Source organism: Melospiza georgiana, chromosome 1 (genome assembly GCF_028018845.1).
Source record: "Melospiza georgiana isolate bMelGeo1 chromosome 1, bMelGeo1.pri, whole genome shotgun sequence".
NCBI lineage: Eukaryota > Metazoa > Chordata > Aves > Passeriformes > Passerellidae > Melospiza > Melospiza georgiana.
In genome coordinates, this window is record NC_080430.1 from 2,508,165 (window position 1) to 2,569,112 (window position 60,948).

At 48.0% G+C, this 60,948-nt stretch overlaps 4 protein-coding genes across 7 annotated transcripts; 2 read left to right on the forward strand and 2 right to left on the reverse strand.

The window, feature by feature from the left end:
- Window positions 1-25,385: 25,385 nt before the first annotated feature.
- Window positions 25,386-39,995, forward strand: ARF1 (ADP ribosylation factor 1). The gene is made up of 5 exons (XM_058028818.1): window positions 25,386-25,512; window positions 34,953-35,132; window positions 36,606-36,716; window positions 37,215-37,339; window positions 38,385-39,995. Exons 2-5 carry the CDS (start codon window positions 34,985-34,987, stop codon window positions 38,544-38,546), a joined length of 546 nt encoding a protein of 181 aa, XP_057884801.1. The 5' UTR covers window positions 25,386-25,512; window positions 34,953-34,984; the 3' UTR covers window positions 38,547-39,995.
- Window positions 39,996-41,955: 1,960 nt separating this feature from the next.
- C1H1orf35 (chromosome 1 C1orf35 homolog) lies at window positions 41,956-45,067 on the reverse strand. Of its 2 annotated transcripts, none has more exons than XM_058028826.1 (9): window positions 45,048-45,067; window positions 44,126-44,262; window positions 43,880-44,033; window positions 43,754-43,799; window positions 43,590-43,669; window positions 43,429-43,501; window positions 43,022-43,101; window positions 42,602-42,760; window positions 41,956-42,511 (listed from the first exon to the last, which is right to left on the reverse strand). In XM_058028826.1, exons 2-9 carry the CDS (start codon window positions 44,217-44,219, stop codon window positions 42,286-42,288), a joined length of 912 nt encoding a protein of 303 aa, XP_057884809.1. In that variant the 5' UTR covers window positions 44,220-44,262; window positions 45,048-45,067; the 3' UTR covers window positions 41,956-42,285. The 2 variants fall into 2 exon arrangements, with proteins under 2 accessions (XP_057884809.1, XP_057884820.1); XM_058028837.1 differs by lacking the exon at window positions 45,048-45,067 and adding an exon at window positions 44,868-44,944.
- A 114-nt stretch (window positions 45,068-45,181) lies between these two features.
- Window positions 45,182-47,511, reverse strand: MRPL55 (mitochondrial ribosomal protein L55). Of its 3 annotated transcripts, none has more exons than XM_058028852.1 (4): window positions 47,481-47,511; window positions 46,699-46,783; window positions 46,067-46,250; window positions 45,182-45,383 (listed from the first exon to the last, which is right to left on the reverse strand). In XM_058028852.1, the coding sequence occupies exons 2-4, from the start codon at window positions 46,719-46,721 to the stop codon at window positions 45,240-45,242; spliced, it is 351 nt and encodes a 116-aa protein (XP_057884835.1). In that variant the 5' UTR covers window positions 46,722-46,783; window positions 47,481-47,511; the 3' UTR covers window positions 45,182-45,239. The 3 variants fall into 3 exon arrangements, with proteins under 3 accessions (XP_057884835.1, XP_057884829.1, XP_057884843.1); XM_058028846.1 differs by having other exon boundaries at window positions 47,433-47,496; XM_058028860.1 differs by lacking the exon at window positions 47,481-47,511 and adding an exon at window positions 47,287-47,306.
- Window positions 47,512-47,540: 29 nt separating this feature from the next.
- On the forward strand, window positions 47,541-60,452 carry GUK1 (guanylate kinase 1). The gene is made up of 8 exons (XM_058028873.1): window positions 47,541-47,634; window positions 52,682-52,795; window positions 53,503-53,544; window positions 54,905-55,001; window positions 56,960-57,098; window positions 58,909-58,993; window positions 59,281-59,366; window positions 60,275-60,452. Exons 1-8 carry the CDS (start codon window positions 47,592-47,594, stop codon window positions 60,308-60,310), a joined length of 642 nt encoding a protein of 213 aa, XP_057884856.1. The 5' UTR covers window positions 47,541-47,591; the 3' UTR covers window positions 60,311-60,452.
- Window positions 60,453-60,948: the final 496 nt, after the last annotated feature.

The window sequence follows — 60,948 nt, forward strand, 5'->3', positions numbered from 1 at the left end:
GGAACTTGGCAGAGAAAATTTCAGCATGTTGGAATTATGTTCAGCACAAATCTCACAGTGGTTTGGGTTGGAAGGAACTTTAAATAGCATTAATTCCAACCCCTGCCATGGGCAGGGACACCTTCCACTATCCCAGGTTTCTCAAAACCAATACAGTCTGGCCTTGGGCACTTCCAGGGATCCAGGGGCAGCCACAGCTGCTCTGGGCACCTGTGCCAATCCTTCATCACTCTCATATTCAGGAATTTCCTCCTAATAACTAATTAAAAATCTCCTTTGTCAGTTTAACCATCATCCCTGTGGATTGGCTTGATTGGTCTCATTTTGCAGAGGAAACTGAGGCACAAAAGAAACAGGATGATATTTGTCCTCTGGGTGAGTGACCAGGCCTGAAAATGGGCTGGAATGGCCTGTGGTGATTCTTCAGCTTCATTGGGAGAAATTTCTTTCCCTTCACACCTCAAGCTGGAGGGGGAATTCATAAGGGTCTGATGTGAAAAGCTCCATTGGGATCCAGCCCTGAGAGCTGAGATTTGGGGCCGTTTATTTCCTGAGATTTGGGGCTATTTATTTTCTGAAATTTGGGGCTGTTTGTTAGCTGAGATTTGGGGCTGTATTTTTGCTGAGATTTGGGACCATTTATTTCCTGAGATTTGGGGCTGTTTATTTCCTGAGATTTGGGGCTATTTATTTTCTGAAATTTGGGGCTATTTGTTAGCTGAGATTTGGGGCTGTTATTTGCTGAGATTTGGGGCTGTTTATTTGCTGAGATTTAGGGCTGTTAATTTGCTGAGTTTTGGGGCTGTGTTTTTGCTGACATTTGGGGCTGTTTGTTTGCTGAGATTTGGGGCTGTATTTTTGCTGAGATTTGGGGCAATTTATTTTCTGAAATTTGGGGCTGTTTGTTAGCTGAGATTTGGGGCTGTTTATTTGCTGAGATTTAGGGCTGTTAATTTGCTGAGTTTTGGGGCTGTGTTTTTGCTGACATTTGGGGCTGTTTGTTTGCCGAGATTTGGGGCTGTATTTTTCCTGATCCCAAGAGAAATTGGGCTAACACAAGGACTCAGAAACATGACAAACACGAGCTGCCAGCTCCTGTATGCTCTCTGCCTCAGTTTTTCCACCTCCCATGGGATGAATTCTGTTTTGATCCCCCAATCCCAGCAGAAATCCAAAGGAAATGCTGAGATTTCACCCAAAACCAAAGCTGGCAGGGTGGCTCCAGCAGCCTGGGGCTTCCTCAGCAGTTCATGCTCAATCTGCCCTGGGCTCAGCTCTCAGCACAGCCCAAGGTGCTGAGATTATCACCCCAAACCCATCCTTTGGGTTGTTCTGCTCTCACCTCAAATTCCAAGCCCCTGACCAGCACCTGGTGGGGTTTCCTGGCTTGCAGCTTGTTTGCACACATTTCTGAGCCAAGCCCTGAGTCAGGCCTCAGGTATTTGAGAATTTGGTCATTCCTGAACTCAGTCACCTTCCCAGCACTGGGAGGGACTTGGGCAATCCCCAAAGGTTACCACCAGCCCTGGCTGTGGTTTTCCCTGTCCCACCATCCTGGAGTGATGGAGAAGCTTGCAAGGGATGATCCCAACCTGTCCTTGACACCAGAGGGAGATTTTTGGTGCTGGGGCCAGGACAGAGAAACCAGACCCACATCCTTCAGGTCCAGCTTGGTAAAACAGCAGCAGCAGCATCTCCTTTAAGGCTAGTCTGATGCTTCTGGGGTGGAAGGCAGGAGGTCCTGGGGCTCCAGGGTTGGGCTTGGGATGGTGTGGGACAGGGACACAAGGTCCTGCACTGAGCCCACTGCTCCACAATTACCTCTGTGGAGATAATTCAAAGCTACATCAATGCCCAGATGCAGCCAGCAAAGAGCAGGAGCTTGGACATTTGGAATTGGACATTTCCTGCAGCCCAGGCACCTCTGGCATCCAAACAATCCCTCTGAGCTGCAGAATTCCAGGGAATGGCACAAACAGGAGCTGGAAACAGGCACAGCTGCCAAAGGCATGAAATCCAGGAGCGGGGAATCCAAAACTGAGCTTGATGGGATCCAAAACTGAACCTGATGGATCCAAAACTGAGCCTGACTGTGGTGGTGTTCGCAGGGGTCCCAGGACGAGGGAAGAGATGAGAATCTTGACTCCATGTTTCAGAAGGCTGATTTATTATTTTATGATATATATTATATTAAAAGAAAATTTTATATTAAAAGCAAATTATATATTAAAACTATCCTAAAAGAATAGAAGATTTCATCAGAGGGAAGGGAAGGGAAGGGAAGGGAAGGGAAGGGAAGGGAAGGGAAGGGAAGGGAAGGGAAGGGAAGGGAAGGGAAGGGAAGGGAAGGGAAGGGAAGGGAAGGGAAGGGAAGGGAAGGGAAGGGAAGGGAAGGGAAGGGAAGGGAAGGGAAGGGAAGGGAAGGGAAGGGAAGGGAAGGGAAGGGAAGGGAAGGGAAGGGAAGGGAAGGGAAGGGAAGGGAAGGGAAGGGAAGGGAAGGGAAGGGAAGGGAAGGGAAGGGAAGGGAAGGGAAGGAGAAAGGAGAAAGGAGAAAGGAGAAAGGAGAAAGGAGAAAGGAGAAAGGAGAAAGGAGAAAGGAGAAAGGAGAAAGGAGAAAGGAGAAAGGAGAAAGGAGAAAGGAGAAAGGAGAAAGGAGAAAGGAGAAAGGAGAAAGGAAAGTAAAAAGAATGGAATGATAATAAAACCTTGTCACTGCTCACAATCTCTGGGTGAGCCTTAAGGTCCCTTCCCACCCAAACCATTCTGTTATGAGGTAAACTGAGGCACCAGCTTGTGGGGAGCTCCATCCTGGATGTTCCTGCTCACCTGCCACAGGAGGTTATTTCCTACAGACACAACTGAAGGAGCACAGCATGAGTGTCCCCTTGAATCACTGACAAAAAGCCCTTTTTGCATAAATCTACCCCATTGTGTCCAAACACAGATACCCCACGTGGACAAGGGGTGGGGAATCCACCAGGGAAGGAGGAGCATGCAAACAGGGGACACCTTCCACCACCCCGGGTTTCTCCAAGCCCAGGCCTTGGGCACTCCCAGGGGCTCTGGAGTTCTCTGCTTTGTCCAGAGCTCCTGCAGCAGGTGGGGACACGCCAGGACAGCCCTGTGCCACCTCAGGATGAGAGATCCAAGGCTGCCCCTCATGCCTGGAGGGAGCCCAGCAGGTCCCTGCAGCCATAAAGCAGGAGGGCAGCCTGCAGTGACTGCTCTGTGTCTGGCCAAGCGTCCGTCTGTCCGTCCATCCCCTCCTAATCCCCAACCCCTGTGACCTGCTGCCTTTGTGCTGCCCAGGGAACACAGCCCTGCTGAGGCAGCACGGAAATGACCCCGAGCATGATCCCCCTGAGCCCTGATCCCCTTGATCGCCCTGATCCCTGCTCCACCTCCCCTGATCTCCCTGAGCCCTGATCGCACTGATCCCTGCTCCACCTCACAGGATGGGGAACGTCCCCTGATCCCCCTCCCCTGATCCCCTTGATCGCCCTGATCCCTGCTCCACCTCCCCTGATCCCCCTGATCGCCCTGAGCCCTGCTCCACCTCCCAGGATGGGAAACGTCCCCTGATCCCCCTGATCCACCTCCCCTGATCCCCTTGATCCCCCTGAGCCCTGATCCACTTCCCCTGATCCCCCTGAGCCCTGCTCCCCCTCCCAGGATGGACAATGTCTTCTGATTTCCCTGAGCCCCCTGAGCCCCCTGAGCCCAGCACCTCCTCCCAGGATGGGAAACGTCCCCTGATCCCCCTGATCCCCCTCCCAGGACAGGCAATGTCTCCTGATCCCTCTGATCCCTGCTCCACCTCCCAGAAAAGGCAATGTCCCCTGATCCCCTGATCCCTCTGATCCCTTCTCCACCTCCCAGAAAAGGCAATGTCCCCATATCCCCTGATCCCTCCGATCCCCCTCCCAGGATGGGCAATGATCCCTGAGGCCTGCTCCACCTCCCTTGATCCCCCTGCTCCACCTCCCAGGATGGGAAACATCCCCTGATCCTTGATCCCCCTGATTCCTGCTCCACCTCACAGGATGGGCAATGTCCCCTGATCCCCCTGATCCCACTGATCCCTTCTCTATCTCCCAGGACAGGCAATGTCCCCATATCCCCTGATGCCTCCGATCCCCCTCCCAGGATGGGCAATGATCCCTGAGGCCTGCTCCACCTCCCCTGATCCCTCTGATCTCTGCTCCACCTCCCAGGATAGGAAATGTTCCCTGATACCCCTCTCAGGACAGACAACGTCCCCTGATCCCCCTCATCCCTCTGATCCCCTTCCCAGAATGGGCAATGATCCCTGAGGCCTGCTCCACCTCCCCTGATCCCCCTGATCCCTGCTCCACCTCCCCGGATGGGCAATGTCCCCTGATCCCCCTGAGCCCTGATCCACCTCCCAGGATAGGAAATGTTCCCTGACACCCCTGATCCCCCTGCTCCACCTCCCAGGATGGGAAACATCCCCTGATCCCCCTGATCCTTGATCCCCCTGATCCCTTCTCCATCTCCCAGGACAGGCAATGTCCCCTGATCCCCTGATCCCCCTGATCCCTCCGATCCCCCTCCCAGAATGGGCAATGATCCCTGAGGCCTGCTCCAACTCCCCTGATCCCCCTGCTCCACCTCCCAGGATGGGAAACATCCCCTGATCCCCCTGATCCTTGATCCCCCTGAGCCCTGTTCCACCTCACAGGATGGGCAATGTCCCCTGATCCCCCTGATCCCCCTGATCCCCTTCCCAGGATGGGCAATGATCCCTGAGGCCCGCTCCACCTCCCCTGATCCCCCCGATCCCTGCTCCACCTCCCAGGACAGGCAATGTCCCCCCGGCAGCCAATGTCCCCCAATCCCCCTGCCCAGGCAGGGCTGCAGAAGAAGAAAGATTTGTACAAAAATCACAGAAGAAGATTTGTACAAAAATCACTGAGAAAGGCTTTATCATATCAGGCCTGCTCTGTTAAAATCAGTGGCTGGCCTTGTCACAGCTGGCATTTTGCTGGTTCACACATGAGAGCAATCCTTGTGTAACTCATTAACATAACACATTCCTGGGTAAAAAAATAACTTGCACGTGGCATAAACTGTTTTTACACTATTAAATAGAAAAATGAAAATTATGTCTCACAAACAACTGTCCCTGCACACAGACACAGAGAGTTTGAGCGGTCAATCAATACAGAAAAACAATTTGTTAATAACCAATAAAGTGATTGGCAAGAAAGCTCCTGACCAATTGGAGTCCCATACAAAATCTGTAAAACTGAATAAAAAGGAGTTTTTATGTGGATAAAGCAGGGGCTTTTTCCACCATGTGATTTATTCCCATGGGACAGGACAGCCCCCAGCACAGAACACTGAGCATCCAAGGAGTGAAGATCTGTCTGAGTGCTGGAAAAAAGCTATTCTGCCCCAAATCCTTCCAAATCTATCCCAAATCCTGCGGGGCCGAGGTGGAAGGTGAGGATGGAGCAGATAAACCACGAGCAGGATTTTTGTTCCTTCATGTCTGGGGCCACTGCTCCATCTAGTGTTGGAAAAGTCCCTCCAGCAGCCCGGAAGGGACAAATCCTGGAAAATAAAAATTTTTGGAGAAGCGCAAAGTCCTGGTGACTTTATTCTGTCCCCCTGTTCTTCTAAGCCTTCTGATGTTTACATTCTTGTAATGAAGTTTCTCATGCATTTTTCTGTAAATAATTATTTACAGAAAATGTAAATAATTTATTTAATTTAATAATAATTGTTAATTTAATTATTAAATTAATTTAATTTATTAAACCAATAAATTATTGGTTTACATTCTTTTCTGGAGGAGGAGAAATTTGATGGACAGTGTCATTGTTGGTTTGTCCACTTTCATCCTCCAATCCACTGTTACTTTTGGAAATCTATAAATATTGAAATCAGAAATTAAACTTCCCTTCTTTTACCTTGGAAGCTCCAGTATCTGCATAGTTTTATTTAATGTCCTAGAGCGACATCATTCTGTTTGGCTTCTTGGGGTTTTTTGTTGGTTTCTTTTTTGCTTTTGGAGTTATTTTGGTTTTTGTTTTGTTTTGTTCTGTTTTTGTTTTGTGGGGGTTTTTTGTTGTTGTTGTTTTTTGGGTTTTTTGGGGTTTTGAAGGGGGGTTTTTTGTTGGTTTTTTTGTTTTTTTTTTTTGGTTGGTTGGGGTTTTTTTGTTTTGTTTTGTTTTGTTATTTTGTTTGCTGGTTGTTTTTTTGGTGGGTTTTTTTGGGATTTTTTTTATTATCAGGAGGATGTGTCTCTTTTCCCTTACACATCCCAAAAACTTTGCCAGGTGATCTCCAAAAATGCCATGGAAGGAGCTGGAGAGTCACATCAAATCTGAGCACTCAAGTGTGGATGCTCACTTCATTCCCAGACGTCAAACGTGACCCTTTGAGCCCAAAATGAAGCTTTGGGCTCGGGGGAAATCAGGAAAACCCTCTGGCATAGGTGACACCAAAAATGCCATCAGCACGGCTCAGAGTAAAGAGTTTCTCATTTTGGGAGGGCAGCTGTGCCTCTCTCCAAGGGGTTTGAGCAGCAAAGATGATTTGAAACCTCTCTGTAAACTTCTTGCACTTATCTCACATCAACCTGGGAATTGAGAATTTAGACATTCTCAAGTTTTGGGGGTGATACAGAAGAAATTGGCTGCTTTCTCAAAAATAGCCCAAAATGTCCATTTGTGACTCTCCAAGGGGTTTGAGCAGCAGAGATGATTTGTAACATCTCTGTAAACCTTGCACTTATCTCAGACCAGCCTGCGATCGAGATGCTCTCAATTTTTGGGGGTGAAACAGAAGAAATTGGCTCCTTTATCAAAAATACCCCAAAATGTCCATTTGTGACTCAGCTGGCTCTGCCATCCCTTGGTCACCATCCCTGCAAAAAGCTGTGGGAAAGGGAGGAAAGGAGGCCCTTATCCATCATTTCCAGGTTTTCTCATTTTTAGCATTTTTTGGAGGGTTTTGATGCTGCTCCTGGGGAAGCAGGGTCAGGTCACACCATGGGGGCCCCCAAACTGCAGAGCTGATGTGGGGAACCAAAAATGCCTTTTCCTGTCAGCAGAGTGAGATGGGCTCTGTTGGGGCAACTCTGGGTGCAGCTCTGGTTTGAAATCTCTGGATACAAATGATACTATTGAAGCATTTCTAAAAAATAATATAAAAAATAAAACCCAGCCTCCTCCCCACAAATAATTATCTGAAACAGTCATGCTCCCAAAATAAAATGGATTTTTTTTTTCCCTAGCTTGCCAACAACACTGGTTGCTTCCAAATTGTTTCGATGAAATGTCTGATTAAATGTCTGAAATTTTTAAGTGAATTTTCATATTTTTTTAAGTGAATTTTCATTTTTAAGTGAAATTTTTAAAATGCTGGAGTGGGAGAGAAGTTTTAGTTGTTTAGGAAGCACCACACATGGATCTGGGTTGATGCCAGAATAGAACCTGCAGGACCTTGGCAGAGCCTTGCAGTACTGAAAGGAGGCTTAAAAAAAAGAGGGACTGTAAGTTTTACATAGACAGGCAGTGACAGTACAAGGGGGAATAGTTTTAAACTAAAAAAGGTGAGATTTTGGAATAAATCCTTTCCTGTGAGGGTGCTGAGGCCCCGGCACAGTGCCCAGAGCAGCTGTGGCTGCCCCTGGATCCCTGGCAGTGCCCAAGGACAGGCTGAACAGGGCTTGGAGCAGCCTGGGACAGTGGAAGGTATCCCTGCCATGGCAGGGGTGAAATGGGATGATTTTTAATGTCCCTTCCAACCCAAACCATTCTGGGATTCTCCTTCATGTGGGAACCCAGCACATCCCTCTGGCTGTCCTGAGCAGCCCAGACCCCTGCCAGGGGGCTCAGAGACCCTGGCACGGAGCCCAAAACACCTGTGGGTTTGATTATGACTCATGGAGCAAATTACCAACCTTGTATGAAGATCTGCAAGCCACAACAGTTTAGGTAGAATAATAGTGAAGTTATCACAGGGTGGAAAAGTAGATTTTGGGGTTTTTGGTATGGGGGTTCAGGGGGCAAGATGGAGGGAACTGGGTGTGTCCAGCCTTTCTCCTTCTTCTTCTTGGCCTCCATCTTCTGCTGTGATGGTGGCACTTTTGGATTTGTTTAGAGTAGAAGCTCACTGTCTAACACAGGGGATAGGGATTGGAAAGGAATTGTAAATATTGTACACATAGTTTTTAGTATGAAGACATAACACTGCCCTGGGGCAGGCAGAGTGCCTGGAACTGTCCTGCTGGACGGACCTCAGCTGGAGAGGAGAAATAATTTTATAGATAAGAAGCAATAAACAACCTTGAGACTGAGAAATGAAGAGCTCTGACTCCTTCTTCGACCGCCAGGCTGGGAAAAGAGACTTTCTAACCCATCTCGGGGTCACTCTGATAAGCTAGAGATCTTGACGCCTTCAGAACCCCCAGGTGCCAGGACAGACCCAGGAGTGCAGCTCCTGCCTTTGGTGAGCCCCTCCAGCCACCACAGGAACAAGAAGAGCCCCAAACCCAGGGTCAGACAGGACAGGAGCAGAGATGCCTCATGTCTGAGAGCTGTGGGGTGGCTCAGGTGGGAAGGGAACCTCAGAGGGGCTCCAGGGCAATCTCTGACCCCAAGCACAAGGGATTGGGCCAGACCAAGAGGGGCAAAATCACCCAGGTGGGCCCTGCAGGCTCACTCTGCCCTTTGCTTTATTCCTGATGCCAGTGAGGGAATGAGGATGGAGGAATTGCTGTCACAGGGCACGTGGTGACCAGACATGGTGGGGAAGGGATTTTGGGATCCAGGGGTTTGAATATCACTTTTCACTCTAGAAATCACAGAATTCCCAGAATCTCAGGGTTGGAAGAGACCTTCAAGGCCATCGAGTCCAACCCAGCCCCAACAGCTCAACTCAACCCTGGCACCCAGTGCCACATCCAGGCTGTGTTAAACACACCCAGGGATGGGGACTGCACCACCTCCCCGGGCAGCCATTCCAGAACTTTATCACTCTTTCTGTGAAAAAACATTTTCCTAATTTCGAACCTATATTTCCCTTGAGGCTGTGTGCTCTGGGTGTGTCAGTGCTGCTGCAGACAGAGCCCAGCCCCAGCTGAGCACAGGCACCTTTCAGGAGCTGTGAGAGTGATGGGGGCAGCCCTGAGTCTCCTTTTCTCCAGGCTGAGCACCCCCAGCTCCCTCAGGGCTTCCTCACAGGGTTTGTGTTCCCAGCCCCTCTCCAGCCTCGTTGCCTTCCATCCCCAGAACTTTATCACTCTTTCTGTAAAAAACTTTTTCCTGATATCCAGCCTAAATTTCTCTTGGTGCAGCTCGAGAAAGGGAGGAAAGCTGCAGGAACAGGAGCTGGCAGGGAGCACAAGCCCCTCTGCCCATGCCATGTCCCAGCACCACCAGGGAGTTTAATCAGCTCATACCTTAAAGCCAGGGTTGTACCAGGAGGAGCTGAATGCTCTTTTGGCTCCCCCCTGAATACAATTTCCCAGCAAATGGTTCTTTTGAATGGGAGGCTTGCCCAGGACATGAGCTGGCCCAGCCCTGGGGTATTTCTGCTGGAATTACACACTCTGAATGCTCCCAGACAAGAAGTCACCCAGAGAACCCCTTTTGTCCGCCAGCACAATCTGCTGTTTTGTTCCAAGGGGGGCCGAGATAATTGGAGCTACCTTAACGCCCTTCCAGCAGTCATGGGCTTAATTCTGGGCAGAATGCACTCCCTGCAGGCATTGCCATAGAGCAAGGCAGCGATTCAGAGAGAGCCCTTTGCACTCAGCAGTGCCGGGGGGACCACCCAGGAGCGGCGGGACAAAGGCACCGGGCCCTGCAGCTGGGCAGAGCTGAGCCGGGCTGTGGGGAGGGACCCTGGTGCTCTGGACCCGGTTTGGGACGCAGGGATGCAGGAGCGGAACAGAAAAGGATGTTGTGCTGCTCCTCCTCCCCCCGTCCTGCTCTGGTCCCCCCAGTTTGGGATGCAGGAAGGAGCCCCAGAGCATCCCACACGTGCAGAACAGAAAGGGATGTTGTGCTACTCCTCCTCCTCCCCTAAGTGACATCCCTGAGCCACATCCCTCAGTGCCATCCCTCCTTGTGGGGAGGGACCCTGCTTCTCTGCTCCTCCAGTCTGGCGTGCAGGGATGCCGCTGGAAGCCCCAGAGCATCCCACACGTGCAGAACAAAAAGGGATGTTGTGCTGCTCCTCCTCCCTCTGCTGCTCCGTTCCCTCCCTTTTTGGGATGCAGGGATGCAGGAAGGAGCCTCGGAGCATCCCACACGTGCAGGAAAGGATGTTATGCTCGTTCCTCCTTCCCCGCGGGGAGGGACCCTGCTGCTCTGGTCCCCCTCAGTTTGGGATGCAGCTCTGAGCCCCAGAGCATCCCACTCGTGCAGAACAGAAAGGGATGTTGTGCTACTCCTCCTCCCCATAGCAACATCCCTGAGTGACATCCTTTCCTGTTGGGAAGGGACCCTGCTTCTCTGGTCCCCCAGTTTGAGATGCAGGGATGCAGCTGGAACCCCAGAGCATCCCACACGTGCACAAAGGAATGTTGTCACAGACATATTTTGTGAAAAATCCTTTTGCTAAAATTTTTCTCCTGAGAAGCCTCAGAAAAGAAATGTAAGCAATAATTATCTGATTGCTTGGAATGTGGTTTGGAGGTTGCTCACCAGCAGGTGCATCTTTGATTGGTTCCATGTGAATTGTTTTTAATTAATGACCAATCCCAGTCCAGCTGTGTCAGGCTCTCTGAGTCTGTCACAAGTTTTTATTATTCATTCCTTTCTAACCTTCTGATGTCTCCTTTCTGTTTCTTTAGTGTAGTTTTAGTATATAATTTCTTTTAATATAATATATATAATAAAACAATAAATCACCCTTCTGAAACATGGAGTCAAATTCTCATCTCTTCCCTCATCCCAGGGACCCACAACACCACAACAGCTAATAACCACACCCCTGTGTCACAGACATATTTTATGGAAAATCCTTTCCTTAGGATTTTTCCTCCTGAGAAGCTGAGAAGCCTCAGGAACAAAATGTAAACATTGATTATCTGCTGCTGTGGGATGCAACAGGTGCATCTGGGATTGGTCTCATGTGGTTGTTTCTGATTAATGGCCAATCACAGTCAGCTGGCTCAGCCTCTCTGGTGAGTCACAAGATTTTATTACCATTCTTTTCCTTCCTTAGCCAGCCTTCTGATGAAACCCTTTTTTTTGTTCTTTTAGTATAGTTTTAACATAATATATAATATATAATATATAATATAAATTGTATAATATATAATGTATAATATATAATATATAATATATAATATATAATATATAATATATAATATATAATATATAATATATAATATATAATATGTAATATGTAATATGTAATATGTAATATATAATGTGTAATATATTATATGTAATATATAATATATTATATGTAATATATAATATATAATATATAATATGTAATATGTAATATATTATATGTAATATATAATATATATTATGTAATATGTAATATATAATATATAATATATAATATATAATATATAATATATAATATATAATATATAATATATAATATATAATATATAATATATAATATATAATATATAATATATAATATATAATATATTATATATTATATGTAATATGTAATATGTAATATATTATATGTAATATATAATATGTAATATGTAATATGTAATATATTATATGTAATATATAATATATAATATATAATATATAATATATAATATATAATATATATTATATAATATATAATATATAATATATAATATATAATATATAATATATAATATATAATATATAATATATAATATATAATATATAATATATAATATGTAATATGTAATATGTAATATATAATATGTAATATACAATATGTAATATATAATATGTAATATATAGTATATAATATCAGCCTTCTGAAACATGGATTCAAGATTCTCATCCTGGGACCCCTGTGAACACCACCGGGGTTGTTGTACTGCTCCACCTCCCCCGTGGGGTATTGGAACCCAGGAAATTCCTCTGGCTGCCCTGGAGGGCTCGAGCCCCTGCCCAGGGGGCTCAGAGACCCTGGCACAGAGCCCAAGACCCCCCTGTGCCTTTGATTGAGCGCTTGGAAAAAACAATTACCAACGTTATATGGAGAATTACAAGCCATGACAGTTTAAGCAGAATTTTAGTGAATTTATCACAGGGTAAAAAATAGATTTTTGAGGATTTTAGATTGGGGGCTCAGTGTCCCATGATGGAGGAATTTGGGCATGCCTTGTCGTTTTTCCTTCTTCTTCTTGGCCTCCATCTTTTGGGTGATGTTGGTACTTTTAGATTGGTTTAGAGTAGGAGTTCACTGTCTAACATAGGTGATGGGTATTGGGAAGTTATGGTAAAGAATGTACACGTAGTTTTTGGTATAAAAAGCTAACAACACCCCAAGGTGGTCAGAGTGCCTCTATCTGACCTGCCGGACAGACCTCGGTGGGTCAGAGAAAGAATTTTATAGATAAGAAACAATAAACAATCTTGAGAACAAGAATAGAAGAGTTCTGACTCCTCCTTCATCCCACACGGGCACAAAGGGAGGTTGTGTTCGCTATGGGGCTTGAGCAAAGGCTGGGGATGGAGGGATTTGATTTTAGGGGTGCACAGAGGCAGCCACCCCCTCTTTGCCACCTCTTCCCCACTGCAGTGCTCGTGCATCAGCTGCAGAGGCGTTTGCCAGCTCAGGCATGCAAACCTGTGCATGTAAATCCATAGAAATATATGGTAAGGGGGGGGGGGAAATAATCATTTTTTTACAGCCATTTTCTAGTTTGTACTCACAGGGAATGGGACTGGGCAGTGTCCCTTTCTCCCATCCCGTTGTCTCCAGGAGCGGGTCATGCTCAGACATCAGCTCCCTGACCCCACAAAGAGCAGCTGTCCTGGAATATCAATTGATTCTGGCACAAACGAACCTGGAGAAGGGCTGAGCCACTTCCCTAAGCCATATCCCCTGAGCCCCATCCCCGAGTGACATCCCTGAGCCACATCCCTGAGCCAAATATCAAATCAAATATCATCATTCCCCCTCCAGGAGGAAATACTTTTCAATGGGACAAATCCTCCCTTGTGAGGCTGTAACTCATGGAAAACAAAAAGAGCAGAAAAAGACCACGCTTGATGCCGTTTCTTACTGGAGAAGAGTGGTCAGAACATTCCAATTTGACTTTTTTTTTTTTTTCTTAACTGCCCATTTGTTTTCCTTTTTGCCCCCAAATTGTCCATGGTTTCCTACTTGATCTCAAGCCAGCTGGGACCAGGATGTGCCCTCTGGCATTGCAAAGAGCTGCCAGGTGTTCTTTGACCCCCAAATTTAAATTTTATCCAGAGAGTTTTGTTTCTGCTTTCATACCAGTTGGAAAGGGAATACAAGAAAGAAGGAGGAGAAGGAGGAGGAGAAGGAGAAGGAGAAATGAAACTACAAAAATGTTCTCAGAGAAGAGCAAGTCCTGCTCTTGTCCTGTTCTAATGCAAAGAGCAGCTGGGGCTGGACCAAGGACATAAAAAATGTTTATGATCTCCTTAAAATGAGGGGAGCAGCCAAAATCATCCCAGCACATCTTTCAATTCCCTGCAAACAAGATTGGATCTCAAAGCTGGATTTGGGATCTTTGTGGGCTACAATCAGAAAATTCATGATGATGGTTCCTGGTTTAGGAGATGTTCTGGAAAGCTCTTTAATCCAGGACCTCTTGGAGCAGCTGCTGGAGGGATTTTCAGCCAAAGAAAGTCTCTGCTGTAGTTTGTTCCTTGGAAAATGAGGATTTGGGCCCAGACTCCTCCTGAGAGGTTGAGCTGGAGTCAGTGTGAGCTGGAGCAGGAGCCAGAGGGGTGGAGAAGCTTCAAGGGTGACTCAGACTCGGGAATTCATGGATCAACAGCTGCTCCTGTGTGGCCAGAGGGGACTTTCCCTCACCGGAAGTCTGCACCCAAGGAGAAAAGCCTTTCAGGGCACCAGAGGCTGGAATTGAGCACTTTACAGCCAAAGAAATTCCAGGTGGCGCATCCCAAACCAACGTCTTCCCCTCTGCTGAAGCCACCAAACAGGAGGAGAAGACTCCTACAGCCCAGGGAGCTCATTGTGCCCCTGCCCTGGGCACTGCTGGGGTCACACCTCGAGGGCTGTGCCCAGCTCTGGCCCCTCAGCTCGGGAAGGACCTGGGGACACTGAGCACATCCAGAGGGGCTGGGAACACAAACCCTGCGAGGAAGGGGCTCAGCTGGTCTGTGAGTCAGGGAGAGTTGAAGAGGAGAAGATGATAAGAGTCACCTTTGCCTCTGAAAGGAGCTCTACTGTCGCTGTGATGTTTTCTAAAAAATCCCTTTGCCAGGATTTCTTCTCCTGGGAAGCTGAGAAGCCTCAGAAAAGAATGAAAACAATAATTATCTGATTGCTTCTCCCTATTTTGGTGCTTTGGAATGTGGTCTGGACATTGTTTACCAACACATGCATGTTTGATTGGTTTCATGTGAATTGTTTTTACTCAATGACCAATCACCATCAGCTGTGTTGGACTCTGAGGAGTCAGGAGTTTCTATTATTCATTCTTGTTAAGCCTTCTGTCTGTATCCTTCTCTTTCTTTAGTATAGTTTTAGCATAATTTCATTAATATAAATTATATACAATTATATACAATTATATACAATTATATACAATTATATACAATTATATACTATTATATTATATTATATTATATTATATTATATTATATATATTATACTATATTATAAATAATTATATTATATATATAATATAATATAATATAATATAATATAATATAATATAATATAATATAATATAATATAATATAATATAATATAATATAATTGTATATAATATAATATAATATATAACATATATAACATATATTTTAGATATATATAATATAATTGTATATAATATAGTATATTATATATACTATAATATTACATTATAATATAATAAAATAAAATAAAATATAATATAATATAATATAATATAATATAATATAATATAATATAATATAATATATAACATATATTTTAGATATATATAATATAATTGTATATAATATAGTATATTATATATACTATAATATTACATTATAATATAATATAATATAATATAATATAATATAATATAATATAATATAATATAATATAATTGTATATAATATAATATAATATATAACATATATAACATATATTTTAGATATATATAATATAATTGTATATAATATAGTATATTATATATACTATAATATTACATTATAATATATATAATATAATATAATATAATATAATATAATATAATATAATATAATATAATATAATATAATATAATATAATATAATATAATATAATATAATATAATATAATATAATATAATATAATATAATATAATATATAGCTGCTCCTCTTGTTCACAAGTGGAATGCATTGTGGGAGATTGTTTACCTGAAGGGAATTGATAATTGGATTCTGGTGTGTTTTAATTCACTGACCAATTGGATCCAGGTGAGTTTGTTGGGACTGTCACTGACAGTCACGAGATTCTGGGCAGTTGGAGTGCAGTTGTGTGCTTGGCAGATTTAGTTGAGATGTAGTGTAATATAATATAGAATAATTTAGTATAATAAAGTAATTGATTAGCATTCTGATAAGATGGAGTCCTCCTCATCATTCCTCCCGAACATCGGGCAAAAATATCACTGATAAGTTTAGGTTGGATATCAGGAGAAAGTTTTTCACAGAAAGAGTGATAAAGTTCTGGAATGGCTGCCCGGGGAGGTGCTGCAGTCCCCATCCCTGGGTGTGTTTAACAAAGCCTGGATGTGGCACTGGGTGCCAGGGTTGAGTTGAGCTGTTGGGGCTGGGTTGGACTCGATGGCCTTGAAGGTCTCTCCCAACCTGGTCATTCTGGGAATTCTGTGAAGAAAACCTGTCCCCAGCTGAGCTTTACCTCCAGGCAGCACCCGAGGGACCCATCCCAATGCCACATCCCCACCACGCTCAGACCATGCCCAAAATCCACCTGGAAATGGTGTTTTCCTTACCTAGTGTTAATTACCTCCAGAAATCCATAGCTTCAGGTCCTGGATGCTGGCTGCCAGTGATTAGGAGAGCTACTCTCCAGTCCAGGGCCTCAAATCTCCATTTTCCCCCCATTTTCCCATGCCTGCCTCTCACACAGTGATGGGGAGAGCTGCTTGGTCCCCTCCAGCCTCTCCATCCCAGCACCTCATCCCCATGATGAACTCATATCCATCCCTGCAGAATAAAACAGGGAACCAAGCTCTGTTTTATTGTCACAACCACTTTATTTAGTGACCAGCACATGCCTGGCCATTGGATCAGGGAAATGTGGAGCAGTTTTGGCAGCTCTGGAATAAATGACAGCATTTTCTGCTGTGTGCCCAGCTCCCACCAGGGTGAGTTCATGATTAAAAACCTGATTCATTATGTTGCTTTTGTAGCTGCATCACGGGCACAGCCTTAAATGTTAATTGCAATCTATTTCTCAGGATAAATCAGCTGTTTCCCTAGAGATGAGTGTGGCACAAACCCTGAAAATATAAAGGCAATGGGTGTTTTTCCAAGGGATGCAGAAACCAAGAGGACAGATTTTAGGTTTTACACCGAATCCCTGTTCCATGGGGTTTATATACAAACCTACATGTGGGTTTACAGCTGTTTCTTGCCTCAGAAGCTGAGGTTGGATCTGTGCAGCCACTCTTGCATCGATCCTGATTTATGTTTATGGACACTGTGTGATTTTATCCCTCCTTCATTTACCCACATCCATTAACCCTTCCACACCTGACTGCCTGTTAGATACCAACAGACAGAAACAGCTTCATGGCTGGATTTTCCCTCATTCTGTTCCTTAATTCACCATTAAAACTTCATTATTATTGCGATGGTAAAAGGCTCAGTTATTCATTATCACTGTCCCAAAGGCCAGGCAGATCCCCTGGACAAACACTGGGCAGATTCAAGCACCAGGGCTAAATCTCATCGGGTGATGCAGATTGGAACAGAAATTATTTCCTGCTATCCATAATCCTCCATCAGAAAAGCAACATTTATCTGTCTTTGACTGACAAAAACACGATTTGATCAGCTGCAGGCACAGGATACCTCACCCACATGACACCTGCAAAAGATGATCTTTAAAATCTCTGTTCCGACTCAAACTAATCTATGATTTTTGCAATATCTGTGGCCAATCCTAATTTCTCATGCTGGCAGGGAATTTTTGGCATGCATTGGAAGGCAGCAGGCTGGAGTTTGGGTGGGAGGATAAAGGATCTCAACCATGAGGTTGTCCCTTGGCCAGTCCTTGCTGATAGATCAAGCCCTTCCCCTCTGCCCTGTGGGTTTGGGCAAGGAGATGTCCTGGAGGTGACTCCTGAACTACAGAGACCTCTCAAAGTCCTCATTTGTGATGTTTGTAGGTGCCACAAGGAGCTATTGATAAGTTTTATGGCCAGCTGCTGCCCTTGAGGGCTTTCTCCTCCTGGGAATTCTGGTGGGTCTGGCATATTCCACCCTCCCCTGCAGTAAATGGGAGGATGCTCAAGCTCTCCTGCACCACACAAGCCATGAATCCTGGTTATTTCACACCAGAATTTGCCTTTGACTTCAGCAGATTTGCCCCTGCTCACTGCAGGGCTGCACTAAATGTTCTTTAAAAACCCCTCTGAGCCAAACCATCCCATTTTTCCATGATTCAAAGGGAATGAACTTGTCAGGGGATGGCTCAAATTGAGATTAAATCACCCTGTCCTGCTGTGAGTTAGACACTCACCACTTTTGGGCCTCCACATCTTTCTCCTACCCCCAAACCCTCCTCCATTTGATGGTTTGCATAAGTTGAATCATTAGCACATGATCCATTAATAATGGATAATAATCCAAGTGATCCATTCATTCTGCAAGGAAAACCTCATGGTTTACATGGAGGCATGGATTTCTGCAACTTCTGAATTAAGAAGAAAGCTGAATACATGAATTTTGTAAAACTGAAGGTACAAATAGCAACATCTACAGATTTATGAGCTTCTCCATGGTTTTCCCCCAGTCCAACTCCTCCTGCCTTGCAAACCAACCCTTCCATGCTGGAATTCCTTCCTCCTGCAACCTCATCCTTCCACAAAACTCACAACAAAGCCCTTCAAGGTGACATTTGTCCATGATTCAAAGGGGATGAACTTGTCAGGGGATGGCTCAAAATGGGATTAAATGACCCTGTCCTGCTGTGAGTTGGACATTCACCACTTTTGGACCTCCACACCTTTCTCCTAAAACCCTCCTTCATTTGGTGGTTTGCATAAACTGAATCATTAGCACATAATCCATTAATAGCCCATAATCCATTAATAATGGATAATAATCCAAGTGATCCATTAATTCTGCAAGGAAAACTTTGTGGTTTACATGGAGGCCTGGATTTCTGCAACTTCTGAACTAAAAGAAAGCTGGATACACAAATACTGTAAAACTGAAGGTACAAACAGCAACATATAGAGATTAATCAGCTTCTCCATGTCCCTTCCCCAGTCCAGCTCCTCCTGCCTTGCAAACCAACCCTTCCATGCTGGAATTCCTCCCTGCTGAAACATTCCTCCTCATCCTTCCACAAAACCCACGCTGCCTGAACAAAGCCCTTCCAGGTGACATTTTCCCAGCCTGGAATCAGCAGCTGGACCCCAACCACCACAGTCTGGGAGTTTTTTTTCCCCCCTCTCCATCAGGCAGGTGTCCAGCGTGGGCTGTGACCTGACATGGATGTTATAATTATGCTGTTCCCATCCCTCCCCTCCCAGAGGAACAATTCCAGCATTCTTGCCGGCGGTCAGAGTTCACCCAGGGCCAGGGGCAGCTGTGACATTGATTGGCAGCTCCCAGGGCAGCCACCTTGTCAGGTTTGGGCTTATCAATTAGTGCCTGCACGGCTTAATGAGGTTTTGATGATGGAGGGCGGGTGAGGTTTCGTTCCCAGCCAGGGAACACCGTGGCACAAACTTTGCTCCCTCTGTTGTCATGTTCCCTTCCACAGCAATGACTTCATAGGGAAAGGAGGAGCTTTTTTCCTTTTTTCCCAAGGAATCCTGGCTGGAAAAGTGTCCTGAGTGACAGGATGCACCATTTAGAGTTTCTGAGGTGGCAGCTTTGCTGGGCTTTCAGAGCACTCTGCTGATGGAGGGCAAATATTTCAGCTGAGCTTTAAAAAAAATCCAGATTTTCTGTCAGGGGGCATTAAAAGCAGGAGGATTCATGCCACAAGAAATCCTCTACAGCAGCGTGGTGCCCTGGGGATGGTCAGACAGCTTTCTCCGATGGAGCTCTGGGAAACTGCACAGAGATCTCCAAATGGGATTTTTAATGTTCCCAGCTTTTGGTTTTAATGCTCCCACCTCCAGGGATGGAATGGGGAATATTTAAAATCCCTTTCAACCCATTCTGTGATTCTATGACAGCACAAAAATCAATTTTTCCTGTCCAAGCCACCTTGTCTGGGTACCAAAAGGCACCACCAAGGCTGCCCAAACAGGGCATCACCATCATGCCTTGTGCAGGTTGACCTGGAACAGAGGCTGGACAGAGCTAAAGAATAAAGCAGGGATTTATTCAAAGGATCTCCTCCATGGATGCACCTTGGGCAGCACCAGAGCCCAGCCAGGGCTGCACCCAAGATGAACCAAAATGGCCCCAAAATGCACGAGCGCTGCCGGGGTCTCTCCCTGGGATCAGTTCTGCTCCATTTGCACCTTGCAGTTCATTGTCCCATTCCAGCTTTAGCCCGGGCAGTCCCACCCTGCTTGTTTTTCTCTCTCCAGCCCACGGTGTTTGTGCTCCTGGGCTGAGATTTGGATCATTTGTCCTTTATAGTAAAATCAGGACCCCCAATGAAGGAATGATTGGCATCTGACTCCAAGGCTCTGGAATGCTGAACATTCACTTTATTAAAATTATATTATGTTATATTATATTATATTATATTATATTATATTATATTATATTATATTATATTATATTATATTATATTATATCATATTATATTATATTATATCATATCATATTATATTATATTACATCATATTATATTATATTATATTATATTATATTATATTATATTATATTATATTATATTATATTATATTATATTATATTATATTATATCATATTATATTATATCATATTATATTATATCATATTATATCATATCATATTATATCATATCATATTATATCATATCATATTACAACTATATTAAATAGATAAAATACCATACTATATCATACTTTATAAAGAATACTTTATAATTCTTATTAAAGAATGCTAAAGAAAACTCATGACTGTCTCCTGACAGTCAGGATACAGCTTTGTGTGATTGGTTAAGGAAACAAACCAATCTTCAGTAGAATCTAATTATCAAATGCTTTCAGGTAAATAATCTTCCAACACATTCTGCATGTTCACAAACACAAGAGTAATAAATTCATTTAAAACTGTTTTAATTATTCTTTTTAATTATTATTTTCTCTACTTTTCTTATAGCTTCTCTCTTCTCAGAGGGCACATGAACACCACAGTCCTTGGTGCCCAGCTGGAGCAGGAATTGTTTTGTCTCCCTGCTCTGTGCACAGAGCTCACCATTCCATAATATGAAGCCCAGACCCTCACACTAAAGCAGCACAGAATGTGAAAAAATGTAAAAGCTGAAGCCTGAGGCATCCCAGCTCCCTCCTGAGGTGCCACCACCATCTCCTCACAGCCAGGTCACCCTGCATGCCACCGAGCCGTGAAGAGCAGCTGCTTCCAAGCGAATGAGGATAAAAAATGAGGCAGAGAGAGCTGAGGCAATTTCCCCACCATCCCTGGAGGCGGTGTCAGGAGCACGGAGCTGATCTGCTCCCTCTGCTCTCAAAGGTTCTCCAGCTGAGTGGGCCCTTCTGCCACCTAAACCAGCTCTGGGAGGAGAAACCACAGCAAAATAAAAGCTCTGCCCGTGAATATTCTTGGTTTTCCTGCCTCTCCATGCAGCTGTGAAGAGCTTTTCTTGCTTTCCTCCTCTTTCCACCTTCCTTTCCCTTGCAGGATGGTGGAACACGAGCAGCAACATTAGCTCTGTCATCTCTCCAACAGCCCAAGCCCATCTAGAGGTGACCCCAGGAGCACAGATCCCTGGAATCGTGGCTATTTTGGGTAGGCAACACAGCAAATTGCTGGAGGGGGGTGGAGGGTGCTGTAATTTCTCAGCTCCTGTGCGTAATTGCAATTCTCACCTCGAGGTGAGAGACTCAGAGGTGAGAAATCCTCAACCTGACAGCAGCCAGGAGCTCCAGGGCAGCAGAAAACAGAGCAGTGAGGGGTCCCCATGTCCTTCAGCCTCTTCCATCCCAAAATTACTTTTCCATCACCACCAGGAGGGATTTCATGGTCAGACATCGCTGCTCAGGGGTCTCCACCACCCCTTTTTTCCAAATATTCTCGCCAAGAAATCCTCAACCTGACAGCAACCAGGAGCTCCAAGGCAGCAGAAAATGGAGTAGTGATGGGTCCTGGTGTCCTTCTGCCCCTTCCACCCCAAAATTAGTTTTCCATCACCACCAGGAGGGATTTCATGCTTGGACATCGCTGCTCAGGGGTCTCCACCACCCCTTTATCCCAAATATTCTCACCAAGAAATCCTCAACCTGACAGCAGCCAGGAAGTCCAGGGAAAACGGAGCAGTGATGGGCTCCCATGTCCTAGAGCCTCTTCCACCCTTTTGGGATGGGTTCCCACCCCAAAATTGCTTTTCCACCACCACCAGGAGGGATTTAATGCTTGGACATCGCTGCCACCTGCTCAGGGGTGTCCATCACCCCAATATCCCAAATATTCTCACCAAGAATCTTCTCAATAAAGTCAGCTTGCCCACACTTGGGAGAAAAGATTATTTTGGGGGACCCTGAAGCAAGAGCAGATCCAGCCTGTGGTGATTTTCCCTGGGGGAAGATGCAGAAGGAAAAGCACAGCTTGGGAAGAGCTCTGAGACTCCAGGTGATATTTTTATAACCTCAGAAACCTCCTTGCACAAACACTTTTTTTTTTTCTTTTTTATTTATTTTTTTTTTTTTTAATCCAAAAGGGCAGCGAGAACAGGGTGTAGCTCAGCTGCAGATTTGTCATCAGAGGCTCCCAGCAGGGAGGAAAACTCTCCAGCTCCAAAGGGGCCATCCAGGAGAATCCAAGGGGTTTTCTGGAACCCTGCGAGCACCCAGAAAAAGGAGCAGATTTTGTCCTTCTCCCAAAAAGAAAAAAAACATGTTGTTTTTTTTTTTTTTTCTTAGGATGGAGGAAGCAAAGGGCACTTCTGAAAAAGAAACTGAGGCCTCTTTTCCTTCCACGAAGGCTGTGAGTCACAGGGCAAAGGGTTCCAGCCAGGAATGAATCAGAGGGATGAGACCTCGAGCTCAGCGTCCACTGAGGACGAGAATAATGAAATCAGAGTTTGAGGATAATGAAATCAGATCTCCCTGGTGATGGCTCATGGGTGATAATGTGAAATAAGAAATAACCTCCCCTGAGCTGCTCTGCAGCTGGACTCTCACCCCAGCAGGGTTGAGCATCTTCTCCCCTGAGCGAGCTAAAAGGAGGAGCTGCTCTGGGTTAAAAATAAAGCAAAAGGAAAAAGCTAAAAAAAAAAAAAAGTAAAAGAAAAGGAGAGAAGGGTTATTTTTAACTCAGAGCAGCCCTGATCTGGTTCAGTGCCCGGGCATGGAGACAGGGCTGGGAAATGAGGGCTGGGAAACCAGGGCTGGGAAACGAGGGCGGCTCTGCTCAGCTGTGCCCAGCAGGGATCTGGGGATGTGTGACCGTGTTCACAGGGGGCTGAGGATCTGACTCCATGTTTCACAAGGCTGATTTATTATTTAATGATATTTTTAATGTAATATATTACATTATAAATATCATTAAATAATAAAATATATTATACAATATATTTTAACGTAATATATTACATTAAAACTATACTAAAAGAATAGAATAAAGGATTTCATCAGAAGGCTGGCTAAGAATAGAATAGCAAAGAATGATAACAAAGGTTTGTGGCTCGGGCTCTGTGTCTGAGCCAGCTGACTGTGATTGGCCATTAATTAGAAACAACCACATGAGACCAATCACAGATGCACCTGTTGCATTCCACAGCAGCAGATAATCAATGTTTGCATTTTGTTCCTGAGGCCTCTCAGCTTCTCAGGAGGAAAAATCCTGAGGAAAGGATTTCTATTTGGGATTTTGCTGCTGGTTTGGAAGCAGCTTCCTCCTGTCACACACAGAGCCTCCCAGCTCAGCTCCTGCCCCAGGGCTACCCAAAATATCCAGCAATATCCAGCTCCTCCCCAGGAGCCCTGAGCAAGTGCAAAATCTCCTTTTTTCTCCCTAAATCTCACTGGGTATTTTTGGTTCAACTCTTACAGCAGCTCCTGGGGGCTGCTGTGTCCCAAATAGGTCCCAAATGCAGGGATAACCAGGGGACAGGGACATCTGTGACACCAATGGGAGCTGTCCAGGCCTGGGCATTGAGGTGGGCACCAATCTGTGCCCTGGAACAGCTCTCCTCTTCCTGAACCCCCATTTCAGCCAGCTGAAAAACAGGATTAATTTGATTTTTCAGCCTGTCCTTGCTGTCACTTTCTCAGCCCATCGGTGCTGCTGGTGCTGAGTGACCCTTTGGGAAGATTTAATGCAATTTAGGGGCTTTTTAAAGCAAATAATAATACAAATTTAAACCTGCTGCGCCTGGGGGTGGTGCCTCCCTGGAAGAAGCCCAGGGATGATTTTGCCTCCTGGCACCTCTCAGCCCTGTTGCTGCCATCTCTCTTGAGTGTGATCAAATTTTTTAAGGAAAAGAAGATTTTGGGCTCACTCCCATCTGCCTGTCTGCCTTCTCTGTAATCCTGGGTGATTTCAGCCCCATTGGACAGGGGATGGAGGTCTTTGAGGCACTCATTTCCTATGAGCATCAGGGGGAAATTTGGAAATAAGCAGTTTTGGTGGCTTCCTGCTTCTCATTAACAAAGGATTTAGTATTTAGCCTGGAACAGCACACTGCCTTGACTTATCTCAAATTTAACCCAAAACAGAGAGCAGATAAGTCTAAATTCATTGTGCACAGTTGTTTTTACAGCAACTTCTTGAGCTTTGGAACCATAGGCATTATTCTCTTTTTTGGAACCATGTGAATTATTCCCTTTCCACGTGGAGTTAAGATTCTGCTGTGCTGACCTGCTCCCTCTGTGCTGTGTGAGGTAAAATAAATTAATATTAGTTTAAACAATGAAAATTAATTGCTTAGGTAAAAAATAAATTAAAAGGGATTTTCCCTATGTGGGGAAACTGAGGCACAGAGAGGCTGGAGAAGCAGCCAGGGTGGGAGAGCTCAGAGAGGATTGCTGGTGGATTTGGGAATGGGGAATGGGGCAGGGAAAGGGGGAATGGTGTAAGGAAAGTGGGAATGGTGTAGGGAAAGGGGGAATGGTGTAAGGAAAGTGGGAATGGGGCAGGGAAAGGGGGAGTGATGAAGGCATGAGAGGAACAGCGCAGGGAAGAGGGAAGGAATGGTGCAGAGATGAAGGCACGGTGCAAGCAAAGGGGAATGATACAGGGAACGGGGTAATGATGAAGGGAAGAGGGAAGGAATGGTGCAGAGAAGGTGAAGGAATATGCAGGGAAAGGGGAACGGGACAGGGGAAGGAAGGGTACAGGGAAGTAAGAATAGAGCAGGGAAAGGGGAGGAATGGTGCAGAGAAGGTGAAGGAGCGCTGCGGGGAAAGGGGAACGGGGAAAGAACGGTGAAGGGAAGCGGGAACAGCGCAGGGAAAGGAGAACCGTGCACGGAAAGGGGAGGGCACAGTGCAGAGGAAGGGGAGCCGTGCAGGGAGGGCAGGCACGGTCCCGACTAACCCCATCCCATCGATCCCATCCCATCCCATCGATCTGATCCCATCCCATCCCCGCATCCCGCGGGATCCCGGCCCCGCTCCCGCTCCCCTCACGCGCCGCAGAGTGGGCGTGGCCATCTCACAGGCCACGCCCCCGCGCCTTTCAGGAGTGGATACTCACGCTATAGCCACGCCCACTCGCTCCAGGCCACGCCCCCGGTCTGTCTGATCTGACACTCTCGCCGTGCCCACGCCCACTGCGTCTCTACGCCACGCCCCCCGCGCATCCCGGCCCTGCGGCAGCCCGGTTTGGCCCCGCCCCCCGCGCGCAGGCCACGCCCCCCGCGCCCTCCTCGCCTCCCCGTGGTGCCTCGCGCGGGGCGGGCACTGACGTGGCCGCATCGCGCCGCCATCTTGTGCTCCAGGGCGGATCGCGGCCGGGGCGAGCGGGCTCCGAGCGGGACCCTCCGAGCGCAGCCAGACCCACGGCCCGCGCCTCCCGACGACGCCGGTGGGTTTGCCGACACCTCCTTCTTCCCTCCTTTCGAGCCTTTTTTCCCCCCTCCGCCTCGCCTCGCCGCGCCCCCGCCCGCATCCCGCGGCCTTGGCGCTGAGGCGAGGCGGGCGCTGAGGCAGCGGGGCCGGGCTGTTCTTTCCTCTTTTTTCGTTCTCGTTCCTTTTAATTCCTTCTCACTCCGTCTCATTCCTACTCATTCCTTTTCCCCCACAGACCCTGCAGGAGCGGTGCTGCTCCATCCGTGCCCCCCTGCACGTCTGTGGGGCCGGGGGTGGGGGGGGGTCGGGCCTTTCGCTTCCCTGCCGTGGGTGGGATGGGGTGGGAAGGGCCGGGATCCGGGATAGGCAGGGCTGGGAAAGGGGAATCGCTCCAGCTCGGCAGCAGCTGCACAAGGCCCCTCTCCGCTCCCTCTAGCGATGGGAGCCGACGGGATGGGTTTGTCCTCCCTTCCCCAAACTCGCTCATTCCGGCCCCTGCCCCGCCCGAGCAAGGAGCGGCGTTTCCTCCTTGTGCTCTCCCCCTGAAACCCTCGTGTGGCGGGGGAAAGCAGCCTCGGCTGGAGCTGCTGGGGCAGAGGTTGATTCTCTGTAAGCCCTCGGCTGCTGACTTGGTGCTTTTTTTGCCGGGCAGAGGAGTTGAGCTTTATCGTGGAGCAAACAACTCTTGTTTGCCGTGCATCGCCTTGCGTTGGGCGCTGTGGGAGATCAGCTTTCCTTGGCCCAGCAGCTCCCGGTGGGAGGATAAGGATATTAAATTCTGCCTGAAAACACTCCGTCGTGCCTCTGTGCGAGGCCAACGTGATACTTCGGGGCTGATAAAGTGATGGAGTGATAGCGCAGCGAGGCCAAAACTCAGCCTGGCCATAGAAACTGCCCCAAATGTTGTTGTGGTGCTTTTGACATTGACCTTGTGGCTCTGCCGCTCCGCTCCTGCCAAAGCAAATGCCGCAGGTTGATTACAGTCCCGGCCAGAGGTCTGCTGTTGAAATTGTGGCTTTGTCAATAACGAAAATTCCGAGTATTTGTTTAATGCTTTGAGCTCTGTCTTGCACCCCTTGGCAGGGTATTCCATTAACCTGATTTTCCAGGAGGAGAAACTCGAGGCAAAGTGGATTTTTCCAAGGTCATTCAGCAATCTTTCTTGCTATTTTTGCTGCTGATTTAGAGCGCTTCTGGGGGGAAAAAAAAAGGAAGTGTGGCTGAAGTGGAGGATTGCCGGTTTGCTTTTATTAATGGGGTTTATAATGGAATAAAACAGGAGTGTGGATAAAGGGGTTCTCTGAAAGGAAAGTTTCGGGGGTTGGTTTGATGCCGCTGATTTTCTCTGCTACAAACACGTCTGCAGTGCTGCTGGAATAATTGCTCTGGGTGAAAGGGTGAGGAAACTCACCTCGGGTGAACCTCTGCAACTCCAACCCCGCAGCTTTGCCAAGTCCCTCGGTGCTTCCTGCACCGACGGAACATCAGGAATTCAAACGGCTCCAAAGCAGGGCCGCCCTCCGCTCCGAAGAGCTCTGTGTTTGTGATGGAAATCCTGTTAAGAGTCCAAGCCCTGGGTGTAAATGGGCTGAGGAGGAGCTCGCCCGGGTTTCTCAGCGTTTCCTGGGTTGTGAAATAGCTGGAATGTGGCAGGGCCTGGCGGGAGCCGCGCTCCCTGTGAGTGTTAGTCACGCTGACCGAGCGGGGGGAGCACCAGGGAGCTTTGCGGGCTGTGTGGGAGTCGGGGCTGCGTTCTGCTCCTGGGGATTCACCAAACTCTGCACGAGGTTTGTACAGATAATTATCAGCTGAGCCATTGATGACTGAATCGGTGGAAGGAGGAGGAACTCCAAACGCAGGATTGCAGCTGAAATGGCAGTGGTGAAATTTAAACAACCAGCTTTGCACATCCCAGAGGTTTTTCTTTCTATTCTTTTTAAACGTGGGCTTTCAAGCAAGAATTCTTCAGGATTTCAGCAGCCTTCCCAAGCATCCAGCTTGCTTTCCAGTGGATAAATTTGGTGAACGTGAGCTAACTTTATCTGAAAAGAAATACTTCTGATTCTTTTTTTAGAAATCTCTTGGAAGTTCTGCTCCTGGAATGCTACAGAGCCTGTGCTGTTCCCTTTCTTTCTTTAACTGATGAGTAAAGAAGTTCAGAATCAGCTTCCTACTAGAGCAGCTGTTTTTTCTGTGTCATTCAGCATTTTTTCCTTTCCGATTTTATTCCTTATTTTGAACGCACGCAGACGTCGGAGGGGCTGTGCTGGAGCTTTGCTGATGTTTCAGTTCTCACAAAACCCTCGTGTCTGACAGCTTTCCTTCATCCCCTGCTCCTCTGCCTCACAGAGGCTCTGCTCTGACATTTCCCCCAAACCAAACCCAATTTCATTGCTGGATGGAGCTCTCCCGTGAGCCTTTGCCATTTCTGCTAGCAGTGTAAATGTTGATTTAGTGCCCAGTTCCCAGGAATGAATAACAGGATATTTGGCTTAAAATTGGAGATTTTGAGCTCAGGAACAATTCAGCCTCAAAACTAAAAAAAAACCCACCCCAACTGTGCACTGCTTATCTTAAAGAAAAGAAATCCTCTGTACCCACCAGTTCTCACACCAGTGTGCCCAGTGCTGAACTGGTGAGCAGAAAGCAGAAACCCCAAGGCCATTCTTGGGGTTCACAACTTCATTTTTGGCACCACAATATTTCCTGAGCAGGCAGGACATGGATGCAGCTCCCTCTGTGCTTTTTGCCTGTCAGCCTGTCCTTTTTCAGATATTTTATTTTGCTATTATTCCTGGGGTTTGTAGTGGAATAAAATAGGAGCACAGCTATATGGATAAAGGGGTTCTCTGCAAGGAAAGTTTCTGGGCTTGGTTTGATGGCACTGATTTTGTCTGCAGTGCTGGAGGGCCCTGTTGGAATGATTGCACTGGGTGAAAGGGTGAGGAAATTCACTCACCTGTGTCCCTTCTGGTTTGTGTGCTCCCAAGTGTATAAATCTGTAAATAACTGGAAGTTTGGTTGTGAAACAGCAGCAGTTTGGTTTCCCTGCTCGAGGGTGAGAATGAGGAGTGATTCTGATTTGGGGTTTGAGTATCAAGTCAAGCAGCCCACTCTGATCCTGGAGCTTTTTATTCTGGGTGTTTTAGGAGTGAGTTGTTCTCATGTCTGAGAAACAGGCATGACCCCAAAGGAAACTTTCCCCATTTTATCCTTGTTTTGATATTGTAAGTGAAATTGTTTTGTGTTTTCTTCCACTTCAAGGCCAGTTCTGTCAGGAGAATGTTCCAGCATGAAGGAATGTCCTGTGTGGGGAAGGTGTGTGCACAGGGGGTGTTTTCAGTCCTGTGTGGGGAAGGTGTGTGCACAGGGGGTGTTTTCAGTCCTGTGTGGGGAAGGTGTGTGCACAGGGGGTGTTCAGTCCTGTCTGGGGAAGGTGTGTGCACAGGGGGTGTTCAGCCTCCCTGGGTTAAAGCTGCTGGTCAGGGAGCTTTCCTGTCCCCTGGACTCCTGTCCTCCCCTGCCTTGGGCACACACATTGCTTTTGGAGCCCTTTTTAGTTGAGCCCTGCAAGCCTTTGGCCACCAAATCCAGCAGTTGTGTGTGTTTAACTGGGATTTCACTGCTTTTTCCCTCAGATAACCAGTTATGGTCCTTCAGGACCTTTTCCATGCCAGGCTTGGCAGAAACGCCCCCAGTGTAACTTGGGGAAAAGGTGCCAGTGGTCAGTGTGGATCTCCACAATTGACACTCCTCTGGTTCTAATCATTAAAATGATCAAGGACTGAGGACTGATATTAATGAGGAGCTGTGGGAAGATGATGTTGCCATGGCCTCTCTGGCAGAGCTGTTTGTGCAGGATCATGAATCACCTGGTGAACAAAGGGCCAGCCTGCCTGCTGGCTCTCCCACATGTAATCCATCCCTCCTCGGGCTGATGTGGCCCACAGAGCTCAAATAAAAATGATCTCAGCTCAATTTCAGTGTGAAGGCCCCACAGTGGAAGGCTTTGAGTGGATTTCATCTCTCAGCTCAGCAGATGTGCAAGGGCAGTAAACAGTTCCTAAAAATAGTTGAATATAACTGTACTGGGATAGTGTTGGCTATATATAAAGAGATGTTTCCAAAATTTGCTGTAACAGAACACTCGAATCTGTAAAGAAATGGTTTCAAGTTGAAGAGAACACATCAGTGCTGTTCCCTGCTGAGTGGGGGTGTGAAACTCTGAAAATCCTGAATTTGAGCAGTGTTCTATTCTTGCTGGATCTCTCCTCACATTCTCCTTTAAATCACACTTTATATCGTTAATAACAAGCTGTCGGGTTAGGTTTGCACTTGGAATTATTTGCCAGTTGTTCTTGAATGTTGCACCAACAGCTGTTGGAGTTGCATGGGTTTTTTAAAAAATGCATTCTCACCTCTTATTTGCACATTGCTTTGGTGATCAGTTGTGTGAATATTTTGCCTCTCTTGATAATTTAATTTAAAACATTCTAGAATGTTATAAATGAGAAAGAATGATCCAGGCCAAGCAGTGACAACTGGCTGAATTTCAAATCAATATTTCTGCTAAATGGCAAATTGATTCATTTTTATTCCCTGTGACTGATAGAACCTGTATGTTAATACCTGGTTAGGAATTCTGGATTTGGGGCTTTTCTAGTTGGTTTAGACATGGAGCTAACAAGTAGATTTTCCTTTAAATTGAGATGGAATTTTGCTGGTGAATCCATTGCTTTTCTAAACAGGCCAGTTTTACTTGCCAAGGTGCAGGAAGGAGATTTTTGTTAAACCTGCAGCTTTTGGGGGTTCTCCCTGTGTTTAATATTTAACATTGAAGCTGTGGAGCTCAGTGTGTGCCACTGGTGTTTATCTCTCCTTAAAAATGGCATTGAAACAGGATGGGGACAGCAAATACCCCACAGACAGCAAATGCCCTCTGTCCCTGTGGGCAGGGGAGGAGCTGAGGCTTGAACTTGCCTTGATTTTATCAGCACCATAAAATCCTGCAATGGTTTGGCTTGGAGGGGACCTTGGAGCTCTGCTGGTTCCACCCCTGCAGTGTTTGTGGCTGCTGGGATTCTCACATTGCCACAATGCTGGGTTGGAACACGTGCAGAGTTTGGAGCTTTATTTATTCCCTGTGGGAGCCTCGTGTGCTGAGTGCTGTGTGTAGAAGGGAAATAAATGGATTTTGTACTGCAGTATAGTTTGTAATAATGCATGTGGTGTCCTCTCATTTTGGCTCTGGTGTGTTTAAAGAAATTTAAATGGAACGATTCCTGTCTCAGGGAGGTCTGATCTCTAACTTTTCCTGAGGTGTAGAGCTGAGGTTCTGTGGGAATTTTAAGGTTTTTTTGCTCTCTTTGGTCATACACCCGTGGGGGTGTTCACCAGGCGCACCCAAGGAGTTTGCAGGTCAAGCAGCACATTGAACATCTGATGATACCAGCCTGAATGAAATGACTTTAATGCATTTAAACATAAAATTCTGCAGCATGATGAATTGTTTAGTGCTCTTTGGCCTTGAGCTATCCCTCAGAGCTCTTTTTCTAACCACCTCCAATTAATAAAAGCAGATTCTGCTTTTCCTCATGGGCCATATCACTGTAACAAGGCCGGGCTGCTGCTGCTGCAGACTCTCATTCATTTTTAACTCCTCTCTGCAGAAGGCTGCCTGTGAAGGCTCCCTGTTCTCCTCAGGGCTCCTCTCAGTGTGTCACTTAGCAGAGAACGGGCAGCTGAAAACACTTTTGTTTCATGAAACGAAACTGCAATTTCCCCTTTGAAACGCGCTGCTGTTTACCCACCCATGGCACACTGTGCCTCGGCCCAGGCTGCCCGACGGCTTTAGCGCTGCTCAGGGGCAGTGAAATGTGTTGGAGGGACAGACGGACGGACACGCTGCTCTGGCTCTGCTCGGGGGTGCTGAGGGAGAATCCACACCGAGCTCTGTGAAAATCCTCGGTGCCGTTCATTCAAATCGTTCCCTTTCACACTCAAATGTTCCCGCTCAGCCTGAGGGATCCCTCCTTTGAAGATGTGCTCGAGCACTGCAAGCAGCTCACAAATCGGAGTCTTTTATGTTTTCAGAAGTTTTATCCAACTTGTGCTCCTAAAAGGGTCGGTGGAGCAGTTACTGACAGCATTCAGGAGGAAGTTAAATTCAGTGAGGAATACAGGAAGTTAAATTCAGTGAGGAATTCAGGAAGTTAAATTCAGTGAGGAATTCAGGGCAGCTCACAAATCGGAGTCTTTTACGTTTTCAGGAGTTTTATCCAACTCGTGCTGTCAGCAGTTACTGACAGCATTCAGGAGGAAGTTACTTTCAGTGAGGAATACAGGTATTGGTGAGACAAGGGGTGATGGTGATAATGCCTGAAAGATAACAGGTTTTTTTGTTTGATAAATGAGAAAATTGAAGGCTTTTCAAGCCGTGCACGTTCTCCTGGTGCAAGCAATGGGCTGGGGTGGGAATTGAAGGCAGAGGGAGCAGTCCTGTGATCCCTCAGCTGAGCTGAATTAACCCGGGCGGTTCCCGTGGCTCTGCAGGGGGAGAGGGAGCAGCACAAACCCTGAGTGTGAGTTCCTTCCTGTGGGAAAAGATTCCTGCTCGGGGACCCTGCCCCAGCCCCGTCCAACAAAACCCCCATGGGAACCAAAACAATTTGTTTTACTGATTGATTTCTCCTGGTTTTTATTTTTTTAGACAGCAAGGATTCAGCTACTTTTTAGTCAACTTGTAAACATGCTTTTCTTGCAGGAGTGGGCTGTAAACTATACTGTGCTGCCTGTAAAAATAAATGTGACTTTTTGTAATGCCACCTACCCTGAAGCACCAAATAAAGTTACAGACTCGCTTTGGATAGGAGGGATGGGGAAGAGAACAAGAGGGGAGCTGGAAACCAAGTGCTTAAATAGATCTTAACTTCTTAGTCTTCACAAAAAGTAAAAATAGGGAGGCTGCTGGTGTAAAAGCAGCTTCAGTGGCAAAGGGCAGGCTTGACCTGGAAATTGCTGCCAGGAAAAGAGGGATCTAACAGGATTCAGTGCTGGTAGTGCCAAGTACCAGCAGCTTGTTCAGCAGCCTGGGCTCCTCCAGTGTGTGCAGAGCTCTCCTGGATGTAAATGACAGGGTTTTGTAGGATTTTGCTCTTTTTACTAATTACTGTGATCAGTCCAAGCATCTGATAACTGGTTATGCTTTTAAAGGTGTGCAAAGCAAAGAAGGGCATTCATTGTGCAGCCCTCTGAGCTTCCCTGGCCGTGAGAGTTCCTGCAGGCAGGATCTGTGGGCTCTGCTGAAGGTCACAGGCCAGGCCTGGCTGCTGCTCTCCAGATGAAGCAGGACATGGAGGTGGCATGAGCAGCCAGACAAAGGGAAGCTTTGCAGCCTCCCTGCCCTCCAGCACGCTGGGATGGGAGATTTCCTGCTGTGGAGAAACCAGGACTGCAGCAAAACTGTTTTCTCTGCTTCCTAATGAACCTTCCTGTTTATACAGCCTTCATATATTCCAGTGGGGGTGGGATATCCATGGTGGTGTCGCAGAAATACAAAAGGAAATGGTAGAATAATAGAAGTTTGAAACCTCCCCTTTGGTTTTAATCCCCAGTCTGGTTTGTAGAGGAGTTGAGTTTTAAAGCTTCAGTCATACAAAATAAACAAATCTTTGACTCAGCTGCTGTGTGGGGATTGACGTCCTGGAGTGGACTCTGAACTTCCCTGTGCAGCTGGGAGTGCTCACACACGAGGCTTGGTTAATGGGACAGAGTTGAATTTTGGGTTCAAAATTGTGTCCAGAAAAGCTCATGAAGAGGACAGAGCTGCTGAGCCTCTCCCAGTGCAGGCTGAGGCAGCCTCAGATTGGGCAGAGTGGGGAAAGGAAAAAGGAAAAAGCTTTTGTGGTGAGCTGTGCTTGTCAGTCCAAATCCTGCTTTCGTGTTCCTAAATAGATATTCTGTAAAGATAAATAGAATATATATTCTGTAGAGATAAATAAATAGGTATTCTGTAGAGATAAATAAATAGGTATTCTGTCGAGATAAATAAATAGATATTCTGTCGAGATAAATAAATAGATATTCTGTCGAGATAAATAAATAGATATTCTGTCGAGATAAATAAATAGATATTCTGTCGAGATAAATAAATAGATATTCTGTAAAGATAAATAAATATTCTGTAAAGATAAATAAATAAATATTCTGTAAAGATAAATAAATAAATATTCTGTAAAGATAAATAAAATCGATATTCTGTAAAGATAAATAAAATCGATATTCTATAAGGATAAATAAATAGATATTCTGTCGAGATAAATAAATAGATATTCTGTCAAGATAAATAAAATATATATTCTATAAGGATAAATGAATAGGTATTCTGTGTAGATATTCTGTTCTCTTTCTAGGGAAAGTTTCGCTTCATCATGAAATACAGAATATTTCCAGAGATGATTCAAACTTCATGTTATGCTTTACATTTGGTTTGGTTTACAGGAAACTCACGCTTTGAACGGTGCATCTCATCTGAAAGTTGAATTTTCAGTTGGGTTCTGTCTTTTCTTGCACTGACACCTGAGAGCTTCTGTCGCAGCCTCAGGAGGTGTGAGCAGTCCCTGTGCAGGGCCTGAGCTCCCAGGCACAGCAAGGGATGGAATCTGCTGGGGTTTCAGTGCTGCTGGGGCCTTGCAGGAGGGAGTTTGGGCTGGGATGGGTCCCCAGGGCACGGGGAGGGGTGAGAGGTGCAGAGCAGAGCAGCTCCCCTCAGGAAGCTCCTGCTGTCCTGAATCTCTGCAGTCACAGGCAGCAGAGGGAAGTGCTCACCCCTGAACTGCTCCTTTCACGTCCCGGTGATTCTCCGTGGTTAACCTGATTCAGTGTGGGTTTGTTTCCTACAGCAGCTCTCCCTCCGCTGCTAACGAGAGTAACTGCTCTGTGTTTGTGCTCTTCACACACCATTTCCTCGGGATGGAGAGGAAGGAAACTCTTCTGAGTAGGAGAAAATCCAAGCTGTATGCAGAGTTTCCTTCCCAAATGAATCACCAGCTATTGCTTGCTAAGCAGAAATGTGTTATCTGCAGTTCAGTTTGTTTAATGGTGACACTTTGCTGCAGATCAGCTGTCCCATAACAATGGGGAGCAAAGTACCTGAAGTGGTCAGCTGGGTGAATTCTGCAAACAAGAGTTTGAGAACAACAATTAATGCTGAAATCTCTGAAAGAATATTTGAAACATTTCAGGCACTTCAAGCTGAGTCATTTCATGAGCACTGAGTTTTAGCACATCTGTTCATTTTTGTGTTGCTTCAGTATGGAGAAAATGTTCAGTGGTGCCTGGGGTGTCTATAAATGATTCACATTATCTCTTACTTTGCTATTTTTGTGGGTTTTTTACGTTATTATTCTCACAACTGTTGGTAACTCATGATGATACTCTGATCTATTTTTCCTCCAGACTTCACTGGCCAGAGAGAACACACCTGAACCATGGGAAATATTTTTGCTAACCTCTTCAAAGGCCTTTTTGGCAAAAAAGAAATGCGGATCCTCATGGTTGGCCTGGATGCTGCAGGAAAGACAACTATTCTATACAAACTTAAACTTGGTGAAATAGTAACTACTATTCCTACTATAGGTAAGAGTTTTGTGTTTCTCTGACTCGTGCCTTGGAGATTTGGGCCTCAGCTGGTTTGGCAGAACAACTTGTTAAAGCTGTGGTGTGAAGGCACAGCCAGATATTCTGCCATGGGAGGAGATTGTGACTTTTGTCACTCCCCTCCCTGTATCATCACTTGGGGAATGAGCCTTTGTGGGCCACAGAAAGACAATTTGTGTCCCAGCTGTGGTGGCATCCTGTCAGACTGAGTAGCAGAGGGTTCATCTTCTCTTTTTTCTCTTTTTATTGGAAGATATTGAGATTTGCAGTGCTGAAAACCCAGGGGAGATTGGGGAGTTTTGTTGGTTGGTTGCAGGAGGGGGTTGGTTCCTTTGGGGGTTTGCTTTTTGCTTTCTTTAAAGTTTAATTTTGTTCCTTTGGGGTTTAGTTTTTTGGTTCCTTTGGGGTTTAGTTTTCAGTTTTTTGGGGCTTGTTTTTCAGTTTTTTGGGGTTTGCTTTTTGCTTTCTTTGGGGTTTGCTTTTTGCTTTCTTTGGGGTTTATTTTTCAGTTTTTTGGCGTTTATTTTTTTTGGTTGCATTGGGGCTTAGTTTTTTGCTTTCTTTAAAGTTTAATTTTTGGTTCCTTTGGGGTTTAGTTTTTGGTTCCTTTGGGGGTTTTTTTTCAGTTTTTTGGGGTTTGCTTTTTGCTTTCTTTCGGGTTTATTTTTCAGTTTTTTGGCGTTTATTTTTTTGGTTGCATTGGGGTTTAGTTTTTTGGTTCCTTTGGGGTTTAGTTTTTCAGTTTTTTGGGGTTTGGTTTTTGCTTTCTTTGGGGTTTGGTTTTTGCTTTCTTTGGGGTTTATTTTTCAGTTTTTTGGTGTTTATTTTTTTTGGTTCCTTTGGGGTTTATTTTCTTTTGTTGCATTGGGGTTTAGTTTTTTGGTTTCTTTGGAGTTTATTTTTTTGGTTGCATTAGGGTTTGCTTTTTGGTTGCTTTGGGGTTTAATTTTTGGTTGCTTTGGGGTTTAGTTTTTTGGTTGCATTGGGGTTTAGTTTTTTGGTTCCTTTGGAGTTTATTTTTTTGGTTGCATTGGGGTTTAGTTTTTTGGTTCCTTTGGGGTTTATTTTTTGGTTGGGGTTGGTTTTGTTGTTTCTTTGCGGTTTTGTTGTTTGGGGAGTTTGTTTCTTTTGGGTTTTTTTGGTTTTTTGGGGTTGGTTTTTTGTTAGTTTGTTGTGGTTGCTTGTTTGGGATTTTTTTTGTTCATTAAGGGGTTTTTTAAGGCAACACAGCTTGTTTGTTGTAGCTGCTCATGTAGCAATTAGATTTATCCAGTGGGTGATGGTGGGAGCAGCACAAGCTGGTTTTCCTTCAAGAGCTTCAGCTCAGGATTCTGCTGCTTTAAAGCAGCTCCAATTTGAAGTGAATTTTTTAAATGATCACAGTCTTGAGTGTGCCCTGCTAATCACAGCAGCTATATTGAAGTGAGATTTATGCCACAATCTCTTTTTTAGGTTTCAATGTGGAAACAGTAGAATACAAGAACATCAGCTTCACAGTGTGGGACGTGGGCGGTCAGGACAAGATCAGGCCCCTGTGGCGCCACTACTTCCAGAACACACAAGGTGAGGGAGCTCCCCTCCTCATCCCCAGCTCTCCTGGGGCTGACTGAGCTGTTTGGCTGTCTTCCTCAGTTCATTTTGCAAGTTTCTTGGAGGAGAATGGAAATATTTGTTATTATAAAAGGTGTGTTTGTGTGCTGCAGGTTCACAGAGGGATGGGAAGGATTCCACAAACCAGTCTTCCTTGTCCTTCTGACTCAGGAGTTTTTTCTTCTGTCAGCATCACAGCTCTGCCCTCATTTCAAAGCAGAGTCTGTACTTAAAGCTCTGCAGCCCCATGAACTGGGAGTTTGTCACTTGTGTCACTGCTGGGTCTTTTTGTGTGTGTCTGAGTCCTGTCACAGCATTTCAGGGGCTGCTGCTCCCTGGAAAATGGGTTTGTAGAAAGAATAACCAAGTTGCAAAAACAAATGCAATCCAACACCAGTTTTCACCAACTTTCAGCAAGAACAGATTTTCTGACGTGAGACTTCAAGTTTATTTATTTTTGCTTATTTCTAGGTCTGATTTTTGTGGTTGACAGCAATGACAGAGAACGTGTGAACGAGGCCAGAGAAGAGCTTATGAGAATGTTGGCAGAAGATGAGCTCAGAGATGCTGTTTTATTAGTGTTTGCTAACAAACAGGTATGCCCAAGAAAGGTGTCTGTCTGTCTGTCTGAACCCTTGAAAACTTCCACCATCCTTGTGAGTGCCAGATCTTGAGCTTGGTTTTCATATTTTCAGTGTAATGATAAATAACTCTGAGTAAATGACCATTCAGGTATGTTGAAGGGAGAAAAAATGGATTAAATTCTCATTTGAAAGGAGCATCCTTCTAAATAGACTTGGCCAAGAGAATCACATTAGGAGATTTACAAACTGTGACTTTTAATTATATGTGTTCACTTGCAGCAACACATATATTATATATTAGAATTTGAGGTGAGTTTTACAAAGTTTTAGTTCCTTAAAAGACCTTGACTGAACAGTCAGGTGTCAGCAGTCATTTGCCTTCCAAGTGTTTTTGAGAATCCTAAGGTCCTTCTCACACAATTTTCATTATGCTTCAATCGTTTTGAAGTGTGGGCTTGGAATTGTGAGCAGTGTCAGCACTGTGGGAATGGCTGGATAATACTCAAATATTCCATAATGTTGATTTAGATTAGGTTGCTAAACCTTGGAGGTTTTTTTTCTCAGTGTTGGGGAAATAGCTTGAATATCACAGTAATCCAGTGGGGTTTTCTGAAAGAGAAGATTTGAGAGCTCTTTAAAGCTGGTGATGGAGGAGTGGGGAATTGTGACTGTGTTCACAGGGGTCTGAGGATGAGGGCAGAGATGAGGATCTGACTCCATGTTTCACAAGGCTGATTTATTATTTTATGATATATATTACATTAAAAATATACTAAAAGAATAGAAGAAAGGATTTCATCTGAAGGCTGGCTAAGAATAGGAAGGAATGATAACAAAGGTTTGTGTCTCTCTCTGTCTGAGCCAGCTGACTGTGATTGGCCATTAATTAGAAACAACCACACGAGCCCAATCTCAGATGCACCTGTTGCATCCCACAGCAGCAGATAATCAATGTTTGCATTCTGTTCCTGAGGCCTCTCAGGAGATAACAATCCTGGGGAAAGGATTTTCCATAGAGATGTGTGTGCCAGGGAATGACTGTGGTTGCTCCCCGCAGGACCTGCCGAACGCCATGAATGCAGCAGAAATCACAGACAAACTGGGACTGCATTCCCTCCGCCACAGGAACTGGTACATCCAGGCCACCTGTGCCACTAGCGGAGACGGTCTCTATGAAGGACTGGACTGGTTGTCCAATCAGCTCAGAAACCAGAAATGAAACCATAAACCTTCCTCTTCCCTCTTTTTCCACCCTCCCTCTTATCTCCTCCTACTCGCCCTTCGCTTTACTCTAATGTGGCAAACTGTGCTACTTTGTGGTATTGAGTGCCGGAAGCTGTTTTCATTTCTTTTTTGTCACAGTATATATTGCATCATGCTGTAAATGTGGCAAATACAAGCCTGAAAACAGTTAGGTTTCTTATTTAATGTAAATAGTTTTTGTTTCCAATGAGGCAGTTTCTGGTACTCCTATGCAATATTACTCAGCTTTTTTATTGTAAAGAATCGAGTCACTGTTTAGTACCTGGAAGGGAATTCAGTGGGTTAATAACTAAGGGTTGCCAGTGGTCCTTGTGCAGTAGAGCTGGATTCCATCTTGGTTGGGTTGTGAGATCTGTGAGATCCATTTTGGTGGTTGGTTTTTAACCTGAATTCTGTATTTTTTTAAATAGACAAGGAAAAGTAAAAACACTTAAAAACACACAAACGTTTGACATCGCTTCTGCTGCTCCAGCTCTAACGTGGTGACTCTTGATTCTTTTGAAAGGGTGAAGCAATGACTGACACCCAATTAGCTTCATCTGCTTAATGAACAGATCATAATTAGTAGATCTCTGGCTCTTTCTGTAGCTCGTAGTCTGTGCTCATCTCCGTTTACAACCGTTCAAAGATTTGCTGGGCCTGGTTTAGATGAGCTTTGCAGACTCATGCTAAACATCTGACTTTTGGTTCAGGTGAGATTTCTCGTTTCCATTGAACTTGAATCATTTCCAGAAGTCGACATTTTTAGCCTGTCATATTTGTCAAAAAGTGTTTTGTACTTTTCTTGTGCTTAAACCACTCCAGAAGGCAAAACCTTTCCACAGGAAGCACAGCCTGTCCTAGTCCTAAGCTCTATAGGCAGAAAGTACTGTACTTAACGTAAGAATTGCCATGAAAAACACCAAACATCTATGTATAGTGTCTAGGGAAAAAATAAAAACAACAAAAAGCATGAGAGTTTGGAGAGTCATTCCACTCTACGAGTATTCAATCCCATTTTGGAACAATCCCATATCTGTATATGTGTGAAAACCCTTGGCATCCCTCATACTGCAAGGTTCAGATTTGCCATCAGAAAAATAAAAAAAAGACCTCTTTACTTTTCTTTTGTATTTTGATAAACACTGAAGAAGCTGGAGCTGTTAAACTTTAACTCGAGGAACTATCAGAACTGGTTTATTTAGTGTTGTGGAAACCTTTATTGCTTTCAATACACAACTAGTAATCAACTGTTTTGTATACTTGTTTTCAGTTTTCATTTCGACAAACAAGCACTGTAATTAAAGCTATTAGAATAAAAATCTCTTAACTATTTCATGTTTTTTATGCCTTGCTGTTCATTCGATCATCTTGGCAGAATCATAATTAAAATACTTGTTGAATAAAAAGTTTCATGAAACTTGCACTGGTATCGTGTTGGTTTGTATCATCTTTCTGCAGGGGATCTGTGAAAATTTGCATGAAAATGTGAGGAAATCTGTGTTTTCCAAGAAATGAATCATTGCTGGTTGGAAGCCTGCAGGTGAAATGGTGGCTGGGGTTTGTTGGCTTCTGCTGGAGTAACTGTTGCCTCTTGAGCTTCATGGGTTGTTCCTCCTGGTCCCAGTTAATTACAGATCTGTGAATTAGCAGTTCTGTGAGGGGAAATAGGAATTCCACCTTGCTAAGTGCTTTGTTTTGCATTTTCCCTTTCTGCAGTTCTGTGGATGTGGGACAGAGCTCCTCCTCCTCTGGGTGATCCTGCTGCCTTCCCTGGCAGCTGCAGCTTCTCCTCCTCTGGGTGATCCTGCTGCCTTCCCCGGCAGCTGCAGCTTCTCCTCCCTCCCCAGTGCTCAGCTCAGGCTGCTGCCAGCTCCTGGCTGCTCTCCTGCTGCAGCAGCTGCAGCTCCCCCGTTGCACTGGGGAGCTGGAGGATCAAAGGTCTGTCCTGCAGGTTGGAGAGCAAATCCCCTCTGGGGGAACCTGGGACAGGAGTACAGGGTAAACAGCACTGGGCAAACTGGGATCACAAACCTCCTGCAAGTCAGGAATCCACCTTGCAATTTCAGGCTGGGAATCAGGGTATTTGCATCCCTAATAGAGCAGGACAGCTCTTTATTCCTGTTCTGGGAGGGAATTGAACTCAAAGGGCCAGCTGGGTTAGGGTGCTGCTGCTCTGCATGCAGGATCTGCTGTGGAAAGCAGAGAATGTGGAGATGTTATTGGAGCTGTGGGTGCTCTGCCCTTTGCTGTGCCCAGGCTCTCAGGCTGGAGTTTGGGCCACCCAGCAGCTGGGCACGGGCTGGCTCAAGCCCAGTGGCCCAGGGATTGGCAGCAGCTGGGCAGGGAGGCTCTGGGGTGAGCAGGGCTGGGGCTGGGCTCCTTTACCCTCTGCCCCCTCCGTTTTGGCTTCCCCTGTTTCTCAAACTGATCTTGGTTTGAGTGTGAGAGAGCAGGAGAAAGCCCAGGAGAGCTGAACTGAGCTGGGCCAGCAGTGCTGCTCCCTCTGGGCACACCCACACCTGTCCCTGTGCCGAGGGGCTGTGGGTGCCCAGCACCCTGCCCAGCCCTGCCACCCATCCAGCCAGAGCTTGGCACTGAGGGTGGGGTGTGGGAACCCATGGAAGAGCAGCACTCTGGGCTTTGTGGGGCTTTTCTCTGCTTGCTGTGCTGTTCCACAGTGGGATGTTCCCTGCAGGCTCCAGCCACGGTTTGGATCCCAAAATCCCCTGGAGGTGAGCCAGAGCAGGGCCAGAGCTCCTGCCCAGGGAGTGCCCAGCTGTGCCCTGGGGATCCCTGGCATGGCTCAGGAGCTGCCAGCCCCAAAAATCGCTGTGGGGTGGGGTGGGATCACCACAGGCTGTGACAGCTCTGCAGCATCTCCCAGTGCTGGGACAGAAGGGCTTTGTGAGCTCCTGAGCACGGTGCCACTGGGCTTTTGTCCACCGAGGCACACAAACCCTCCCTGTGTGCAGTTGCATCGTTAATTACACAAATGAGGCCCTTGTGCTTGGCAGCGATGCTCCGGAGCTGCTGGGGACAGCCCCTTCCCACTGGGATCAATATTTCCATTTATTGGTGTGAAATTCCCCTTTCAGTGTGCCAACAACATCAATCATCACGTGCTGAGGGCTGGCAGTGGAGTTTGCTGCTCCCTGGGGTTTGTGGCCAGGGCAGAACCTATGGAGACACCTGGTGCCATCCACTTTGTAAACTGAGGAATTATTGAGGTGTCCAGGGCCAGGTGGGACGGGAAGGTGTCCCTGGACAGGAGCTAGATGGGCTTTAAACTCCCATCCATGCAGCTGATGCACTTAGGGAAACTCTAAAGCAAAAAACCCTTCAGCCACTGCACTGCACAGGCAGAGAAAGAAGACAAAACCCCATCATAATAACAATAATATTTATAATAATAATAATAATAATCTCTTCAGAAATCTCTATCCATAAACGAGGTATCCACAGCATTTTCAGCACCACCCCAGCAGCAGCCCTGACCCACAGCACCCTCAATCCTGCTGGATGGATTTTAGGAGTGAGAGAAGGGTGCCCAGGCCCTGCTGCCCCTGGGCGGGCCGGGAAGGGGCTGCCGGCACCACACCCTTAATGCCCTTTGCCACTGCCCCGGCACCCGCGGGGCTGCAGCCTTTTTAATTTCATCCCTTCAAAAATAGAAATCTCTGCAAGATGTCCCTGCAAGAGCCCCAGGCTCGCTCTCAGCCCTCCGAGTCGGTGTCGTGGCGCTGCCGGAGCCCGCGGGCCGGGGGGGAGCGGGTGCTGCTCCTCCTCCTGCCCTTCCTCCGCGGGGACGGGGGGCGGCCGCGGCCGTCCCTGCTCCGGCTCCGGCTGCGGCTCCGCTCGCTGCCGCTGCTCGAGGATCCCGTGCCGGATTCCGTGCGCTGCCGCCGCCGGCCGTGCTGCGGCGATTTCCTGCGGTGGTGCCTGCGGGGACAGCAATGACAGAGGAGACCCCAATAAGGTGATTCTGGGGTGAAAAGGGATTTTGGAAAGCCAGGAAATGCCAGCCTCTACCTCTTATCCCGATCCGGGGAAGAATCCGAGGATGATGGGGCAGCATCCTTCTTGGAATGTTTCTCCTTGTCCTTCTTCTTCTCCTTCTTGTGTTTCTTCTTTTTCTTGTTCTTTTTCTCCTTCTTCTTCTCCTTTTTGGATTTTTTGCTGCTCTCAGGTCTGCAGGATGGATCAAGCAATGAGAATCCCTGCACTGTGCATCCCTCTGGCTCCAAAAGCTGATCCCCATCCCTTTTTCCAGTCACATCCCACCACATCCCTCCTCTGCCAAAGAGAAGCCCACAGAGGCTTTTGGGGATGATTCAGAGAGATGCAAAACAAGCCCAGTGCCACAGAGCCATGGAAACATTTTATAAAATATTTCTCATAAAAGCTAGGGTGTTTCTGGTGGTTTCCCACCAGAGTGAGAAAAATCCTCACCGTTTCTCCTCCACCTTCTCCTCCTTTTCCTGCTTCTTCTTGGAGACAGATGTCTCTGGGCTGCTGGAGACTCTCTGGTGCTAGGGTTGGAGAGGGGGAAAAATACAGAGTGAATCCACGAGCCCAGAGCTTGTAATTACAAGACAAAGGGTTTTTCTCTCTTTAAAAGTTAAACTTAGAAAAAAAATTAAATTATATTTGGGGGAAAATAGAATACCCTTAAACAGCTGCTTCCAACTGAAAGCCCCACAAATGACCTCTGTGCCAACAGGACACAGAAAACTCCTGCAGGTCTCTGCTACAATACCCAGGTGGTTTTTAGATGAAATATTCCAGGTGAGGGAATGCTTTTTGCCTTGTTCTATCTATTTTTGCCCCTTCCAAGGACAGTGTGACTGGCACCGTACCGTGAAGACCGAGAGCCCCATCTTGGCAGCCTCTCTGTCCTCCTTGGAGAGCATCACCCTGCCAGCACTGCCACTGCAGAGAGACCACAGGAAAAGGCATAAAAACACTAAAATCAAACAAAACGTTCAGAAATTGGTGAGGGATCCTCCCCTGTCCTCACCTGGAGCTGCCCAGCCCCACCACCCGATCCACGTCCTTCTCGTCCCGCTCGCCGTCCCTCTTGCACACCTCAGCCAGGTCCTGTGGGGAGGGGGGACAGTGTCCTGTGTGTGTCCCCAAAACCAGAGCCAGGGGACACTGGGGGGTGTGTGGTGCCTCTGTTACCTCTTTGCTGAGGCCCGTGGGCTGCCTCTTCAAGCTCTTGTAGCCCCTGTAAACACAAGAGTAGGTGATCCGTGTGTGGGGACAGGCACCTGCTGGCTTTGGGGTTTCTGTGGGCTGGGGACTCACAGCGCTGCCATCATGGCCTCCTGCTCGGCCAGGCGGACTGCAGCCAGCTCCTCCTCCCGGGATAACGGCGGCCCCGTGTCCTTCTTGCCCTTGGCATACCAGGTCAGGTCCTTGCCCTTCTGCCACCGCCCCACCGGCGCCATCAGGGAGTTCCCTGTGGGGAGCAGCGACCCCCCTCAGCATCACAGCACCCCAAAACCACACAGGGCACAGGCAGGGTGGGATCGGAGCAGGATCCGCCCTTACCCAGGTAATTCTCACGCTGTTTGTCTGTCTTGACATCCTCCCAGCTGAACTGGTCCTGGCCCCCTCGGACCCCGCCCCGGGAGGAGCCGAACATGGCGGGGCCGCAGCCTGCAGGGGATTCGGGGGGTTCTGGAGACCTGCAACGACATCAGCGCCGGGGTTACCCACGGCAGATCCTCCTGCAGCTCTGGGGGGGCTCCTCAAGGAGCAGGGAAGCGAATTTGGCCCCCCAGAGGTGAGTGGAGTAACCAAAGGCTTTAGTGGGGGGTTCCCAGCCTGGGGGGAGGCTGCTGGGTGGGGAGGGAGGCTTAGGGCAGCCCCGAGGGGGTTCGTGGCCTTGGAGCTTTCAGAGTCTGGGGTGGTTCAGAGCCTCACGGAGGGTTTAGGGCCAGCAGCGGGGCAGTCACAGCTTGGGGGATTCACGCTCTGAGAAGGGGTTGCAGAGCAAGGAGGGTTCACAGCCTGTGGGGGACAGTTCGGGATTAGAAGTGGGAAGGCTCTGGGACTGCGAGGAGGTTGCAGGGTTGATAGAGGGTTTAAAGCCCGCATGGGGGTTCTGGGCTTCAAGGGAGAGGGTTCAGGGTCTAGGAGGGGTTCACAGCCTGGATGGGATGAACTGGAAAAAGGGATCATGGAGTGGCCGTACAGCCCGAGAAGAAGCTGCACGGCCCGGGCTGGGACATTACCCGGGGGAGAGTTTCAGGGTCTGGGAAGGGATTCAGGACCGGGGAAGCTGCAGGACCTGGACGCTGCCGGGCCTGAGGTGGGAGTCTGCCCGTGCCCGAGGCGTGTGAAAGCAGCTCGGGGCGGTTCCCTGCAGCCCGGACCCCTCCGGTCACACCCAGAGCCCCCAAACTCCCAAAAATCCCAAAAATCCCCAAAATCCCCAAATCCCGAAGCCGCCCCCGCTCCCCTCACGCACCTCCGGCCGCCGAGCGCGCCCGCCCCGCCGCTACCACCGCGGGCACGGCCGGAGGGGGGACGGACGGGCGGTACCACCGCGCCTCCCAGCGCGGGGGGAGCCCCGCAGAGCCGCACCAACACACACGGCTGGAATTGAACATTTTCATTTATACATTTATTTATACATTTAAACAATCCTGCTTTCAGCGCTTCACTTCTTCCAGAACTTCTTGTAGGTGTCCAGGTCGATGCCCTCGAAGGTTTCCTCCTCCTTGGCCTTAGGCTTGGTGGGGAATTGCCGGCGCAGACGAGCCCTGCGCTCGGCTTCGGGCAGCGTGTTGCTGTCCAGGGGCATCTGGGGACACGGGGGACACGGGATGAGACAGCGGGGACACAGTGTGACACCCCTAGGACACGGCATGACACCCCTGGGACATGGTGTGAAATCCCTGGGACGTGGTGTGACACTCCCAGGACACAGGATGAGATCCCAGGGACACAGTGTGAGCTTCCAGGACATGGTGTGGAGCTTTGGGACAAGGCACAAGACTCGTGGGACATGGTGTGACATCCCTGGGACAGGGTGTGACACCCCCAGCACACAGTGTGAGATCCCAGGGACATGGTGTGGAGCCCTGAGACCTGGCATGAGAGCCCTGGGACATGGTGTGACATTCCCCAGGGATGGGCATGAGTTCTTAGGGCATGGTGTGAGATCCCAGGACACGGCGTGAAGCCTTGGGACAAGGCATAAGACCCCTGGGACATGGTGTGGGACCCCTGGGACATGGTGTGAGACCCCTGGGACATGGTGTGAGATTCTCCTGGGACACGGTGTGACACCCCCAGGACACGGTGTGACACCCCTGGCACATAGTGCGACACCCCCAGCACACAGGGTGCAATCCCAGTGACACGCTGTGACCTCCCAGGCCCCAGGACAGGCTGTGAACCCCCTGACCCACACCCTGAGCCCCCTGGGGACACACCCCAAGCCCTTGTGACCCCCCTGCTCCCAGCCTGTCACTGTCCCCGTACCATGAGGATCCTCTTGGGCTCTCCGTAGCGCAGGCGCACGGTGGAGCCGTCGGTGCTGACGAGCAGCATGGGGTACAGGCGGCCGTAGCGCTGCCGCTGCAGGTGCCCGATGGCCGCGCGGTTGGAATTGCTGCGGGTGCAGGCACAGAGCGGCAGCCGGGGCCGGGCCAGGAGGCGCAGGGCACTGTGGGAAAAGGGCCGGTGTCACCGTGAGGGTGACAGGCTGGTGTCACCGGGAGGGTGATGGAGCTCTGGCCCATGTGACCGTGAAGGTGACGGGAGCTCAAACCGGTGTCACCGTGAGGGTGGTGGAGCTCTGGCCCATGTCACCGTGAGGGTGACGGGAGCTCACACCGGGTGTCACCATGAGGGTGATGGGAGCTCACACCGGGTGTCACCGTGAGGGTGACGGGAGCTCTGCCAGGTGTCACCGTGAGGGTGACGGGAGCTCACACCGGGTGTCGCCATGAACTCACAGCTGGTGTCACCATGAGGGTGACGGGAGCTCACACCGGGTGTCACCGTGAAGGTGACGGGAGCTCTGCCAAGTGTCACCGTGAGGGTGACGGGAGCTCCATCGGGCGGTTCCCGGCGGGAGAGCCGCCGCTGCCCCACGGGCACCCCGCGCTCACCTCAGCGCACCGCTAGCCGCCATCGCAGCCCGGCTGTGAGGGACGGGTCCGGCACACGGAGCAGGGGACACAGCCTGGGGACACTCTGGGGACAAGGAAAGGTGCTGCAGTGGTTGTGAGGTGACACCGCAGTGTCGCCATCGCTGTGAAGCTTCCACATCCTCCCCCCAGCACGGGGCAGCCCTATGACAGCTCCGGCCATGGTGTGGCTCCCCCTGCTCCCGCAATGGTTCAGCCCCATGTACTCCCCACCCCTCGCCATGGTTCAGCCCAACCACGTCCCCCTGCCCAGCCATGCGTCAGTTCCATGACAGCTCCCCCCTCTCTCCGTCATGGTTCAGTCCCATCATGCTTCCCCCCCACAACCACCTTGGTTCAGCCCTCCCACCTCTCTCCAACCATGGTTCCCCCCATTCCCGCCATGGTCCAGCCCAACCACGTCTCCCCCTGCCCAGCCATGCGTCAGTTCCATGACAGTTCCCCCCTCTCCCCGTCATGGTTCAGCCCACCACGGTTCAATCCCATCATGCCTCCCCCCCACAACCCTCCCGCCTCTCTCCAACCCCACTATGGCTCCCGCCACCGCACCGTGCTTCGGCCCAACACCGCCCCCTCTCCGCCCCGCCGTGGTTCATCCAACGTTGCTCCTTCCGTTCTCCCCTAACTCCCCCCTCCATCACAGCCCTGCAAGTGCTGTCCCCCCTCCCACCATCATGGTTCAGCCCCTCTCTCACCCCCCCGCCCAGCGCTCCGCGTGGTCCGTCCCGCCGGCCCTCACTCACGTGACGGCGCGCTCCCTCCCCGCCGGGCCCCGCCCCCTTGGTGACGTCAGGCGCGCGGCGGTGGCGGCGGGCGCGCGCGGGGGCTGCCGGGAGCGCCCCCCCCATCCCCTCATGATCCTCGGGCGGATGCGCGGGGCGGGGATCGCCCGGGCGGGTGAGCGGGGATGGGGCTGGGGCTCGCATCCTCACGGGGAACGCGGCCTGAGGGGCACGGCCGGCCACAGGGGCCGTGCACAGAGGGGGTCTAACCAGCCCGAGCAGCTCCGTCACTCACAGGGGTCCTGGGCTGAGTGGCCTCGGGGCGTTCAGCCCCTCACGGAGGGCTTGGCATGAGCAGTCCTGGCCGGCTCTGGGGTTCTCAGTCCCTCATAAGGACCCTTCGCTGAAGGGGCCCAACCTGCCTTGGGTGCCGAGCTCCTCACGGGGTTCTTCTGCGGAGGGGTCCCGGGGTGCTCAGCCCGTCTTGGGGGCTCTGCTTTGAGGCGTCCTGGCTGGCCTTGGGGGCTCTGCATTGAGGAGCCCTGGCTGGCTTGGGGGCTCTGCATTGAGGAGTCCTGGCTGGCCTTGGGGGCTCTGCATTGAGGAGCCCTGGCCGGCCTTGGGGGCTCTGCTTTGAGGAGCCCTGGCTGGCCTTGGGGGCTCTGCATTGAGGAGCCCTGGCTGGCCTTGGGGTGCTCAGCCCCTTTTGGGGGCCCTGCATTGAGGAGTCCTGCCTGGCCTTGGGATGCTCAGGTGCTCAGCCCCTTCTTAGGGCTTTGCATTGAGGAGCCCTGGCTGGCCTTGGGGTGCTCAGCCCCTCACAAAGGCCTTGGGCTGAGGGGTCCCAGCTGGCCCCGGGCTGCTGAGTGCCCCATGGGAGTGCTGGGACACTGAGGTACCGACGTGGGGGTGCTGAGCCCCTGCATGATCCCCCCACGCAGCCCTGGGGAGGCTGAGCTGCCCCTGCTCTGTCCTGTGTTACCCGTGTGGGATGGCTGAGGGGGTGGCACAGGTCACAGCCCCGCGGGGCTGTCCCCAGCCTGGCTGTGTGCCCTTGCCACCATCCACACGGGGTCCCCATGGCTGAGCTGCTCCGGGGTGGCTCCGAGGTGTCCCTGCTTGGATAAACCACACAGAGATGTGCTCGTGGGATTTTTGGGGTTAGAGGGCTTTAGGGACGAGCATCCTCCAGGTGTGCTGAAACAAACGTGTGGGGATGGTAAAAGCACACCTGTGTGAGCTTCACCTCTCTGGAGGTTTTATCCTCCTGGTGGGCTCTGGTTTACAGGAGGACATGGGAATAATGGGCTTGGAGCTCCCTGATTTCTGCAGTGACCTCGAGCAAGTGCAGCATCAGCACCCCCTGCAAGCCAGGCTGCAGCCAGTGGAGAGGCTAATTAGTGCTTTGTAGGTAATTATTTGCAGGAAAAAGGTGGCTGAGCTCCAGCTCTGCACTGCTGTGGGATGCTCTGCTCCTCACAGAACCACAGGGTGGGAGAAGCTGGAGGGTTGGAACCTCCCTGCAGATGATTCCCTGTCACAGCAGGAGCTCTCTCCCTTTTTGGAACCTGTCCCAGATCTATGGGGGTGGCACTTTTATAACAAACCTGCTAAAAATAGGGGCTGGGATTATAATCCTAATCCAGGAGACATTTCTCAAGGCTCCAGGGAAACCGTGCTTTAATCTTCTTTTCTTCTTCATCAGGTGGCTTTGCCTTCCCTGTAAAGCCTCTCTGCTAATCAGTTTTAATTTGTTTAACTCTTGTGATGTCTGTCCTTTGCTCCCCTGGTGAGGTAAAATCCAGGGTGAATTTAGCAGCACAAGCAGACCAGGAGCCATTCCTTGCCTTGGGGACACCCTCCTGTCACCACCTCTGCAGCCCAGAGGGGTTTTGTGTGGCCCAGGAGATAATTAATATTGTTAATTGTTCTCTTGCTGGCCAGCTCTGCAGTGGTTTTGGTGGATTTGGCTGGATCCCAGCTCATTTTTAGGAAACCCTCTGTGCTGGATATTTGCAGATTGGCTGCTCTGAAAATGCCAAAATCTGGGGAAATAAAAGGGGGGAATAAAAAAAGGGGGAATAAAAAAATTGAGCTTCTGCCTAAAATAAATACATTTTGTGACATTCCTGCTGCAGCCAGCTTGGAAATGTGATGCACCAACGCATTCCTGGAACCAAACAAAGAGAAAAAAGCCCCAAATCCACCAGATCTGGGGGTTTGGGGGGTTTCTTGTTGCTTACTTGTGGTGTTTGGGGAGCAGGGAGTGAGGGCAGGGACATTGTGGCTGCTCCATCCCAGTGTCCCTGCCATGGCAGGGGTGCCACTGGCTGAGCTTTGAGGTCCCTTCCAGCCCAAACCAGTCTGGAATTCTGTGAAATCCCCAGTTTGCCAGTGGGATTCCATGAGCATTGAAATGCCTTTTGTTCCCTCTCAGTTTCCTTTGCAGATCTGCAGCCAGGGAAGGGATTCACAAGGGAGGCAGGAGGAAACACCTGCAAGCCTTCAGGTTTATTTTTAGCTGTTTTGAAAGAAGCGAGACGTGATCACTGCCCAGGTGCTTTTTCTCTTAGCTGGGGGTGTTTGGGGAAGGAAAAGGGGTGAGGTGGAGGAGAGGGTCCCACTGAGGGAGTGGTTTGAGGAGGAGGAGTTTTCCTGTCGTGGAGCTGTGTGCTCCAAAGGAAGAGCAATGTTCCTGCAGAAGCAAAGTGCCTGAAGTGCTCCAGGCTGGATGATGGAGCTCAGAGCAGCCTGGCCTGGTGGGAATTGTCCTTGCCCATGGCAGGGCTAGATGTGGAATAGATGCTCTGGAAGCTCCCAACACAAACATTCCAGGATCCTACACAGACAAAACCCTCGTGCACGCAGGGCCAGGAGCAGCTTTGCTGTTCCCACAATCCCAGCCAGGGCTGGCACCCCTCACCTTTTGGGGGTGCTGCTGCAGCTTTGGCAGCCCGGAGAGCAGAGTGGAGGAGGAAGCAGGGGGAGATTAAAGCTCGCCAGGGTTGTTCTCATTGGCCACCTTCGAATGGCAGCTGGTTAATGAAGGCTTTAGGAGCTCACAAATAGCCCAGCTCTGCCCCCAGGAGCCTGTGCTGCTGCCTCTGCTTTCCTTGGCTGGAAAGGAGCACAAGGAACAGGTAAGGATGGGCTGGAGCCTCTCCCAGCCCCCTTCCCACTCTCTGGGGTTCAATGATTGGAAGTGATTTGGGCAGCTTTGAATTTCTGCTGGTGTTTGCTAAGGGCAGGTGAAACTTTGGGGGAAATGAAGGGAAAGCTCTCTTCTTTCTGGCTGGGATTTGTGGAAGGGAACCTGGAAATCCATGACACCCCAATGTCACTTTTGGGGTGCTTGTAGAAGCTGGGTGTGATGGAGAGCGTTGTTGGGGGCAGATGTGCTGTGAAGGCTGAAGGGATGAATTTGTGTCCATGAATTTCCAGGGAATGCTGAGGGCTCACCTGATGGGTGATGTGGGACAGAGAGAAGAAAATGCTTTGGGTGACTGCTCTGCAAGCACTGAGTAGCATTTCCCTGGTGCTTCCTTTTGGTATTGACCATTTAGGCAAAACCTGTGTTTTATTGGAAATTACAGACGTTTAAGGACCAAGGGGATGGTAGGAAAGCCCCCAAAGAACTTCTAGAGTTTGTTCAACCTTCTGGTTTTGGGGTGATGGAGCCTCATCGGGCACCGTGGTGATGGGATTGGTCCTCTCAAGGTTTCATCTCAGAGGGCACTGAGCAAAACCAAAAAAAGACGAATAAAGGAATTTCTTTATGGATGCTAATCGCCCGTGGGTGTTTCACTGCCCACGCTGCGGCACCTCCTGATTCTCTGTGCTTTAAACCCCGCCCGGGATGAGCTGCGGTCAGCCGAGGCTCCTCGGGAGCAGAGAGAAGTTGTGTAATTCAGTCTCCGCGCCGTGCTGCCCCAGGGAGGATGAGGAGGAGGAGGAGCGGGGATTCAGGGCTGCGAACGCGGGGTCAGCGAGAGGGAGCCCGGCGGGATTACCCGGTGAGACAGCACCGGGCTTAAGGCTGCTTGGAAAGTGATGTGTAAGGTCAGGGTGACATTGCTGTGAGCTCATCGAAAATGGAAAGGCTTTATCTGCTGCCTCCCCCGGCCACACCCAGCCCGCAGGCTGAGGAAATGATTTTAGTGCTTGCTGAAACTGAAATGGGAAGAGTTTGATTCGTTCCACTCTCACCATCGCTTCTGGTTTGGAAACTGCTGATGGATGAGGGTCCCTGTGGTCCCCCCACACCTTTAAACAGCATTTCTTCTTTTGCACGTGTGGATAATTCAACTTTCCTTCTCTCCAGAGACACAGGAATGTGAAAACTCCCGTTGCTTTCCTCTCCCCTTTTTCCTCTCCCCTTTTTCCTCTCCCCTTTTTCCTCTCCCCTTTTTCCTCTCCCCTTTTTCCTCTCCCCTTTTTCCTCTCCCCTTTTTCCTCTCCCCTTTTTCCTCTCCCCTTTTTCCTCTCCCCTTTTTCCTCTCCCCTTTTTCCTCTCCCCTTTTTCCTCTCCCCTTTTTCCTCTCCCCTTTTTCCTCTCCCCTTTTTCCTCTCCTGTTCTGTGTGGCCCCAGGCTGCATTTTTTCCACCAGTACCAGGAACTGATCTCTGGATCTCTTTTTTTTTTTTTTTTTTTACCATGAAACACCTGCAGATGGAGTTGGTGCTTCAGGAAATGTGGGAATAAATCCCTGCGCCTGTTGATGGCAGTGATTTCACCCGAGTTCAGATGATGTTACAAGGGTTTGGTGATACAAAGTTTTACCTGCAAACTCTCTCCCTGTGAGAGGGAAAGGACTAGGATTGTACCTCTGTCCCATGATTCCAAATGCCACCAGGCACAAACAGGGTTTTGTTCCTTTCAGAGAGAGTTTTCCTCAGGATTTTGGTCCCAGTGAGACCCAGCTGTGATGGAAACCATCTGGCTTCAATCATCCCAGTTTAGTGGCAGCTAAATCCCAGTTTCCTCCTTCTTTGGGTTACATCCTATGAGTTTAACCTCAGTCTCTTGAGACATGTTTCTGCACTCCCAGTGCTTTTTATCAGCTCTGACCTTGTGCTTTTGCATCATTTCAGCTTTTCCTGCATAAATTTGTGCCCAAGGCTAAAAGATGGGTGCTGTTTTCAGGGGCTGAGCACTCCTGGGAATCCACAGCTGCGTTTCCATGGGTGTTTCTAAGCAGAGCCATTTCTCTGTCTGTCCCCAGTCATGCAGGGACCAAGGCCAGTGGTTCTGAGTGGCCCATCAGGTGCAGGGAAAAGCACTTTGTTAAAGAAACTGCTCAAGGATTATGAGAACATCTTCGGCTTCAGCGTCTCCCGTGAGTATCCAGGGCTGGGCCAGCTCTGAGCCTGCCTCTGTTTATACCTCAATTCTGGTTTCTCATGGTTTGGCTGTGTCCAGGTCTGTCTGTGGGATCCTGGGGGTGTTCAAATGATTCAGGGCACCTTTTACTCCTGGTATTGAGTGGTGAGGCTAAGCTTTGTCTGGAGTAGCACCTTTCCAGGTTTAGTGACTCCCCACATCTCTAAACTCAGAGAGTAAACAAGATTCTTCTGGGTGAACCTTGACTGTGAAAGTAACAAAATTCCCCCCACATTTCTGCTTCAAAAGCCACTTGATTTTTTCCCATGGAGCTTTGTAAGGTGTTTTTAGGTCCATTTCCAAAATGTGTTTTAATGTCCCAACACTGTGTACTGCAAGTAAAATTGTGCTTTGAGATCTGGATTCCCTCCACCATGAAAGAGCAAATACTGGATGCTTAAAAACCTAATGGTAGGAGAAAAAAATCCTTAAAATTATCCATTTTGTGTGTGTTATCCTATGTTCCTGATTCAACTGCATCTCTAATCTCACTCCAAACTAAACCTTATTTTCTCCCAAATTGCCTCTCGGTAGAGATTTTTGCCTAGAAATCCATGTGCCACTTAGATCTTGGCATTTCTTTCATCCTGCATCATCTGTGGGTGATGTACAGAATTTACAAGGCTGTTTCTAATTTTTTTGTTCTTCTTCTTTTCCCTGCAGATACCACAAGGCAGCCAAGACCTGGAGAAGTGAATGGCAAAGGTGAGCCTGTTGCAGTCAGGTCTGTCTCATTGGACTGTCCAAATAATTCAGGTTTTCAGTTGGGTCTGTCATTGGACTCTTCAAATAATTCAGGTTTTCATTGGGTCTGTCATTGGACTCTTCAAATAATTCAGGTTTTCAGTTGGGTCTGTCATTGGACTCTCCAAATAATTCAGGTTTTCATTGGGTCTGTTATTGGACTCTTCAAATAATTCAGGTTTTCAGTTGGGTCTGTCTCACTGAACTCTCCAAATAATTCAGGTTTTCAGTTGGCTCTGTCTCACTGAACTCTCCAAATAATTCAGGTTTTCAGTTGGGTCTGTCTCATTGGACTCTCCAAATAATTCAGGTTTTCAGTTGGGTCTGTCATTGGATTCTCCAAATAATTCAGGTTTTCAGTTGGGTCTGTCTCACTGAACTCTCCAAATAATTCAGGTTTTCAGTTGGGTCTGTCATTGAACTCTCCAAATAATTCAGGTTTTCATTGGGTCTGTTATTGGACTCTCCAAATAATTCAGGTTTTCAGTTGGGTCTGTCATTGGACTCTCCAAATAATTCAGGTTTTCAGTTGGGTCTGTCTCACTGAACTCTCCAAATAATTCAGGTTTTCAGTTGGGTCTGTCATTGGACTCTTCAAATAATTCAGGTTTTCAGTTGGGTCTGTCTCACTGAACTCTCCAAATAATTCAGGTTTTCAGATCTGGGTTCTCATTTTAGGTGCTGTGTTCTGAACTTGGGTGATTTGATTTCCCAAAGTTCCAGGAGGTTCTGAGGAGGTCTCTCCAATGGCCGCTGCTTTGGGAAGTGCAGCTGCTTAATTAAATGGTTTTAGCTGTATTAATTGCTTGTGCCCAGCTGTTTTCTCATGTATTTGCATATTTAAGAAACAACCAAATGAGGTTTGTTCTTCATTTCCAGTGGCAGTTTTCCCTCTGAAGTGACAGGAAGGAATTTCAACAGAAGATAGAGAAATGTTCCTTTTTAATTAGCTTGGTTTTGATGTTCTCTTTTATCTCCCTGTCTCTCATCCCATTCTTGTCTTTAATTAGAAATCTTTTAAATGAAAGGCCTCACCATTCCTGCTCTAATGTGTCCCATACCTGGAGGCAAGGGAGGAGAAGTTCCCACTGCACCAGGAGTGGGAAAGGATGTGAAAAATGGGGTAGAGCAGCAGTTTTGGCCACACAGAAAACTCCAGAAAGTTTTGAGCAGGTGTTTGGACAACTGGTGTGGAAGTAGAAAGTGAATCATTGTCTAAAACAGATTTTTAGTGTCTTCTCCCCCAAAAACCCACGGGTGTCATTTTGACCATGAAGTTTACCTTCAGAATGTTAATTTCTCTCCATTCTCCCTTCTCCAGATTATCACTTTGTGAGCAGAGAGGAAATGCAGAAGGAGATTGATGCTGGGGAATTTATCGAGCACGCGGAGTTCTCCGGGAACATGTACGGGACAAGGTGGGTCAGGTGTCTCTGCCTGTGCCCCAGGGTCTCAAACATCCTTCCCAATCCAAACTATTCTGGGATGCTAGAAAATAAATTCAGAATCTCTCCAAGCCCCTGAGGATGATCCTGCCCAGATGTGGGAGAAAGGGAGAGTTGAAGGAGAGTTGAGAAGTTCTCACCAATCCTTTCTGCTCCCTAAGTCAGCAGTGAGTTACAATAAATGATTAAAAAGCTTGAGGCAATTCCCCATGTTGGTGAAGAGAAATTGTCTTTGCAGCATATAAAAGCCATCACTTGAAAAACTAAGTGGAGAATTAAATGCATCTTGTGACCCAGATGTGTGGTGGTGTTCACAGGGGTCCGAGGAAGAGATGAGGATCTGACTCCATGTTTCAGAAGGCTGATTTATTATTTTATGGTATGACATTAAAACTATACTAAAGGATAGAAGAAAGGATTTCATCAGAAGGGTAGCTAAGAATAGAAAAATAAAGAATGATAACAAAGGTTTGGACAGAGTCAAAGCCAGCTGGCTGTGATTGGCCATTAATCAGAAACAACCACATGAGACCAATCACAGATGCACCTGTTGCATCCCACAGCAGCAGATAATCAATGTTTATATTTTGTTCCTGAGGTCTCTCAGCTTCTCAGGAGAAAAATTCCTAAGGAAAGGATTTTTCATAAAATGTGTCTGTGACACAGATGGGAGCATCCATGCCCATCCAGCATCCTTCAGCAGAGTCAGTGGATCTCTGGAGAGGGGAGTTCTCAGTGGTTTTGCTCTTCAGTGAAGATTGTTTCCATATTTGTTACAGAATCCCAGGATAGTTTGGGTTGGAAGGGGCCTTTAAGATCTTCGAGTTCCAACCTCCTGCCATGAGCAGGGAACTTCTCTCCAGGTGGTGGAGCTGTGCCAAGGCAGGAGTTTATGGACATCCCACCCATCCCTGGGATAGTCACACTGATCCATCCCCACAGCTTCCAGCATGGCTTTGCCAGCCTCTCCAGCAGGAGACAGCAGCTCCCTGCTCCACCCAGAGCAGTGACACTTGGAGCAACTCCTCATCAGGAGCAGAGCAGGCTCTGTCCTCTCCTGCCACAGTTTGGGGAGCCCTGTGAGGTTTCCCCGCTGCTGGAGGGGACACCCCAACCCTCCCTGTGTCACTGTCATGTTTTGTGAAGAATCCTTTGCCAGGACTTTTCTCCTGAGAAGCTGAGAAACTTCAGAAATGAAATGTAAGCAATAATTATCTGATTGCTTGGAATGTGGTTTGGATGTTGCTGACCAACAGGTGCATCTTTGATTGGTTCCATGTGAATTGTTTTTAATTAATGACCAATCCCAGTCCAGCTGTGTCACTCTCTGGGTCTGTCATGGGTTTTTATTATTCATTCCTTTCCAGCCTTCTGGTGTCTCCTTTCTCTTTTAAGAGTGTAGTTTTAGTATATCATTTCTTTCAATATTATGTCATATCATAAAATAATAAATCAGCCTTCTGAAATGGAGTCAAGATTCCCATCTCTCACCTTCTCCTGGGGACCCACAACAATTAATAACCACACCCCTGTGTCACAGACATCTTTTATGAAAAATCTTTTTGCCTGGATTTTTCTCCTGAGAAGCTGAGAGGCCTCAGAAATGAAATGTAACCAATGGTTATCTGCTGCTGTGGGATGCAACAGGTGCACCTGGGATTGGTCTCATGGGGTTGTTTCTGATTAATGGCCAATCACAGTCAGCTGGCTCAGACTCTGGTCAGTCACAAGATTCCATTTCTATTCCTTGGTAGTCTTCTGATCAAATCCTTTCTTCTATCCTTTAGTATGGTTTTAATATAATATAGATCATAAAATAATAAACCATCCTTCTGAAACATGGAGTCAAATCCTCATCTCTTCCCTCCTGTGAGCCCTGTGAACACGCCCTCACCCCCGGGCTCTCTGACCCCTGTGTGCTGTGTCCCCAGTAAAGGAGCTGTGCAGGCCGTGCAGGCCCAGAACCAGATCTGTGTCCTGGACATCGACATCCAGGGCGTGAGGAACATCAAGAGGACGGAGCTGAACCCCATCTACATCTCGGTGCAGCCGCCCTCCATCGAGATCCTGGTGAGCGCCCGCCTTGCTTTGCCGGTAGCGCTTAGAGGTAATCAGCAGCCACGGCTCCCCTTCCCTCTGCAGGGCCCTGCTCCAGCTGGGAACACATGTCGGTTTCTCGGCTGTTTAGGTGGCCTGGAAAGGCCCGGGGTGGCCTTGGACAGCCCAGCGCCCCAAAGGACGAGAAGAGGCTTCAGATCTTTTCTTGGTCTCGGTGTTTATTAATTGTTTATCTAAAAGATTTTCCCTCGGCCCGACAGAGGTCTGCACAGCAGCCAGCCATGAGCACACTGAGAGCCCCTGGGGCGGTCACCTGTCTTTATACTCAAAATTACGTATACAATATTTATCATTTTTCCCCAATACCTTTTACCCTTATTGACCAGTGCACTTTTAGTAATAACCAATCCCAAAGTGCCACCATCACCACAGAAGATGGAGGCCAAGAAGAAGAAGAAGAGGACACGCCCCAATTCCTCCATCTTACTTCTCTAGACCCCCCTGTACAGAAATCCTAAACCCTGTGTTTTACACTCTAATTAACTTATCCCTTCACCATTCACCCAGTGAGATCCTCCCATCCCCATACAGATGTCGTCTCCCGTGCAGGATCAAAGTCCAGCCACCAGACACTGCTGGTGACATTCCAGGACTCCCGAGCCCCCCAAGGGTGGTCTCGGTCACTCTGCACCTCAGTCCTGAGGTGCTGAGATCCCACAAACACATTCCAAACAAATCCCTGTAGGAGTGTGCCACAGAGTGACAAAATTGGCCTTTGTCCCCTCAAAAAGAAAAGAAGCCCAGAAATTTCTTTTCTCAATTAGGTAAAAAGACATCTCATAGGCTTAGTGGACTTTACCTCAAACTTAAGGATAGCTCATTGGACAGGAGCCAACAAGTCCTGCCTGGGCAATTTACTAGAAAAAGAGGAGAACAAAGCAACTGATGGCTTTGTGAGGTGTTTTATCAGGAGCAAGAACCTCTTGCACTTGGCTCAGTTTTTCTCTGTTTGTTATCTTGCCTTTTATTAAACCTTTTTGTTCCCAACACTCCCACAGAAGCCATCCTGCTGATTTTATGCCTCCAAGGGTAGCTGAGCTATCTTGGGTGTGTTATAGAGCTTTTGAGACCTGGCTCAAGGAGGCCACTATAACATATCTCCACCCAGCCCAGCTCCCCAGCCTCTGGCTCTCAGGGATAAATCTTCCTGTGGTTTGTTTTTTGAGTCCTTCCTCAATGTTTTCCACACCTTATGAACTCCATTGCAGCATGGCCAGTCTTTAAGTAATTGTGCTTCATGCTGTGCTGAGACTTGCCTCCACAGTTAAAATGAAACCCAGGGAGGTTGGTTCTGTGCAGCAGCCTAAATTCTGCCCCTCTGTCTTGCCCTGTGTAAGTGATTGCAGTGGGACTCTTGCAGCAGGGGAATCACTGTCGTGGTTCAGAGAGGGATGAGGCCACACGAGGACAACTCCTGACTCTCCCCTCTTGCTCTCAGTACATCAGGCAGGCTCTGTTTCTCGTTGAGTTTGTGGAGGAGGAAGCCAGCAGCACCAGATGCCAGAGCCCAGCAGAGAGATCTCATTTCCAGCAGTACCTGGAAAAATAAATAAATGAGAGGGAGGTAAAGGCAACCCGGGACCCTGAACTGTGGGTAGGAGATCTCGAGCCCAGTTTGGCCACTGGTTTGCACTGGGCTGTGAGTGAGGCCCCTCAGTCACCCTTTGCAGGGTGTTCTCACAGACAGCACTGCCTGAGGGTGGGGGTGGTTTGTGCCTGCAGCCCTCAGAGCTCTCATCCCCTTCGTGTCTCTGTCCTGTAGGAGAAACGGCTCCGGGACCGACAGACGGAGACAGAGGAGAGTTTACAGAAACGTCTGAGCGCAGCCCGCGTGGACCTGGAGCTCAGTGAGTCCTTGCAGGGCTGCCTGGGGCATTTGGGAGCTGCTTCTGCTGGGAACAGCTGATTTGTGCTCTCCAGCAGCGCTGGCAGGGCTTGCCATGAGCTGACTTGGATCACTGCTGCACTTCCCACTGCAGTTCCTTGGGGCTGCTTGGCAGAGCAGTTCATTAGCAGCAGCTGATCTAATAATAATACTAAAAAATCTTATTAAAATGCCATGGGGCTTTGTGCATGAGAGCTGACACAGGGAAGAAAAATTGTCCTCTAACTCTGTCCTCATCTCCTTCCCCAGGTAAAGAGCCTGGGCTGTTCGACCTGGTCATCATTAATGATGATTTAGAAAAGGCCTATTCTGAACTGAAGGAGGTGCTGCTGGAGGTGAGTGAGTCCTTGGGGATTTTCCCACCTCATTCCTGGCCCAGGCAGGTGAGGGTCTGTTCTCAGGCAGCCACAGAAATGTCACCTCATCCCACACCTGCTCTGCTTTGAGCTGCTGAGGGACAGGCTGAGTACAAGTGATGCATCAGGGAGGGGGAAATTAATCCAACACAATCCTGACTTGGGGCAAAATAAACATCCCTGGATGACAGAGAAGGGGATTCCTATTTCTGGAGCTTCCAAGTCAAACCTTGCCCTGTCCCTAAGGGTGAACTCAGGGCTTGGTTCTGGGATGTCATGAACTGGTCTGAGTTGTTGGTTGTCACCATGATATTTTCTGAAAAATCCCTTTGCCAGGATTTTTCTCCTGAGAAGCTGAGAACCCTCAGAAACGAAATGTGAACAATAATGATCTGATTGCTTGGAATGTGGTCTGGAGGTTTCTTACCAACAGGTGCATCTTTGATTGGTTCCATGTGAATTGTTTTTAATTAATCACCAATCCCAATCCAGCTGTGTCACTCTCTGAGTCTGTCACGGGTTTTTATTATCATTCCTTTCTAACCTTCTGATGTCTCCTTTCTTTTTCTTTAGTGTAGTTTTAGTATAGCATTTTCATATAATATAAAATATGAATATAAATATAATATGAATATAAATATAATATGAATATAAATATGAATATGAATATAAATATGAATATGAATATAAATATTAATATAAATATATTATAATATACATATAAATATAGCATATATCAACCTTCTGAGAACTTGGACTCAGATTCTCATCTCTCACCTCATCCTGGGACCCACAGTTGGTCGCTCCTGGTCTCCTAAGCTGTGACACCAAGAGCTGTTTCCCAAAGAGTGGCAGATCCTCAGCCTCTTTCCTGATCTTTCCTGCAGGAAATCAAGAAGACTGAAGAATCCAGGAAGTCCTGAGCTGGCCCTGCTTGGCCGTTTGGATTTTGCACATCATTCCCGAAGCACGTCGCAGCGTTTTATTCCAAGAGACATTCCCTGTAGGCTGCTCCTACCCCCAACTCTCCCTAGGATGTTTATATTAAAAGGAAAGAAAAGGAAACCTGGTCGTGCTTGTGCTTCTGTTCACTGCATGCTCAGCACGTGCTCCCTCAGGTTTGTACCTCTGGGTTCTTTGGGAGCTGCCCAAGGGCTGAGCCCCTCTGGAAGGCAGCAATAAATCCCTTTTCCTAGGGGGAATCCTCTGCATCCAGTAACTGTTGCTTGTGCAGGTCTTGTTCTGAGACCTAGAGAGCTTTGCACTTCATTTCCCAAGTTTTCTGTAGCTTTAACATTGATGTTTTCATGAAGCTTCCAAGCCCTTCAGTCCCTCCAGCAGAACATATCCTGAGTGTCCTTGGGTTGGTTTCTCACACTGAAAACAGTGGGGACAAGCTGGGAGGGCTGGGGGTGTTCCCTGGAGAGGAGAAGGCTCCAGGGAGAGCTTTGAGTGTTCCCTGGAGAGGAGAAGCTCCAGGGAGAGCTTTGAGCAACTGAAGGGGCTCCGGGAGAGCTGGGGAGGGACTGGGGACAAGGCATGGACAGGACACAGGGAATGG

Excerpts from the sequence above, each read along its gene's own strand:
- GUK1 (XM_058028873.1), top strand. The coding sequence starts at position 47,592 with ATGATCCTCGGGCGGATGCGCGGGGCGGGGATCGCCCGGGCGG. Across the intron at positions 55,002-56,959 it reads GGGAACATGTACGGGACAAG|TAAAGGAGCTGTGCAGGCCG; the intron begins GTGGGTCAGGTG and ends CTGTGTCCCCAG. Across the intron at positions 58,994-59,280 it reads CCGCGTGGACCTGGAGCTCA|GTAAAGAGCCTGGGCTGTTC; the intron begins GTGAGTCCTTGC and ends CTCCTTCCCCAG.
- ARF1 (XM_058028818.1), top strand. The coding sequence starts at position 34,985 with ATGGGAAATATTTTTGCTAACCTCTTCAAAGGCCTTTTTGGCAAAAAA. Across the intron at positions 36,717-37,214 it reads CTACTTCCAGAACACACAAG|GTCTGATTTTTGTGGTTGAC; the intron begins GTGAGGGAGCTC and ends GCTTATTTCTAG. Across the intron at positions 37,340-38,384 it reads TAGTGTTTGCTAACAAACAG|GACCTGCCGAACGCCATGAA; the intron begins GTATGCCCAAGA and ends TGCTCCCCGCAG.
- MRPL55 (XM_058028852.1), bottom strand. The coding sequence starts at position 46,721 with ATGGCGGCTAGCGGTGCGCTGAG. Across the intron at positions 46,251-46,698 it reads GCGGCTAGCGGTGCGCTGAG|TGCCCTGCGCCTCCTGGCCC; the intron begins GTGAGCGCGGGG and ends CTTTTCCCACAG. Across the intron at positions 45,384-46,066 it reads AGCCCAAGAGGATCCTCATG|ATGCCCCTGGACAGCAACAC; the intron begins GTACGGGGACAG and ends CCGTGTCCCCAG.
- C1H1orf35 (XM_058028826.1), bottom strand. The coding sequence starts at position 44,219 with ATGTTCGGCTCCTCCCGGGGCGGGGTCCGAGGGGGCCAGGACCAGTTC. Across the intron at positions 43,800-43,879 it reads GAGGCCATGATGGCAGCGCT|GGGCTACAAGAGCTTGAAGA; the intron begins GTGAGTCCCCAG and ends TTGTGTTTACAG. Across the intron at positions 43,102-43,428 it reads TGGGGCTCTCGGTCTTCACG|CACCAGAGAGTCTCCAGCAG; the intron begins GTACGGTGCCAG and ends CTCCAACCCTAG.